The sequence below is a fragment of the Cryptotermes secundus genome, unplaced genomic scaffold (genome assembly GCF_002891405.2).
Source record: "Cryptotermes secundus unplaced genomic scaffold, Csec_1.0 scaffold579, whole genome shotgun sequence".
In the NCBI taxonomy this organism is placed as follows: Eukaryota; Metazoa; Arthropoda; class Insecta; order Blattodea; family Kalotermitidae; genus Cryptotermes; species Cryptotermes secundus.
Window position 1 is genome coordinate 788208 of NW_019719366.1, and position 66050 is coordinate 854257.

The 66050-nt window shown below is 40.4% G+C and overlaps 2 protein-coding genes across 2 annotated transcripts in view; both read left to right on the forward strand.

Annotated features, from left to right (window-relative positions):
• The first annotated feature begins 7841 nt into the window (after positions 1–7841).
• LOC111865014 lies at positions 7842–39712 on the forward strand. The gene is made up of 4 exons (XM_023852709.2): positions 7842–7897; positions 19339–19576; positions 33625–33957; positions 38800–39712. The coding sequence occupies exons 2-4, from the start codon at positions 19348–19350 to the stop codon at positions 39435–39437; spliced, it is 1200 nt and encodes a 399-aa protein (XP_023708477.2). The 5' UTR covers positions 7842–7897; positions 19339–19347; the 3' UTR covers positions 39438–39712.
• A 23153-nt stretch (positions 39713–62865) lies between these two features.
• Positions 62866–66050, forward strand: part of LOC111864964 — a 4868-nt gene continuing 1683 nt past the window's right edge. The window contains exons 1-3 of the mRNA XM_033751705.1: positions 62866–63058; positions 64828–65073; positions 65215–65304. Of these exons, the coding sequence (XP_033607596.1) occupies positions 62866–63058; positions 64828–65073; positions 65215–65304 (529 nt within the window). The remainder of the gene's footprint in view (positions 63059–64827; positions 65074–65214; positions 65305–66050) is intronic.

Genomic DNA, 66050 nt, shown 5'->3' on the forward strand with positions numbered 1-66050 from the left:
CCCAGATCTTCCGATCGTTCCCCCCCCCCCCCGCTCCATATTTACGTGCTAAAGCTGTGTAGCAATTTTCGTTTCTCCCATATGTGATTCATACTCACATTCTCCAGAACTTTTTCATCCTATTAGTGCATTTGGTGAAGAGCATAGGTTATGCAACCCCCAACACGCAAAGTTCGTGCTCATACTATATAAATGTCACCTGCAGTAATCGACAATGAAACGTCTGGTTTCCTTGTACTTACCGTCTTCTCATTTGGTAAATATTAAAATTAAAATATTTTAATTCTTCTGGATATGTTGTGGATTCCCCCGAATGTTTGAGGGAACAATTCGTTTAAAGAACTAGTTATTGCTTAGTTTATCATGAATATGAAACGACTGTATCACCGATAAAATTTCGCGGTGTACAGAGTCTCCGGATGAAAGGTATCCAAAATAAAATAATTATATGTAAGAAAACTTTTATTATCCATATTTATGGGTTACATCACTACAAAGGGAAACTATCAAAGTTTTTTCCTGAGTATATAACTTTCAAAAATATAAATATAAATTTCAACGTGGGCTCCCTTGGTGGCACGACAAATATCCGGACTATCCAGCGTGTTTGGTTTTCCGTAGCCACAGCGCCCCTTATGCGGGCTTTCGGGTGTTGATCTTAACCTGGCAGACAATGTTCCTCACATAACCCCACAATAAAGAGTTCAGTGGAGTTAAATCTAGCGACCTAGGAGGCCAAGCGATTGATTCACTTCTGCCGATCTATCTCCCAGCTCTCACTCCAAGTGATTTTTAATATGGTGGCAAAAATGTGGCGGCGCATGCGCGTAAGTCGGACATGGGAAAAAAAAAACTTACAGGATTTTCCTTTTTCTATGACATAAACCGGATAGGTATATGACAATTACTTTCCGAGATATTTTTTTAATTGTCTATATTTCATCCGGACATCCTCTATCTGGTTCTTTGCTTCCATGTTAATATACAGCATCCGTGTAATCCACCCTTTACTTTATGATGGAAATGCTACAGTTATGAGGCTATCTAGAACTGTAATATCAACATGGAATAATTTCATAACCTTTCTCAGTCGATGGGACCTGGAACAATTAACTGAATAGAACACGAGATCTAAAAAATAAGAAAACTTATTTATGCTGTATGAAAATGTATATACTGTTAAAAAATGTACTGAATGGAAAAGAGATACTTTGCTTTTGTCATGGGACTATTCTTCTTACTATCCGATTTGTGGGGCGCAAGATACGGGAACAAAAGTTTGAGAATTGCAGCTTCAGTATGGGTACCTACTACATTTGTTGGATATTGTGGATAGTGGGACGGTTCACCTCAACATGTCTGACATACTGATTATGTTGCTGCTGCACTGAAAATGATTCAGCAGATCCGAAATGCATCCGCTATAGTAGCATGACTGAAGTGTTCATAGAATTTATTGCAGTGTTTATGTTAACACGATATATTCAGACTTTACTATTGAAAATTACGGATTTTGTAGTCTTATTCTGAACTTTAAAGCCTATTTTAAATGTTCACTTAATTTTCAGGATCCTAACATGTTAACTGTTTATGAAATAATAATACANTCACCTCAACATGTCTGACATACTGATCATGTTGCTGCTGCACTGAAAATGACTCAGCAGATCCAAAATGCATCTGCTATAGTAGCATGACTGAAGTGTTCATAGAATTTATTGCAGTGTTTATGTTAACACGATATATTCAGACTTTACTATTGAAAATTACGGATTTTGTAGTCTTATTCTGAACTTTAAAGCCTATTTTAAATGTTCACTTAATTTTCAGGATCCTAACATGTTAACTGTTTATGAAATAATAATACAAATTTATTAAAGATAAATAATACTTTACACCGTCCTCACTCACTCGGAAGCCTGGATCGTGGCTTCGAATCCCACATAAGAAATGGATGTTTGGTTTGTGTATGTGTGTATTCTGTTATGTTGTCCTGTGTTTAGGTGGGGGCCTTGCGACGAGCTAATCACGCATCCAAATAGTCCTGCCGTCTGTAAAATGATCATGAAACTGAGAAATCAGAGGTCAGGGACCAAGGGGGCTGTAGAGCCAGTGAAAACAATAATTCTTAACAGAAATTTAAATATACGATCTCAGAGTTAAATTCCAACCAATTAGTAATCAGCCCACAGATGTAAATTTTCTTTAATGGATCCCACGAATAAAGGAATTTATGAGCAGGTCCTACCGATTCATTTTCTAGTTCTTATGGCTAATGGTATTAATCAATTAAAACTTTACTCTAACTACAATAGCTAACTCCGCGGAACATAGACATTTCTAAGAAGCTGATATTCTTTCACTTGGCCAACATATCCTTCACCTTCAGCCCGAAGGTCCATTATGTTGTTCACGAAAGCCAGAAGACCTTCGTAATATGCTGGGTGCTTACAGTTACAGACCGTTGGCCTCTCGCTTAACCATTATGTCACAAGAACCACCTGTTCATAATCACAGTTCTTCGATATATTCGCCAAGTACCCTCCACCTCAGAGAACAGTCTCCTCCACCCACAACCTAAAGGCGTAAGATGCCGTTGTGATAAGTGCCTCGCTTAACATAGCAATTCAGTGTAAATGACAAAATTTTAATTTGGAAATTGTTATTGAGTTCTGTCACATTAAAAATTATCCACATAAGAAATCAGTGTAGGTATATCCCTGTGCAGAACGCCATGAAATGAACACGTATCTTCAATCCTTCTTAATTCCCGCTTTATATCCAGTACATATTCATAGGCTTCAGAGCCAATCTGAACGTGGCAGAGAATACAGACACTCTTGCCCCTGCTGAGCATTTCGTAGCTAATCACTACACTGAATGAGCTACTCAATAAAATTAACCATATATGCATATTCATTTACTAGAGCGAATTTATTTATACCGGACATAAGTTAATCTGTCACATGGAAAAACATCAAACGATAAAATAGAGAGACGTGAAACTTTCAAGTGTAGTCTACAAGTATTCGCTTCGAAATAGAATAACAAAAGGAATGACAAGAAATAAAAAAAAGGCAACTAACAAAACATCAAAAGAAAAATACATTCAGACATTTTCCGATAAATAATAGGTTCGATTTTACGCAGTACAGCTTGAAATATCAATTATAGTCTTTGAGTAAACAAACTAATTACTTTTAATGTTACAAATAAAGAATGTATGTTTACGTCTTGTCTTAACCCAAACAGAAGAAACAACCAACAAACTAGCAAAATTCCTAGACGAATTAAAAAAATTTAATTCAACAATTATTATAATAAAATACTATGGTACTAAACATGCTAACAACACTCGTCAACAAAGCGAAATAATTGGCCAAATTCCTAAGAATAGCCAAATGGAACGCCAATGGACTGCCAAATCACCAAGAAGATATAAAAAATTTCTAAACATAAACTCAATCGACATCCTGCTAATCAGCGAAACCCACTTCACCAGCAGAAGCTACTTCAATATCCCAAAATACAAGCTTTACCACAGAAACCACCCCGAAGACACAGCCCAAGGAGGCACTGCAATCCTAATCAAAGAAAAAATCGAACATTATGAACTACAAAAATATGAAAAACATTTACGTAACAGAAGTCATCCAAGAAAACAGCACCAAGTACTCAACAAACTAGAAAATCACTCCAACCCACTTCTTCAACCACTACTTCAACCTCATGAAGGCCGCGCCATAGCTCAAGCGGTTAGTCGCTGGCTTTCCACCGCGGTGGCCCGGGTTCGATCCCATGTCTGGTGAAGTGGATTTGTGGTGGAGAAAGTGGTGCTGGGGCAGGTTTTCTCCGAGTACTTCGGTTTCCCCTGCCAATCTTCATTCCACCAATTGCTCCACATTCTCCCTCACCTATCATCTGGGGCTGGTACAATAGGCCAGAAGTGGCCGCAGTACAAGGGACTTAGTCCCACCCCAGTAGAAAGAAAAGAATAAAAGAACCTCATGAAAATCGAAGACTCAAAAGAAGTTGGCCATCAGATCTAACGAACTGAGGAAAACATCACTGGTTGTTTATCTAGCACACACAAGTTATGAAGATCCTCATTATGCAGTTTTCTCCAACCTCCTGTCACTTCGTCTCTCTTCGGTCCAAATATTCTCCTCAACACCCTGTTCTCAAACACCCTCAGTCTATGTTCCTCCCTTAATGTCAGAGANCTTGCGTCAATTAAAGTTTGTGTGTTTTTCTTTATGGTATCTACATTATCACCCAGTAGATTTACATCATCGGCGTAGACCAACAGCTGATGTGTCCCGTTTAGTTTCAGTCCCACCTGGTTTCCCTGGACCTTCCTAATTGCATATTCTAAGGCAAAGTTGAAAAGGAGTGGCGATAAAGCATCTCCTTGTTTTAGACCATTCTGGATAGGAAATTTATCAGACAAATGTTTACCTACACGGACTTTAATATACGTTTCGTTTAAACACATTTTAATCAACCTAACTAGTTTCATGGGTATCCCAAACTCTATCAGAATATTGTATAATACTTCCCTCCTAACTGAATGGTAGGCTTTCTTGAAGTCTATGAATAGCTGATGTACTGTCTTATCGTACTCCCATTTTTTCTCCAATATCTGACGAATGCAAAAGATCTGATCTGTAGTTGATCTGTTATGTCGAAACCCACACTGATGATCCGCAATAATTTCATCTATATATGGCGAAGACACATTATTGTGATTTTATTGTTCATCGGAACTTGTAAATCTGCATTGGCGATCGAGTTCCTAGCCCCCAACGTCAGAGAACCAGTAAAGTAACCAGCTGTACGTTACATTGCCTGCGCAGGGCTTACTGTGCGCGCGCTTCCTCTTAATAGACTGAACACACAAGCCCTTCTACGCAGCTTCCTCACACTACTGTCCTACAAAGAGACGAATACATTAGGAACACTATTAGTACTGTAACGGTGCTCACAGATTTCAGTTTCAAACCCACAATCCTCTCTAGCGTGTAGCTGTTAAAATTTAGGTCTATGGGTGATCTACACTAGTTCTTCTAAGCGACAGTAGTAAAAGGGTCAAGAACCTATATTTCGCTAAGAGCTCATGCAAGGATGAGGAAGGCGGGGGAGATAAGGGGGGGGGGAGCTGACTCTACTGTTTACCCTTCCTCGCCTTTCCAGCGATACAAAAAAACAACTGGTTTAAAATAATCAACATCCACGACTGCCAGCCATAATCATTTCGGCTTCAGAGGTGGAAAGAAACCCACCATGTTGGCATCTCGCATCGTCAGCCGCTCTTCGTGCGTCGGCTCGAAACAGTAGGAAGACTACCTTCCTGTGGACATGTTGGTATGATAATTGGCAACATCTGTTCTGCTGTTGTGTGAAAAGTGGTGCGTAGCAAGAAACTGAATTTCACACACCATCTCAGTGAAAACTGAATGAAAAGTAAGTTCTAATAATATTTTCGGTGTTTAAAGTATATAGACACATGTGTACTTCACAAGGTAATATTAAGTTAAAATGTTTCTTAGTGTACGAATGAATGTCCAGTTACTGTCTAATTCCGCGCCGTAGCTCAAGCGGTTAGTCGCTAGTTTCCCACCGCGGCGGCCCGGGTTCGATCCCGGGTCTGGTCAAGTGGGATTTGTGGTGGACAAAGTGGCGCTGGGGCAGGTTTTCTCCGAGTACTTCGGTTTCCCCTGCCAATCTTCATTCCACCTATTGCTCCACAATCACCCTCACCTATCATCTGGGGCTGGTACAATAGGCCAGAAGTGGTCGCAGTACAAGGGACTTAGTCCCACCCCACTAACAATAATAATACTGTCTAATTTATCTCCATGTATTCTTCATTTAATGACTCAATATTGCCTGATTCATGTTACATAACACGAATACTTTATATTAATATAACTGTGGATATTCTTACAATAATTGGTTCATAATATTATAACGAACATTTAGTTAATTAAGTGTGAATTAATGTTGTTAAATTAATATTGTTGCATTATAGACGGAAAACAAGACTATAAGTTAAAATTGGTTCCTTCGAAATGTCGGTAACCGATCACAAGAATACACGGTGTCACAAGATGTAAGATCTCAACCTACTGGCCTCCTATTTTCATTGAACAACTACAGTTATAGAGTATGTTATTTATTTTAAGTGCGATAGGAAGGTAATTTTTACAGGAGAGGACAGTCGAGGCTTATTTTAAAATAGTCTCTCAACATTCTCATGAACAGACTGAAACAAACGAACGATCGTATCGCTTGAGTAGCTGGTAACCCGATTGACAGCCAAACCCGCTACCTGCAGCTGCCACACCAACCCTTCCGGCCATTCCTGAATTATGACCCGACCGCGAGGTGTAGGACGTGCCAGTTTGAAGCACCTTCATTTAATAAAACCAGATGTCAGCTCTGATTTCAGTCGAATACAGCGTGAACGAAAAGCTGTCCCTTGTGTCTACACCAACAGTTATCCAATCATTGCGTGTACTGCGTGTACATCATGCCACTAGAGTCTATGCTGACATAAAAATATTATGATTATTATCTGCGACGATACAAACATGGCGAATGTGCGAATATTTTATTAGGTTTCTTCAACATTAGCGGCAGTCGGTGCAGTACAGTTTACTTTTACAGTAAAAGCATTATTCTGAACGTTTCCCATGAGAACCGTGCACAAGGTTCACGAAGGGTATAAAATTAAAGCGAAATGTCCGTCCATGTGTACGAAACAAATCAAGGTACTTAAATTACTCTTTATGGAATGCATCCTGTTGCGTGATCAAACTAATTAATTATCATGTTACGTTAATGTTGATGTGCGGGGTCTGTCATTTCGCGAGTTGAAATTTGGTCCAAAACATACCAATATGTACAATATTATTTATTTATGTATTTATATTTTATTTCACGATATATTCAGTAGCTCAGTTTACACAGCATTGGATATAGGATGGTTAGCGCATAATGAATTGGAAAGGATGTACTCGTATATGGAAAGAAGCAGCTGAGACATAATTTAACGTAATGTTCTGGAATTTACATGGGTTATTTGAGGAAAACTAGGAAAATCTTAGTTAATAAAGCCTGTTCCTGGGCTGAGATTTGACCTCGGAATCTCAAGATTAGGAAGCAGGAGTGCCCCTAAAACTCATTAAGTATATTACAAACAAAAACAGAACAAACTCCGTGGCTTGAGTCCGCAAGGGAACTATAACGACCGAGCGACCGCCGCTTGGCGGCGAAGTTAGTGCCAACTTTAGCAGATACAGGGTGTGGCATGATCAGCGCAACGGATCCCCACGGCCGTTGATCTCGGTTTTCTAGACCGGAGCCACTATTTCCTTGAAATAGCTCCTCAATTATCCTCACGAGGCTGACTGGACCCCGTTCCAGACCCACTACAATTAAGTATATTAGCGATATGTATTGTTGCCATTGTAATGTTGACATGAGAACAACACAGTAAAAAGTCGTGTCTCAGGGCAAGCTTCAACGAAATTGTTTTGACTCTATGACGATGACAGACTAACTACTGAAGTCTGTACCTTAGAAGTTACTACATTCGGAAAATGTAGACCTGTACATGTTTGCTTATCTGCTACAAGCTATGTTTGGTGAGTCTAGAAATAGGATAGTCCAGGCATGTCCAACTTCAAAGAGGTTGTGATAGACTTTTTAGTGTCAAAACTGCCAGTGATCTACCACCCCCTCCTATCGTCGTACCTCGCTTTAAACAAAAATATTGGTAAAAATAACACGACACATGAAGTTTGTTGTAAAAGCAACACACGTTGAAAGTACAGACTTGTTCGTTAGTGAGACGTCTGGGTCTACATTTCATCCACCTGCTGTCGGAAGTCAGGTGAGTATTGGGTGAGGGCCAGTTTCAGTTGGAAAGTTGTTTACTCTTTGTCATTTTTAGGTAAGAAAACGCAGATTCACACAAATAAGTTGAACCGAAACAGGAGTGTACAGTTTCTTAAGTTGGGAAATTTGTGTCTAAACACCAACTTCCAAAACGATTCTTGTCCAGCACGAGTCTCGAGAAAAATGTCATTTTTAAGGGTTAATATCTCATTTTCAACAGATGTCTTCCTCAATGGGTAATTTTCACAGATAGTAGTTGCAGTTTCTTTAACGTTTAAATTTGATTTGAACGGGAATGACAAGTACTCTACAACTGTTCTAATTTCTTAGAAGTCACAGAATCTATTTCCAAAATCTTGGATAAGAGAACAGATTTCTGTCGCGTACTTCTTTGTAAGATTTGAGGTTTTCACGGCGGTGACTATGAAGAAAGTAGTCTTCTGGGGTGTGGCACCGTGTAGATGTGGCGTTAACCGACGTTTCGGAGGAACGTATCGCCTCCATCTTCAGGGTAGAAGGAAAAATAAGGAAGTCCGCAAGCGAAGAGACAGTGAGAGCAGGAGCAAGCAGACTAATGTCGGAAGTAAACTGAGCTATATGAGAGCAGGAAAGGAAGGGACAGGTCTACATGGGAAATCAGTGGAGAGGGAGAGGGGAAGGGTCTCGGGAGCAGGAGCAAGGTTAGAGCAGGTGTAGAATAGTGTATCGGGGGAGAAAGGCAAGGTTAATGGGACGGCATTAACCCTTAAACTGTTAAGCTGTGGGGGGTTGCTATGTGAGTCGGTCATGGACTGCGTGGCCTTGTGGATCTGGATCCCAGAAGACTGCTTTCTTCACGTACTTCTTTGTCTAAAAAACAAAATTATGATATTTTACCAGATGGTCCTGCATATTATGAAAGTGATCAAAAATATTGTTTGTAAGGTCAGTCATCATTAGCTCAAATTTTCTTCTGTAGGATGAAACTGTACTCATCATCTCAGCAATGCATTTGGTTTTACCTTGTAGTTCAAGGTTAATATCACTTCGTTTGCTTGTAAAATCAGCGAGAAATGCCAGCTCAAATAACCACTTCTCGTCTTCTAACTCTGCTTTCTCATCTCCCCTCTCCTTAAAAAAAACTGTTTATTTTACTCAGCAAACTACGAAATCTCTGCAAAAATTTGTACCTACTCAGCCATCTTACATCGATATGCCAAATTATATCCGGTGTCCCTTCCTCAAGAGTTAGATTGAAAAGTCGTCTTCGAAGTGATTTTCCACGAATTGAATTTACACTTTTGAAAGCTATGTCCATAAGAGTCTTTGTGTTGGGTCTCTTGCTTGCCAAAACTTTCTGGCGAATGATGCAGTGGTAAGAAAGGAAATCAGGAAGGTCATCATGCTGTCTACAGAGGGCAATAAAACCATTAACCTGACCTGTCATTGATTTTGCCCCATCAGTAGTAATGGAAACAAGTTTATGTAATGGAACATCAGACTTTGTGACAGAAGAATAGAAATAATCAAATATTTCCTGACCCGTAGTTCTCCCTTTTAAAGAAATCATTCCAAGTAAGTCTTCTCTGACGCTGAAATCGTCAAAAACCATCCGAATAAAAACCAGTAACTGGTCTGTCTCTCTCTCTGATGTCTGCAGATTCATCAGGTTGGAGGGAGAAAGCAACACAATTGGAAACATCTTTCAACAACTGTTCACTTATGTTTCCACACAGCATTTCTATTCGCCGCATAATGGTTTTTCTTGATAATTGAAGATCTTGAATAGTAGCTATGATGTCTTTCTTATTTTTAAATCCTTCAAAAAGTTTGTCAGCTATTTCAAGAAAACACTTTTTACAAATTCTCCTTCTGTGAAAGGTTTGCATTTTTTTAACGATCAGATTGTGTGTTTTCCCTTCAAAATCTGAATATCATCACATTATATTACAAGTGAATTTACACGTTTCCCACGTATAATTTCCTTATAGGCCTATGAGATCGACCAAAAATCGTCCCGCGATCGACGCGTTGGACATGCCTGGGATAGTCTATTAAAACGGAGACTGCTTTCTTCATAGTCACCGCCGTGAAATCATCAAATCTTACATACGGAGACTGAGTTGTTCGATTTTTCTTAAAATCACCGCGTCAGTATGATTTATGACGTCAGGCAAACGGACTGACAACGGAATTCTCCAATATGCAGTTAAAAACGGGCTGAAAATTTTGTGCATCAGCTGGCAGACTGGTTAGTTCGTGCGTAATGGATTATGTGATTACGTTATTTTGCACTTTTGTATGGAACAGTTATTACAGTGTATAATGATATTACAATGTCGGTTTCGGCTATGCAAATAAACAGTGCTTATCACCCGTCTGATATAGGTAACATATCACTTTGTTTTTGTGTGCACAGCAGATGTTAACAGATAATCAAATTACTACCTGAACAATTGCCCTTCGTCTGCATATACGGCGATATTTTAATATTTTCACATGCCAAGTCCAGTCATTTCTTATTATTTACGTTCATTCATTAAGTAGTAAATGGCTCTACAGCCCTTTGTTGGCCCTGGCCTCTTCTTCAGTTTCGTGTTACACAGACGGTAGGACTGCTTGGGCGGGGGATCAGCCCATAGCAAGGCCGCTATCTACAAACAGAGCAACACAAACACAGAATAAACGCACACACATACTTCCATGTTTATGAGTGGGATTCGAACCCACGATCTCAGCGTTCGAACGAGCGAAGGTAGTTCATGCCTTAGACCGCACAGCCACTGTGATTGGCCTTATTTACATTACAATTGTTACATTAAAACAAGTAAAGTAAAGTAAAGCTATCCCTGTACCAGGCCGTGAAGGCCCATAGGGTTGTGATACGTTGAGGGTCCCACATTATCTAGACAATCGGCTCCAAGATGGCACATTAAAACAAGCATTTGTATAAAATACGTCAAAGTTCAAAGTTAGATCTACCGAGTCTAACAATTTGTTGATGCAACTTTTGGACAGTCATTTGCCTCTCACGCCAAAATCTGGACATAGTAGTAGTAGTAGTAGTAGTAGTAGTAGTAGTAGTAGTAGTAGTAGTAGTAGTAGTAGTAGTAGTAGTAGTAGTAGTAGTAGTAGTAGTAGTAGTAGTAGTAGTAGTAGTAGTAGTAGAGTAGTAGTAGTAGTACCAGCAGCAGCGTTATATTGAATTTGTACATTATTTACTCCCCCTTCTCCTTCTCATTTGTGGTTATTCCGTGATAGGTCATTAGGCTGTTGGAACAGCGGGTTTAAAATAATGAATTGAATTGTCATAAACATTTACTGTTTAAATTCTCACTTTCGTAATAGAGCCAAGACCTGGTCTGCTTATTGATGTATATTGCATTTATCATTATAAAATATTGTCTACCATTTGAAATTTCGATAAAGTGATTTTATAAGTGGCATAAGCTTATATTAATTTTATTACAACTGCAGTATTTGCTTTACACGTGGTAACTCGTGGTGACAGCATTGAAACAAATAGCTCTTCACTCAGTTTTAACGTAAGTTATCCTACGAATGTAGACAGTCGTGCAGAAAGAAAATAAATGTCGTATTACATAGGCCTACATATATGTACGTACATGTAAGTGTCTATGTACTGTCCGGATGAAAGGTATCCAAAATAAAGTAATTATATTTCAGAAAGCATTTTATATACACATTTATGGGTTACACCATTACAAAGGGAAACCATCAAAGTTTTTTTGGGTATATAACTTCCTCAATAAATTTCAATGAAGGTTTACATGGGGGCACGACAAATATCCATACGATATTCGGTCTCGTTCCACGTTGCCTGAATCATGCCTGGTGTTACCATAGCCACAACGTCCCTTATGCGGGCTTTCAGGTGTTGAAGGTCGTTGATCTTAACCTGGTAGACAGTGTTCTTCACATAACCCCACAAGAAAAAAAATCCTGTGGAGTTAAATCTGGCGACATAAGAGGCCATGCAGTTGTTCCACCTCTGCCGATCCATCTTCCAGCTATATCTCTCTGTCCAGGTGATTCCTAACATGGTAGCAGAAATATGGCGGGGCATGCGCGTAAGCCAGGCATAGGAGAAAACTTTCAGATTTTTCCTTTCCGATGACATAAACCGGATACGTGTATGACAATTAGTTTCCGAGATATAATTTTTTTTTATTTTGGATACCTTTCATCCGGACACTTTATATTTGTATAGACAGGTATAACCTATAGCTGCCGGTCACGGTAGTCCAGCGGTCTAAGGCATGCACTGTCTTCGCTCGCTCGGAAGCCGGGATCGTGGGTTCGAATCCCATTCAGGGCATGGATATTTGTGTGCGTTTTTCTGTGTTTGTCTACAGGTAGAGGCCTTGCGACGAGCTGATCACTCGCCCAAGGAGTCCTACCGAATGTGTAAGATCTAGTAAACCGAAGTGAAACGGAGAGTTTTCATGGAGGTAGGCCTAGGCCCAAATTGGGGCTGTAGCGCCACAGAAAAAGAAAAGAAAATACCCTATAGCTAACAGAAAGAAATGCTTCCAAACAATATCTGTCGGAAATTTGTAGATAATTCCATACAAGAATTCTCTTGAAATACATATAACTGGTCAAGGTTCTAACTACATATAGAAGTATAACTGCCAGATAAATTCAACAACAGTTTTCTTCAGACACTAAGGAAAAATATCATGAGAATATATGAATATGGAATGCGTTATGTTTCCCTGTACATATCGTAATTCTCCCCTACCTCACGCTGTGCTGTACCTGTGCATTATTTCGTCCTATTTTGCAATTGCGTCAAGTCACCAAATTTCTTTAAACGCAGTTTGTACTAATAAGTGTAATATGGAAACACTGATGCCCAAATTTGGGATATTCAGTGTTCACAAATTTGTCGTGATGCGGAAAATAGAGCTAATAAAAAAATAGGTCAAACTCAGACAAGTGCACCACAACGTTTGCTTTATTAGAAGGTTCAAATAACCTGTAACACCACAAATATTAGGGCGTGAGCTTTAAACACCAAACATATCGGAACAAAACTGTACAGTTACATGCAAACTGACACACTGAAGGCAGTAGAAGTACACCCGTAAAACGCTACTTCAGCCACTCGAAACCATGAAAAGAATTAGTCGAGTCCCCCCGCTTTTAAAGTTGCGGAATTCATTTAAAATTTTCACATGGGTGAAGGCGTTTACACTAAAAGGTGTAGGAAAATTCAATTTTAATTTTGTTCCGTATCTGTCTGATGTAACTGTTGATTTGGTGAAGCTCAATACAACATTCTCTTCGTCGTCATGATCATCATAATCATCACCAGCACCATCACTACCACCTTCTTCTTCGTCTTCCTCCTCCTCACCCTTTTACTTACTTGAGCAGGTTACGAGGCTGCTGCAAAACCCCTATCGTGGAGGACCGGGGTTTATATTCAGGGTTTCCATATCTTTGACAGGTTGCATACCATAGCTAACGAGTCTTGTCTGCTCGCTACGTTACCCTGGGAAGGGACCTTTACAAGGTTGCTACCCACTGGGCCAGCAGGACCTGGAGCTTTGTCGACAACACATAAAGGGGGTAGGGCCTTCAGAACACAAACATTAGAGCATAATGTGCATACCTCATCGCTACACCTCTACTTTTACTTAAATTAGATTTCAGTTTCCTGTTGCATGGGTTAATTGCTTAATCTGCCAGGGTAGACTTAAACATGCAACTTCTTGTCGCGCTCGTGTACTGTTGGTGTGCTACTTCTATGATATGTTTCGACCTTATAATGTTATCTTCAGGTAGATACTTTTATAATTCATGCAATGAATTGCTTTTTCTAGTTCGTTGCTCTAAAATCTTGTTAAAACTTTTGTTTTCTTTTTTTGTTGAATACCAATAAAATTAGTTAAAACTTATCCCTTTTCCAATATATACTCCTTGTTTCCAGAATTCCATGGTTTCTTGGGTTATATGCAGAGTCCTGTTAGGGTGCAGCGCGGTTGTGTTGTGTGTGAGGTCAATATTCAGCGCTACGTGGTGCTGTGTGATTTCTGTGGACCTCAAAAGACTTCACCACGAGGTTAATATTGAAGGAAATATGTCTATTGGATAGCATTCTGCGATGGCTGATTGAGTCTGGAAGCTGTAGTGGGGTGAAAATTACTGTTAGGAATTGAATGCCGAACTTCAAGCCCTTAGATTTACCATCCCTAGTTATCATACATAAACTGCATAATGAGGAGCATCATAGCTTGTACTCTTCTCCAAATACAATGACCAAGTTAAGGAGGATGAGATTGGCAGTGCATGTAGAACGAATGGGGGAGAAAAGGAATGCATGTAGAAAATTGGTGAGAGAGCCAGAAGGAAAAAGACCACTGGGAAGACAAAGGCGTAGGTGGGTGGACAATATTAAAGTGGATGTTAGAGAGACAGGCTGGGATGGTATGAATTAGAGTGATCTGGCTCAGGATAGGGAGCAGTTGAGGGCTCTTGTAAATACGGTAATGAACCTTCGGGTTCCATAAAATGCTGGGAAATTCTTGAGTATCTGCACATTTGGCGGCTTCTCAAGAAGAGCTCAGCTCCGTGAGTGAGTTATGATATACGTATATCAGCATCAAATAGCGTCAGAATAAAAATACCTGTCGCGTATAAGAGGCTAGGGGAGCATCAGACATGATCCGGACATGAAAATAAAGGACAACCGCCTCGCCTGTGCCTGGACTCCAGACATTTGTGTTAGTTAGATGCTCGGAGCCTGGAGCTTATACAACACTGCACTGCCGGCGTATGCTGTGTGTGACCGACTGTCTATGAAAGCCGGTTGTACAAAGCGTGATTATTTTTCAAACACGAGACAACTTCATTTTGTCCCAGTTCTCATCCGCCTGAAGAGGCCACGTCATATCAAGAGTTCGATACGAAACATGTTTGTGAGAATTACATTCTAATTTACCGTTGGAATTGGATAGCTCCGCTTGTTTTAAAACAAAGCGACTGCGCATTTGCTTTCAGAGTGTACAGTCTGTACCAAGCCATCTCGCGCACAAAGTGTTACAGAAAATAGAAATCTTGACTAGAAACAAATTTAAAAAATTAGTCCTTAGAGCAGAGAATTTCTTTTTTTTTTTTGTGTTGATAGTTCAGATGATAAATAAATCCCCCGCTCTTCATGGAAGTTGAAGGTTCATTTCTATGTTGACAAAAGCTCCAGTCTCGGCCAGATGCATCCAACGAGCTCTGGCTTCTACAAACAGGAACTTCATTCATAATAAGTTCACGGACGACCGGTGTAATTACTCCTGTCTAGTATCTTTGCATTCTTTAAACCAGTACATCTACTAACTGGGGCACGCGGTAACATAGTTGGTTGAGGCACTATGCTACAAGCCGGAAGGTTGCAGGATCGAGTCCCGATGAGGTATTTTTTTTAATTTACCTAATCCTTCGGACCGCCTCTGTGGTCTAGTGGTCAGAGTTACTAGCTACAGATCCTGAGGTCCCGGGTTCGATTCCCGGCGCCACCAGAATTTCTGAGAAGTAATGGGTCCGGAACGGGGGCCACTCAGCCTCGTGAGGATAACTGGGGGCAACTTGAATGGAAAAATAGCGGCCCCGGTCTAGAAAACCGAAATTAATGGCCGCGGGGATTCGTTGCGCTGACCACGTGACACCCTCTATCCGCTAGTGTTGGCATTAACTTCGCCGACAAGCGGCGGTCGTTCGGTCGGAATAGTTCGCTTGTGGACTAAAAGCACGGAGTTTGTTTTTTGTTTGTTTTACCTAATCTACCCAGCCACACTATGGTCCTGGGTTCGAATCAGCCTCTAACACAAATGAGTAATAGGAATCTTTCTGCGGAGTAAAGGGCGGCCGGCGCGAAAGGCTGACCTCACCGCCATCTGTGAGCCGAATGTCTAGAAAATGTGTGAGTCTCGACGTCTGTTACAGGGATAGCTTTACCTTTACACCTGCTAACTTCGAGAACACGAGGGCTGTCTTCACGCCTACGAACAACTTGTACCACAATTGTTCGTAAGGCCGATCTTCGCGTAATGTGCTATTTGTTGAACTCCATCTTGAGATTAATGAAACACGAAGAGCAGGAGATTATGCTAATTGAATGGTATGTGTATGTGTGCATGTGAATGGCTTGAGAATGATTAACATCAACGACTTTTAAGTGTCTGTCCTTGAGTGGCGAATCATTGCCCACGGAGCAATGAACTGTTAAACTAGGGAAGACATTTGACTCTGAAACAGGCCTTCTAACACTGTGCTAATAGGACCGTAAGATTAAACACAGTTAATCCCAAATCTGAAACGGGAGAAAATTTTGCTCTAACTCAGTCTACTTACAGTCCTCAATTTGTCTCCCCAAAATGGATCTAAATATTATCCCCCCAGCTTGCTGATCTTCCCAAGTAGAGGAATCCCAAGACATTTCCCGGAGAGCATTCTCTATGCACTGGATTCCCACATGGTCAGCCCGTAGTAGCTCTCTACGTTTCACAATACAGCAATGCATAAGTGACTTCTGCAAATAATGACGATCCTCGTCATATACGAGTAATACAGGATGATCCATTTGAGAAGTCAGAAAAGTAAACCGTAGACATGCTCCAGGAGTTTGGACACCATCATCTTCCAACATGACGGCGCTCTGCGATATTGGACTCTCATATGCGGAAGTTTTTAGACGACACATGCAACAATCACAGGTGCGGCCGTGATGGGCCCATCCCATTGCCGCGAATTCCCCGGACTTGACGTCTCCAGACTTTTTCGTGTGGGGGTACGTTAAGTCACTTGCGTACGAACAAAGACCACAGAATAAAGCTGACCTCCGCCAGAAGATCGCCGCGGCCTTTGCATAGATTACTCCGGAAATGCTGCGTGCCACGTGGCGTAACTTGTTCGCGCGGTGTGAATTGTGCCACGTCCGCCGTGGCGGTCGTATTGAGTGTTAATGTGTTGGGACACGAAAGTGGTGTCACTCCTACACGTGTATGTACCATTAACTGATAAAAAGTGAATTATTTTCTGTAAAGTTTTTGTTTCTTTTTGTGACACCTCAAACGGATCATCCTGTATTATACACTGCTCAATTTATCGTTCTTACGTACAAATAAGTCCTTATTGAGCACTTTTATTTCAGACAATTGTGGACCTAATTGATGCTTTATTCTGTTCCCAGAGTATTTTTTATTGCTAGTGGGGTGGGACTAAGTCCCTTGTACTGCGGCCACTTCTGGCCTATTGTACCAGCCCCAGATGATAGGGGAGGGTGACTGTGGAGCAATTGGTGGAATGAAGATTGGCAGGAGAAACCGAAGTACTCGGAGAAAACCTGCCCCAGCGCCTCGTTGTCCACCACAAATCCCACTTGACCAGACCCGGGATCGAACCCGGGCCGCTGCGATGGGAAGCAAGCAACTAACCGCTTGAGCTGTGGCGCGGACTTCCTCAAAGTAACTTGGAATATCTTGTTACTTACTCATACAAACCGAAAATTATAGGCTTATATCAGCGTTTAGGAGGGTAGGCAAAACAATTATTTCAAAACGAATAGTAAAAATCATTTACAGAAGTTATTCTTCTCATAATTTCACCATGAAATTCATCGTTGTTTGTTAGTGCTATTTCTAGATAAAAATTTATGTATGAAGAGCTTTATAATTCGTATTCTCTTTTCCTGAGCGAGTGAATATTAGCATCCCAATTGATGCATATTTGTTTCCACTTTGCCACATTCTCACACAACGTTAGTCAGCAAGGTTATAGTAATATACAAAAAAAACTTATTTTGAAATTATTTCTGATATGTGATTTAAAGTTGACACATATTTTGCACCACGTGACAATTTTTTTGTATTAAATTTTAAGACAAAGCAGCATGTTTTTTCACTCTGAATTTTTTCTTAGTGTCCTTATAAGTTTCTATGAATTATTATGCGCTAATATGATTTACGTTAGATGAGAGTTTTACTGCTATATAAATGATGTCACTTCCAACTCTCTCTAAAGCGTTATGTACACTTACATGTTTTGCATACAAGATTAGAGGATAAAAATATATATGTATTAAATTTCGGCTGTTCCTTTTGTGATCAGCATATCCGATTTAGTCAAATGCAGTTTATTCCATAAACACTATCGGGAAAAAAGAACATTTGTAGTGCCGTATAATTTACAGCGCAAGTTATGACTCTGATGCTGCATCTCCTTTCATGTAGCGCTCGTATGTTTGTATCTGTGTGCTGTTAAGTTTAGACATACTTCTTTAATGGCTTATGCGAGAAAGGATATGAAATACCTTAAGAACATTCCTTAACGGGAACAAAATGTCTTCTAAACAGTTTCATGAGACCGCGTCTGGCGGTCTGTATGAATCCACGGCAGATTTCTTCATACGCCTCAGGAACTAAAATTCCGACAAATAAAATGTGAGTAGATGATGAGACTACAAAATTGAAACTAGCTGAAGAATCTTTCTCTGTGATGGTCCACATGAGTCTACCAAATAGACAAAAAACCTAGAAAAATCCGACAAAGGTTTCTGTGTGTATTTCCGCTAGACGGCGTTCTNCGTCATTGGATTTTTTCAATTGACCTAATCCTTTCAGCTGCACCATGGCCCTGGGGTCGACTTAGCCTCTAACAGAAATGAGTACCAGGAATATTCTTGGAATGTTCTTGGGGGTAAAGGGCGGCCGGCGCGTAAGGCTGACAACCTTACCGCCATCTATGAGCCGAAGGTCTAGAAAATGTGGGAACCTCAACATCTCACAACCCTATGGGCCTCCACGGCCTCTTACAGGGATACCTTTACTTATATACTTATGGGAGCGGTCTAGAAAACCGAGATTAACGGCCGTGGGGATTCGTTGCGCTGACCTCGCGAGACCCTCTATCAGCTAAAGCTGGCACTAACTTCGACGAAAAGCGGCATTTACTCGGTCGGTATGGTTCGCTTGCGGACTAAACGCCACGGAGTTAGCTATATATAAGGGAAAGGAGAATTTAAGTTTCATGCTCCTTTACGAAGATAAGCCCTACTTTTGGAAAGACTCTCAGATTCTCATACAAAGTTTCCATATAAGTTCACAAAGCTGTCATATTTTCCCGCACATTAAACGATTTCATTTTAATAGAAGTGCGAAATCTGAAAGTGCGGAGACGACTGATGTTCACTTACGGACCTGGAACGTCTGTAGAGCAGACGTAATAGAACCAAAGAATCCGACTTTAGTACAATTAAGTACAATAACAAAACGGTGACCGGGGAACTGTTTCCTCTTCGTGGAGGTGACTACTGTTGAGGGGGAAGGGGATATTGGCATCAGCACGGGAATTATAAAAAACATCTTAACCAATTACATCATACTTTAGAAGCGAGTCCGGTCATATTTCTCGGCCTGACCATTTTGCTATATTTTACAGGTTCGCAACATGACGGCACTACTGAGGCATGCTGATGTGACGCTGTGGCACTCTCTGGTCACGCTGCTGCTCCTTGTGGCGTCGAGCAGCAGTAGCGATCCCAGTGAGGGAAACAGGACAGCTGTAGAGAGTCGCGGGACGACGACTCCCATCTGGTGGCCGTTTGTGGAATGTTTCTTCCTTGCCGATGTGAACAAGTGCCTGCAGGACCAAACTGTGCGAGCATTCGTTGGGCTAGGTACTGGTTTCCATTACAAGTAATTCAAATCCTGGGTGATAAAACTAAGCTGCAGGTAAAGATCTCCGTTGGGCCGCTCCATAGCTCAAGCGGTTAGTCGCTGGCTTCCCACCGCGGCGGCCAAGGTTCGATCCCGGGTCTGATCAAGTTGGATATGTGGTGGACAAAGTGGCGCTGGGGCAGGTTTTCTCCGAGTACCTCGGTTTCCCCTGCCAATCTTCATTCCACCAATTGCTCCACAATCACCCTCACCTATCATCTGGGGCTGGTACAATAGGCCAGAAGTGGCCGCAGTACAAGGGACTTAGTCCCACCCCACTAGCAATAAAAAAAATATCTCCGTTAGGCCATTAGACCGAGCAGATTAAAAATCAAAAATAAAAAAAAAATGCATATAACATTTTAGTTGCAAACTTTAAACGAAGAGACCACGAGGAACGCAAGAAATAATTAGGAGGATAATAATAAAATGGATCTAAATGGATTGTGAAAATGTGAATTGAACTGCGATGGCTCAAGACAATATACTGTCGTAGGCCTCCGAGATAGTGGAATCTGTAATTTGCTGGGAATGTCCAAGCACATGCTTTAAGGAAGACCGCGCAGATAAATTCAAGGCGTTAGTCACGTAGCAAAATCAAACACTGTAATATGTAGGGCATGAGGTTCTCACAGCGGTGGTTACGAAAAGATCCATCTTGTGAGACATAATGCCATGTAGCCCACTGAAGGTATAATTCTGCCGGTGGTTCTATATGGGTGTGAAACTTGGTCTCTAACATTAAGGGAGGAACATAGACTGAGGGTGTTTGAGAACAGAGTGTTGAGGAGAATATTTCGACCGAAGAGGGATGAAGTGACAGGAAGTTGGAGAAAACTGCATAATGAGGAGCTTCATAACTTGTACTCTTCTCCAAGTATAATTAGAATGATCAAGTCAAGGAGGATGAGGTGGGCAGGGCATGTAGCACGAATGGGGGAGAAGAAGAATGCATATAGAATATTTGTGGGAAAGCCAGAAGGAAGGAGACCACTGGGAAGACCAAGGCGTAGGTGGGTTGACAATATTAAAATTGAACTTAGAGAGATAGGATGGGATGGGATGGATTGGATTGATCTGGCTCAGGATAGGGATCAGTGGAGGGTTCTTGTGAACACGGTAAAGAACCTTCGGGTTCCATAAAATGCTGTAAAATTATTGAGTAGCTGCAGATTTAGCTTCTCCTCAAGAAGGGCTCAGCTCCATAAGTAAGTCCACTGAAGGTCACCTGATATTTTAGAGGAACGTGTCGCCTCCATCTTCAGGGTTGAAGAATACGCTAAGCAAGAAACCAGAGTGAAGCAAGGAGCAAGCTTGAGGCGACATGATCCTCCGAAAAGTCCGTTGACTTTTAACGGACTACACGGCATTATATCTTCCTGGTTGGATACAACTGATATACCGACATGCCTAAACACAGGACAAGCGATGTTCTTTCTCTAACCACATTACATACAGGAAGTTAATCTAGAGAACAATAACTAATTAAGCGTTAATAATATTATATCTCCCCTTGCTCCAACTTTTGAGCATAGGGCTGATTTCTCAGCTTCATGATTACTTTACAGACAGTAGGACTCCTTGGACGGGTGATCAGCTCGTCCCAAGGCCTCTACCTAAACACAGGACAATACAAACACGGAATAAACTCATACGCACACCAAACATCCATGTTTTGTGTGGAATTCGAACCCACGAGAGACCGCTCGGCTACCGTGACCGGCATAATTAAGCATAGGTAAATAAATTTTGTATCTATAGTAATCGAAAATATCTGTTCAAAATTCGCTTGCTTTTATATTTGTTCAGAACACACTGAGATTAGTACCGTCAAAGAGTAGGGTATGCATCAAATTCCCATATTAATGAAACTTCCACCGTCCAACACGTAATCTTGAAAAGCAGGGTGGTTACTATATAGCAGCTGCTTTAACATAAAAAAAACTCCAATTATGGTCACAGAGCTTGTTTATGGGGCTCGTTATACCTGTAAATCTCAGAGTTAACGGTGATTATTTTCCCTTCATATTATTAACCGTTGAGCTTTGTAAGCCAGATAGAGCGTATGTCCTGCGACATAAAAAATGAGTATTTCAGTGCTATTTAGACGAATTTCGTGCTTATAAAGGTTAACCGGATTTGCTCTTACGCGCCCTTTAACATGAATATCTTGGTGTAAAACAAAAACCCGAGGATATGAATATAGGCCTAATGATACCTGTTGTGCATTCAATTCAAACTCGGTTCACTCACGTCCCTTTTGTCTTTTTCTATGTATAGGACTACGGGAGAGAATCACGGAAGTGAACCAGGAGAAGGCCACACATTCCCGTCCTCTTTCAGTAACTACAACTACTACTGTTTCAATAGAAATCGCTGTTTTGAGATGATTATTAGCAATACGTGGCACAAAATTTAACAAGCAGAACATCTGCGCATGATCGGAAGGACAAGTATTCTTATTTACGGTCCGAAGTTCAACCGGGACCTGTTTCCTTGTGCGTTTGGGGCGTTTTGGCTTCCTGGCTTGCGTAAGTGACAGATTTTTCTGCCACATACTGGAATTAATCTCTTGGGACAAACCTTAGAGAGTCAAAACTCTTAATGAATTCGTTCGAGTGAACAATATCCAGTTCACATTCTCAAAACAGATTTCATTAAGGCTGATTTTATAGATATAATATTCCATCAATTATGCCTCTTACAATAACTTTTCCCAACAGTGATTCCTTTGTACTCTGAATCTGGTAGACGTCCAAGACATTGTAATATAATTTAACTCTCCGAATAATAGATCTACTAGGCTACTTATAGGTACGTTAAGTAAAGTAAAGTAAAGCTATCCCTGTACCAGGCCATGAAGACCTATAGGGTTGTGAGACGTTGAGGGTCCCACATTATCTAGACAATCGGCTCAAAGATGGCGGTAAGGTTGTCAGTCTTACGCGCCGGCCGCGCTTTACTCCCCAGGAATATTCATGGTACTCATTTCTGTTAGAGGCTGAGTGAACCCCAGGGCCATAGTGCGGCTGGAAGGATTAGGTCAACTGAAACAAATCCAATGACCTCATCGAGACTTGAACCGCGACCTTCCGGCTTGTAGCATAGCGAAATTATACGTTATCGGCCCTATAATTTTCACATTTAAATATCTATTTGGTGCATATATTTTTCTCAGCGATTACAATATCTCTCTTAAGGCATTGTAGCCGAAAATGTTTCAAAACCACATGAAACAGCTGAAAAATGAATCGGTTTGTACGTTCGACACATAGAGACGTAAATAAAAAAGCACTGGCAGTGTTTGGGACACCGTACGAACTACATGTACTACATTTATTTTCCTCTTGATTACATGGTCACTACCACTGGTCCTAGAATCCGAATTTTACAATAGATAAGAATAAGTCACTGTTTTCTACACACATATTCACATATTAGCTGAAAAATTAAAACATAAAGGCGTTACCGAAGATCGGCCGCCACAAGCGCTAAGAAAGTCACGATCTACGGCCTCGTATGTTTGCCCCGCCGAGACCAATGTAAATAATCGAGAGATAAAAACTTCATCGTCACCCAGTTAATACGCATTATTGCTGTCTCATCATTGTGTTACCGCTTAAAATTTAATGGTATAAGTAAATTGCATTCAATTTGCAGATAATAATACAGTTTTTACAAGAAAAGAGGGGAATTTGAATTGCATTTTCAACATGTTTTACCGCTCATTACAATAACGGCCATAATAACAGAAGAGCCATCTGTCTTCAGTGACGGTAATTGTGAACCTACTGTTATCTAAAAAATGCAAATACTGTCAAGTTACTTTCACCGAAAGCAATAATTTATTATATAAAGTCATAACTTTCATACCTAGTCCTGTTCAAGAGTTATTTCACGTAACATCTGTGATATAGAAACAATTTTTCTGTGTCGCTTTTCACAAAGTAAACAGTTTGTTAATTTCACCTATTCCTGCCCCAAACCTCTCCCTACGGATGCAACATTTTGTAAATCGTGAATGAATATAATAATAATAATTCTAGTCATATCTGCTGGTACTAGCCGCAACGTCCGTCCTATCTTCCATATGACAATATGCTGTGCATACACCGAACAAGTTATGGTGCTGATAAGATGAAATTATTGTCGGTTAAAAGCATAGATCAAGTCTGTTTCTATAATGGTCAGTAGGCTTACGGATGACAGCTTCAGACAAGCAATCGGACTTTTAAAAATGGTGCAATAAATGTTAAACAGGCTCGAAATTAGCAAAGTAAAACACTGATAGAAATAACACTTGTCTCTCTTTCCTAGTGTATTTTATAAAGAAAGGTAATGTCGTCCCTGTGAAGGCGTATGCGGGAGTGGATGTATAGATCCACGTTTTCTTAACATCGGCACCATCTGGTGATGAGAGCTCAGCTTCACGCCCCGGCCGATTTACCTGCAGTGAAAGAGCCCCCGTACCCATTTGATAGGAGTTTAGGTGGACCCCAGAGCCGGTGTGGACGATGTGGAGGAGACCGGGACTCGAACTCCGACCCCTCGGTCGTCCAGCCTGTTGCTAGTCGCTATACCGACTGCGCTATCCCGGGTCCTCACTGCATTTTACTCGTATGTAATTTATTTATTTTGATTTCAGAAAATTTAGACCCAGAAAATGGGATGGAAAAGAACGTGCACGGTCTCACCTATGGGACCAGGACTATTTAAATAAATGCCTTGGATCTATAGGATTCACCTTCATCACACAATATATTGCAGACGCTTATGAGGTCACGAACACTTTTCTGAAAGAATGATATAAAATTACGTCCAGCAGATTCCTATCTGCATTATTCAGATCATGCTAAACTTTAGAATAACGTGTCCAGTTTGCGTTGTGGAGGTTCCTGGCTCTAACCTCGGCCAGTAGAGCCAACCCTTTCGATGTCTCTTCCGGAATAACGCTACGCTATAATGAGCCCTAGCCGGTCACGGTAGCCGAGCGGTCTAAGGCCTGCACTGTCTTCGCTCGCTCGGAAGCCGGGATCGTGGGTTCGAATCCCACTCAGGGCATGGATGTTTGTGTGCGTTTTTCTGTGTTTGTCTACAGGTAGAGGCCTTGCGACGAGCTAATCACTCGCCCAATGAGTCCTACCATATGTGTAAGATCTAGAAAAACCGAAGTGAACGGAGTTCATGGAGGTAGGCCTAGGCCCACTGGGGCTGTAGTGCCATTGAAAAAAAAAAGAACCCTAAAACCGGAGAACTTGGCAAATTTTATCTATTTCTTTTTTATTTTTACCCTACCTGGAAAATTCCATAATAGTACCTTAAAACAGCCCATTTCCAAGATTTCTCTCGTGCTTCCAAATCATACTTCACAATCACTAAGCTCTTTGACGCTATATAACAGCCGCAGTTGATAAATAATGACGTGTAAATGAAGAATCAAAATCATGAATTACGCCACCAACGGCTCCTTCCACACCCTTCGAAATCACCTTTCATAAGCACTTCTTTATTAGACAATATAAACATTGCAGTTGGCAAAGAGCTCTTAAATAAAAAATTGTTTATCATCTTAAATATGAATGTGCCCGCCTTCTACCCACCCTTTCCAATTCACTGCGTCCTCATATAGCAACGAAGTTTTAATAATAATGTTTAGTTGATGAGACTGCGGGGAAGTCCGTGAGGAAATAGCGCGCTCCACGTCTGCGCGGTAAAGTAGTTCTCGCAGTAACGGGACTGCTGTGCCGCTGCCCTCGTTACGAAGCTCCATCTGAATAATACAGCGTGTGGAGAAAGTCAGAGGTCACGGCTGCGTTAATGAATATACCCAACAGTATTATCTGCTAAGTGACTCGTTCAGGCAGTTCCTCTAATGTACGTTGTAACCAGTGGTGGCTCGTTATTCAACTGTCACGGACAAGTTAATGAATCAGTGCGGGTGAACTCAGAAGCAAGTCGCTAATTGAACCCTGATATATCGCGAATATTGGTACTGAGAAATGCTGGTTCGTCAGTCACATGATAGGGCTAAGTTAGTGAACCTGTCTGTCTCAAATCGTGTAAATTGATACTACAAAGTATAACAAGGAGCAATACAGGGTATAAATGCTACAGTGAAAGTCATAGAAACAGAGAAAAGGGGAAAACATCTAAATATATTAGAAAATACCACATATATAAAATTGGTAAAAACAGATTACACATGAATAAAGTCTATAGCCGAATATTCGTAACATTACAAGAATTGAACACCAGATAGCAACACATACACAATATAGAAGATAGAATTAATTCAGTTTCAAAACATACACAATATAGAAGATAGAATTAATTCAGTTTAGCAAGAACTCGTAATAAAGACACAATAGGAAGAACTACCCATCGCCATGGGGTAAGTACATAAACAAGTAATCATATGGAAGGTTAATACACATTGTACATAAAAATACTAACATAAAACATTAATACATGTTACAGATACACAAGCGCACAGATGGGACCATTCAGCAAATACTAGAACTACAAAATAGAAGCACAGTAATTTCCATCAACGATTTTAAACGCCTGATGATGACCAGTGTTGGTCGAAATATGTAGTGTGATGCAGAGGAACTTGCAAATAAGTTTTAGAAAGACGTGTTGGAAGTGAAACGGTTGAATCTTTGATTTGAATAAGGAGCAATCCTGACTGATGGCTTTCGTGGTTTCTCTCGGTTCCTTGAGAACAATATCAGGATAATACCTTAAGTTGTACACGAACCACTTCCTTGCTTTTCAGTTCTTTATTCACCATCATGCGTTTATTTCATGCTCTAACCCATAGTCTGAGTTACTCAGTGCGCCGTTAAATAATGTACAAAAAGCACTCATATTCCGCGAATATCTTACCTGAACAGTGCAAGCTCGTCAATTGTAAGTCATAGCTAAATTGGTGACATGGCAATGATGGAACTGTTAATAGCTGTAAAACGTAAAGAAATCCTAAAACTTCACAGACGGGTGGAACATTCTGGGATGTGACACAGTGAACTGTAGTACAAGTTTACAGATGTTTCGGGCGACGGAATGTTTTCATCTTCTGGGTCGAAGAAAAATACAAGCAAGCAGAGTAAGCCACGCATCGAGAACGTGGTACGGACAGTGATAGAGGAAGCTCTGGATCATAATAAGTTCGCTACACGTGAATATAGTGTGCTTGCTGCTTGTTTGTTGATCGTGGAAGCAGTACCTTCCTCCGAAACGTCAGTAAATGTCTACCATATTACATAGAGTCACATCCCCGGTGATAGTACTCTTCCCCGATTTAAAAACATTTTATTCTTTCGAAATTATAACAAAAATATTTGCAGCCAGGCTATCTACATTATACGTACTAATTATGGGCCACTTTTACGAAACACGAGGCCGAACTAAGCATTCCGATACACATTAAGAATTTTAGTACAGAAAATTACGAAATATGGTCGGCCAAATCTAGGTTTAGGAACAGGATCTGGTGACCTAGTCCCAAAGTAAATCTCTGTTTTACTGCGACAAAACTGGTAACACAGCAGTGGCGTTAGACTGTATTTACTGCATCATATTTGCCAGCTTATCTATTACGGACAGCAGATACAAGAATTAAACTCTCACTCTCTCACTATATTTACTTATGGTATATTTAATGACGCCGATCACAGTGGCTGTGCGGTCTAAGGCATGAACTGCCTTCGCCTGCTCGAAAACTGGGGTCGTGGGTTCGAATCCCACTCGAGGCATAAATGTATGTGTGCGTTTTTTCTGTGTTTGCGATGTTCTACGTGCAGGTAGCGGCCTTGCGACGGGCAGATCCCCCGTTGAAGGAGTTCTACCAACTGTAGATAGGATTAAGAAACTGAAAAGCGGCCAAGGTCAAACAAAAAGAACAGTAGATAGATAGATAGATAGATAGATAGATAGATAGATAGATAGATAGATAGATAGATGTTTAACGACGCTGCCAATAGCTCCCACAACACAGCAATAAATGGTAGAATGATTAGTGATTGCCGAATTATAGACGAAAGCGGTTTTGGAGTTAATTTGGGGTTATACCCTGGCATTTGCTAAGAGGAACTGAGAAAAACCGCAAATACGCCCTATGAGAAGAGGCGGTATCCAGACCCAGATTTCAACCCGGGTTCCCGCGAATAAAAAGTACAAGACGTGACGTCCAGTCTCTCAGCATCCTGCTCCCTGAGTCATGCACGTAAAGAAGCGCTGAGGCAAATGTCCGGCGCGGTCAGAACAGAATGGAGGTGAAGACCCACATTCCAGCCGCATTACTTCGGCACCCATTGGACAGAAGGCTGGCTGGCCGCCACATGCTCGTAGTTCTAGATGTAGTGGTGACGCAGAAGTCAATACCATCTGCCCTACCAGGATTTTAACAAAGCTGTGCAACCATTATTGAATGTACCTAAGGTCAGTGATGTTAGGCAGACAGAAATCCATACAGCTGAGCCGTTAGTACCTGATCCTAGCCCTTTTGAGATTGAAAGTGCTATTGCAAAATTAAAACAGTATAAATCGCCAGGTAGTGATCAAATGCCGGCAGAACTTATTCAAGCACGAGGAGAAATATTACATTCTAAGATCCATAATCTAATTATTCTATTTGGCATAAGGAAAAATTGTCTGATCAGTGGAAGAAGTCTATTATTGTACCGGTTCACAAGAAGGGTGAAAAAACTGACTGTAGTGATTATCGAGGGATATCACTGCTATCAACTTCATACAAAGTTTTATCCAATATTCTTCTCTCAAGGTTAAGTCCATATATAGATGAAATTATTGGGGATCATCAGTGTGGGTTTAGACGTAACAGATCAACTACAGATCAGTTCTTTTGCATTCGTCAGATATTGGAGAAAAAATGGGAGTACGATGAGACAGTACATCAGCTATTCATGGACTTCAAGAAAGCCTATAAGAGAGTTAGGAGGGGAGTATTGTATAATATTCTGATAGAGTTTGGGATAGCCATGAAACTAGTTAGGTTGATTATAATGTGTTTAAATGGAACGTATAGTAAAGTCCGTGTAGGTAAACATTTGTCTGATAATTTGTCCATGTAGGTTAAACGTTTGTCTGATAATTTTCTTATCCAGAATGGTCTGAAACAAGGAGATGCTTTATCGCCACTCCTTTTCAACTTTGCCTTAGAATATGCAATTAGGAAGGTCCAGGGAAACGAGGTGGGACTGAAATTAAACGGGACACATCAGCTGTTGGCCTATGCCGATGATGTGAATCTACTGGGTGATACTGTAGATACCATAAAGAGAAACACACAAACTTTAACTGACGCAGGTAAAGAGGTTGGTCTAGAAGTAAACACAGAGGAAACTAAGTATATGCTGCTGTCTCGTCTCCAAAATACAGGGCAAAATCACGATATAAAGATAGGAAACAGATGTTTTGAAAATGTGGCACAATTCAGATATTTGGGAACAATGATAACAGTACGAAACCTGATTCAGGAAGAAATTAAGGGGAGATTGAACTCGGGTAATGCTTGCTACCATTCAGTCCAGAATCTTTTGTATTCTCGTCTGCTATCCAAAAACATAAAAATTAGAATATACAAAACTATAATTTTGCCTGTGGTTCTGTATTGGTCTCTGACATTAAGGGAGGAACATAGACTGAGAGTGTTTGAGAACAGGGTGTTGAGGAGAATATTTGGACCGAAGAGAAATGAAGTGACAAAAGGTTGCAGAAAACTGCATAATGAGGAGCTTCATAACTTGTACTCTTCTCCAAGTATAATTAGAATGATCAAGTCAAGGAGGATGAGGTGGGCAGGTCATGTAGCACGAATGGGGGAGACGAGGAATGCGTATAGGATACTGGTAGGAAAGCCAGAACGAAGGAGACCACTGGGAAGAACATGACTTAGGTGGGTGGACAATATTAAAATGGATCTTAGAGATATAGGATTGGATGGTATTGATTGGGCTGATCTGGCTCAGGATAGGGACCAGTGGGGGGCTCTTGTGAACACGGCGCTGAACTTTCGGGTTCCATAAAATGCTCGGAAATTCTTGAGAAGCTGCAGAATTTGGCGGCTCCTCCAGAATGGCTCCGATCCATAAGTAAGTAAGGTCAACCAATGCAATGACGCTGCTACAAATACTGAAGACTGAGCATCGCAGTGTACCGATTTACACTCCTGCTTCCTATTCAGGAGAACGTGGATTCAAATCTCGGTCCGGAGTCCGACAGTCTTGAATAGTGTTACCCTTCTGTTCAGGCCATCCAGGTAAATGGGGGCTCGCCGTAGCGTAGTTGGTTGAGGCACTATGCTACAAGCCGGAAGGTCGCGTGTTCGAGTCCTGTTGAGATGGATTTTTTTTCAATTGACCTAATCCTTTTAAAAGCACCATGTCCCTGGGGTCGACCCAGCCTCTGAGAGAAATGAGCACCAGGAATCTTCCTGGGGGTAAATGGGCGGCCGGTGCCTAAGGCTGACAACCTTACCGCCATCTGTGAGCCGGCTGTCTAGAAAAAATGTTGGAGCCTCGACGTTTCACAACCCTATCGCCCTTCACGGCTTGTTACAGGGATAGCTTTACCTTGAAGCTTTACCATGCATATAAATATTATGATTGTGACCAAGATTTTAATTAATTTCATTTATCAATTGCTGTACAGCCCTTTGGTGGCCTATGGCCTCTTCTACAGTTTCGCAATTTTTGGTAATTATGATCAGGACAGGGAAAATACTTTCTACATTGTTCTCGACTCACCATTCTCATTATCTTTCAGTTCAACTAACAGGCCAGTGAACTGAGTGAGTTCTGTGTTTCTCACGGCTGTGACGAAGAATTTCTGGGATGTACCGCCGTGTAATCTGGGTAAACAAGGATTAATATTTCAAGTCGCTAAACGAAACTTATTCACCGCATATTTATTCACCATTTCCATGTCACACATTGACAATTTCATACTACTATTACGTATCTCAGCGTAACAAAATACTCCGACTTGGAGTACATAAACAAAAACAAATAAACTCTTTGGCTTGAGTCCGCAAGCGAACTATACCGACCGAGAGATCGCCGCTTGTCGGCGAAGTTAGTGACAATTTTAGCGGATGGATTGTGTCACGTGGTCATGGCAAAGAATCCCCACGACCGTTAATTTCGGTTTTCTAGACCGGATGCGCTACTTTTTCCATTCAAGTAGCTTCTCAATTATGCTCACGATGCTGAGTGAACCCCGTTCCAGACCCCACTCTTTCTCAGAAAATCTGGTAGCGCCGGGAATTGAACCCGAACCTCTGGATCTGTAGGCAGGAACTCTGACCACTAGACCATAGAGCCGGTACATATATTCTCTAACTTTATTCGAGTTTTGTAAGCTACATTGGTTTTCATGATCAATTATTGCAGATGAAATTCTCTGAAATGAACAGTCCAAATTACTCTTCATATCTTTAATACGTAATTTGACTCTAAATCTTGTGCAGGTTAGCTCTCTGAAACTACTTGTGTTCCTTATACAGTTTGATTGTCACGTCTTTTTTTTTTTTGTTTGTGTGACTTAATATTTATGGTTATATCTTGAATTAATGTTATACGGACGAAAGTAAGTGTAGTTACAGCTAAGTATCAAATGTTAGACGCTCTGAGTTGGCGGGTGTAAACAAAAGGAGTCCCCGTTATTGCATCTGGTTGGTTCTCACAGTTCTTTAAGTAGGACTATTTATAGTCTTGCAGCATATTTATCAAGTCCAGTACATTGATAAAGTTCACCAGACAGCAAGGAACTGTATTTCGATTTTGTGATTAGAAGAAGTGAAAAGCAGAGTGATTTAGGGCGATAATTGTGTGAATCAGTGGAAAGTTTATGAATAGGTGAACAGAGTCATTGAAGATCAGACGAGATTTTCGAGATATTCTGGGCGATCGTGGCTATGACGTGTGTTCAGGTTAAGGAACAGATCGATTAGAGTATCTGGGAAACCGAAGAATCAGCACTGATTGAAGTGGTATTAAGTGAACACTCTTTGTAGAAGAACGACACAGTAGTCATCCTATTCTGTTGGAAACAGGAACCTTTTAGACCGTTGAGAGAGAAATGTTGAAACGGGTGGTTATTAGGTCGGAGAAGAAGACACGAATCGCTTCCTTACTTACCTACACTTCTGCTCTACAGTCCTGTGAGAACCTTTGCTTCCAAATTCTCTGTTATTTTTCTTTTTCCTCCAGGTTTTCACTTTCAGATCTCGTAAATCATTCTCTACATTTTCGAACTAACTCAGTCTTTGATTTAATATTTTTAATGCTAGTGGGGTTGAACTAAGCCCCTTGTACTGCGGCCACTTCTGTACTATTATACCAGCCCCAGATGATAGGTGAGGGTGGTTGTGGAGCAATTGGTGGAATGAAGATTGGCAGGGGAAACAGAAGTGCTCGGATAAAACCTGGTCCAGTTCCACTTTGTCCACCACATATCCCACTTGACCAGACCCCGGGATCGAACCCGGGCCGCCGCAGTGGGAAGCCAGCGACTAACCGCTTGAGCTATGGCGCGGCCATCTTCGAACTAACTCAGTCTTTGATTTAACAATATTTCTTCATCAATATGAAAAAATACTCTGTTACGTTTTACTTAGCTTAGGGTACTCACTTTTTCAGTGAAATATTTATCACAATTTTAAATTAAAATATACAAACATATATTTGCAATAAGAAACAATTTTTGTTTGCAATGTGTTACCGATGTATGTTCAATGTGCCGATAAAAATATTTCGGCAAGACATTACGATAGTCTGATGTCTATAATTCAGTAGTTTTTCTTTACGTGTCCCCTTGGCTCTTCCCTATGGACACTGAGAGAGTTCTAGGCTCTTTACGCTCAGTGTAATGTAGAATTTGTATAACTTACATTTTGACAGCGCAACTGCGTAGACATACAATAATAACTTTTCTTTGAAACCCCATAAAAATTTCCGGAAAAAGCTCAAGCGGTCAAAAGGACACGACTTTTCGTTTATGTGCTCTGTGCAAAGAAAGTAAAGGTAAATGTATGTTAAAGTTGTCTCTGCGCTTATCTCATTATGCACTGCGCCATGAAGACGTATGGGGGGGGTGGATGCGTGGATCCACTTTCCTTGACCTCGGCACTAGTTAGAGGTGAGCGGTCAGCTTCACGCCCCGGCCACTTTACCACTGGGGAAAGAACCCTCGGTACCCGTTTGAAAGGAGGATGTGTGTGACCCAGAGACATTCTGGACGGCATAGAAAAGAGAATATATTTGACCTTATCGGGACTTGAACTCTTAACCCTCGGTCGTCCAGCCCCTAGCCGGTGATTATACCGACTGCGCTATCCCGGTTCCGTGTAAAGAAAGTATAAACTGAAATGAACTACAATATATTTCATTTAATATTTTACTGTATTATAAATAAATATATCAATAAATACTCAGGCCTAGAATTTGACACCGTGTAGACTGGAATAATTTTACCGATGTTACCTCTTCCAGACTGAATATGGAGCAGCACCTTCCTCTGAAACGTCACTAAACTTCTATCACAATATTTGAAATTTCATTCGTCACGGAAGCATTCTTTGCAGTCACCGTAACAGGAATCCGAAATATCAAATTAAATAAATGTTTATAGTTCTTTACTTTTTAACAGACCAGAAGGAAACATATATTGCATTATGTGTACAATTAGGCCGTGCCATAGCTCAAGCGGTTAGTCACTGGCTTCCCATCGCGGCGGCTCGGGTTCGATCCCGGGTCTGGTCAAGTAGGATTTGTGGTGGACAAAGTGGCGCTGGGGCAGGTTTTCTCCCAGTACTTCGGTTTCCCTTGCCAATCTTCATTCCACCAATTGCTCCACAATCAGCCTCACCTATCATCTGGGGCCGGTACAATAGGCCAGAAGTGGCCGCAGTACAAGGGACTTAGTCCCACCCCACTAGCAATAAAAAATGTACAATTAAATAAATGTTTATTCATTTATTTCACAGACCGGAAGGACGATGTATACATCGATACCGAGAAGGAAACCGTGAAACTACCAGGAGAGAATGAAGAGGGAATCTTCGAAGTGCTTGGGGATCTCGTTAGTGACGGATTGTCGAAGTTTTTCCAGGACGATAAGAAAGGTGAAGAAGAAGACGACGACGACGATGATGATGATGATGAGGAGGAGGAGGAGGATGAGGAGGATGATGATGATGATGAGGAGGAAGATACAGATGAAATCCAACCAGCAGAAAACGGTGATAGCAACAAACTTAGTCATGAAAATAATAGGACACTAGCTGTAGCTGGGAATATACAAAGAAGCATGGAAACAGGTAACTTAGCAACATGATGCATGCTTGTATAAAGCTTCTCTTTCAATTCCAACAATTGTAACAACAGCGAAATTCAGAAAGGACGTGAGAGAGAGATTCCGTATTATCACGTATTTACGGATGGGTGACTCTAGATATAGTATGGGTCGGTGAATTGGACTTACTGACCATTTGTTTACACCACTCGGAACTATACTTCACAGCACAATGTTACACACACTAGTGCCCCCAGTCTACTACAGTTTCCACTAGCCGTTTCCTGGAAAACAGATCTAACACAATGTAGATTCTTCAGCTTCCGTGATCACGCCGTTACCCGCTACTTAACACTGAACAACTGAACTCATGGCTCCAGCTTCTCAGCCTCCCTTACAGAGCCCAACTCTCGACTAACTGTTCGCTTGGAACCCCGGAACTCGACTGCTGGTTCTCAACTGAACTCTTCTTTATAACAAATTTGCACGGACAGAATAGAAAGCACCATTTCCAACAATATCCCTATTGTTGTAGGCGTTTTCACCGATTGATTAGAAACGGGTTGCATAACCACGTCGTTCTATTGTTGCGGACGTTACCTAGCAAATGCCGCTGTTTACAGATTCACGGTTTAGCGACGGGTCTATACGCCGCAATATTAATAACCGTGATGACTGTTTCCTCTAAAGTGTTAATGCAATCTCTAGGGAGCCAGGCGAAGCAAATTGCTTAAAGCCAACGTAGCATCTATCCCATTAGGGCCTAGAAACACACACGCCCTGAGTTAGCGTATTTGATAAAATCTATGTCTCTACCTCTCAGTGAATGTACTTTGAAAATTAAACGTCACTTGGAGTTTCAGCTTAAACAGACTTTAAAATTTACCTCATTAAAAACTAATTAAACACGAAAACTCTTCTTATGAAAGAGCGAACAAACTGTAAAATGTGGACCCTCCCAAACATTTTCCGGTTAAGAGCACACAAACTGTAAATTGTGGTCCCTTCCAAACAACAGATGGATAAGAGCACAAAAATTGTAATTAGCGGTCGCCCGAAAACAGTTACCGAGTATGAGCACACAAATTGTAAATACGTGTGTGCGTAATAGTTGCTGGGAAAGCCACTAGCTGCCCCAGACGTAGGGGGGGGGGGTAACCTTTAGGGAAGCAGTATGGTGTTGTACAGACTGGATTAATCTGGCTCGGGACAGGAACATTATTGGACTCTAGTGTTCACGGTAATGAACTTTCGGGTTCCATAAAAAAACTGGGAAATTCCTGAGTAGACGAGCAACTGATGGATTTTCAAGGACTCAGCTGCATAGAGTTAGCTAGTTAGTGGTCATTCCCAGACAGTAGACTGACAAGAGCACACAAATTGTAAATAATGATAGCTAACAAACAGTACAAACAATACAAGGGAATACTCACCAATCATGGAGCTGAGCCCTTCTTGAGAACCTGCCACTTGTGCAGCTACTCAAGAGATTCCTAGAATTTTACTGAAGCCGAAGGTTCATTACAGTGTTCACAAGAGCCCTCCACTGGTCCCTATCCTGTTCCAGATCAATTCAATCCATACCATCCCATTCTCTCGCTCAAAGATCCATTTTAATATTATCTACCCACCTACGTCTTGGTCTTCTCACTGGTCTCCTTCCTTCTGGCTTTCCCACCAATATCCTATATGCACTCTTCTTCTCCCCCACTCGTGCTACATACCCTGACCATCTCATCCTCCTTAACTTGATCATTCTAATTATACTTGGAGAAGAGTACAAGTTATGAAGCTCCTCATTGTGCAGTTTTCTCCAACCTCCCGTCACTTCATAGATACAAGGACACAGACTGTAAATACGAGTAATGCTCGCTAGCAAACTACAGTTGGTTAAGAGGACATAAGTGTAAAGGTTATTCGCTTCCAAACAGTTCCTGAGCATGAGCACAAAAAATGTAAATAGTGGTAACTCCCAAACAGTATCCAGGTAAGCGCACTCAAATTGTAAATAGCGACCATACCTCAAATAGCAGCGGATACTAGTGCTAGTGACTTGTTCATCTGATGATTCTGATATCATGATTTCACACAGAACTTTTCTGAACGAACATATCTACTTTCATAATTCAATGGTAGGAACTCAAGTGAATGGTGATTCACAGATCCGTGTGGACTTGTTCATCTAAATTGCTGTGAACGCCCACTTACCCTTCACATCCCAATAAGAGCATGGGTAATACAGGCACAAAAGTGTTACACAGTAATATTCGCTACTGACAAATTGTTTCCGGTAATTAGTATTGCTAACATTCGGCTGTTTTAAAACGTACGCCTATAAAGTGACGAGAGGAGATGCTAAAATAGGAACACACAATAACATGTCTGCAATAATGCCAAATTGTTCCTAAGAGCTCTATCGATTGGGGCCAACTGAGTAGGCTTTTACATGAGGACGGAGAGGGAGCCCAGTCTCAGAAAAGTTGTTTTTAAATAAAAAAAAACGGATGATGAATAATGTCCAAAAAGTAAATAATTTTACTACATGTGTGTCGACCACACGTGTCACAAATTGTTCATCTCATGCCAACGAATGGAATATCATTAATTTCTGTTATATTTAAACATCGTATCCAGGAAATTAAATATATAAATTATCCGTTTTGCATGCAAAAAAAATTTATACTGAAAGCCGTTATACCTAGAAATTTTTGCTTCACTAGACGTACCTAAACCAAGATATGACAGAAGATATGTGAATAAGGACATGACTTAGATTTAACCTAACGCTCATTTTTACAGTAACGAACACATCGCTGATTCATACCTATTTTGGTTAAACGAGAAATATTTTATAAGCTAGGAATAATAGTGTGGGCACGCGGTAGCGTAGTTAGTTGCACTGTGCTACAAACCGGAAGGTCGCGGGTTCAAGTCCCGATGAGGACATTGGATTTTTTTCCGTTGACCTAATCCTACCGGCCTCACTATGGCCCTCGGGTCGACTCAGCTTCTAACATACATGAGTACCAGGAATATTCTTGGAATGTTCTTGGGGGTAAAGGGCGGCCGGCGCGTAGGGCTGACAACCTTGCCGCCATCTATGAGCCGACTCTCTAGAACATGTGGGAACCTCAACATCTCACAACCTATGGGCCTCCACGCCCTGTTACAGGAATACTTTTACTTTTACTTACTTACTTTGGGAATGGCCGCGACATAGCTCAAGCGGTTAGTCGCTGGCTTCCCACCGTGGCGGCCTGGGTTCGATCCCGGGGTCTGGTCAAGTGGGATTTATGGTGGACAAAGTGGCGCTGGGGCGGGTTTTCTCCGAGTACTTTGGTTTCCCCTGCCAATCTTCATTCCACTAAATTCTCCATCATAATCACCCGGGGCAGGCTACAATAGGCCAATCAGTGGCCGCCGTGCCGAGTGGACCCAGTTGGACTTAACTTTAGGAATAATAGTACCATTAGCTACAAACAGCCAATATACACGTAGTTGTACTATTGATAGTTCGACAGCAGTGTTGGTAGCGGCTGGGTATAATTATGTTGCTGTGTAGAACTGGAATACAAGGAACTAAACTGACAGCAATAAAATGCCTGCATAAAAACAGATCGAGATACTTCTATCAAACTAATAAGAACGAAGGATTTGTTGAACCTAAACAGAGATGAATTAAGATGGGTGATAGGACTATTTACAGGACACTGTCACCTTAAAGGACACCTCTTCAAACTGCGATTAATAGATGATCCCACTTGTGAAAGATGCCTAGAATAGGTTGAATCGGTCATATATATCCTGTGTGATTGTGAGGCCATAGCTTATTTAATATTTTATCACCTGGGCCAATACTTCTAGAAGCCAAGTGACTATTATGGCGCCCCCATAAATAGGGTTCTATATTTTACCCGAAGTGTAGGATTAGTAAAGAGTTAATCGAAGGGGAAGCACAATAGTTCAGTGATGGTCGCGGTGCAAAGGCCAAATTACTATGGCCCACCCTTATACATACATACATCAAATTAATAATGGTAGGCTTATACGGTAATTAAAATCGCCTCTTTAGTAAAACACTGAAGAAATATGTATTTATCATTCATCACCGTTGCATCGAAATAAGATTTGAATTGTAGCAACTGAGAAACTTGAAGGCAAAAGCAGTTTATGTATATAGCCTCTGAGGCATCTGAAGCATACAGAGTGATTCTTAATTATTGTCAGGGTTTACGTGGACCATAAACGGAAACCCCGACAATAATTTGGAATCACTCTATATGCCTATCATACTAGAATGTAAATGAGAAAGTCTCTACCCGGAAAAGTCCAGTAAAATGTTGAATTTACATTTGCTAAACCGACCTTAGTTTATTTAAATAGAATTTTCCTGTTGTGAAATTAAATCTAACAAACAAGAACGAAGGGAGAATTTGGTAAGTTGTGAACAACGGAGCTAACGGAAAGTGTGGCCCAATATTGGCTCCTAACATATGACAAATATATCACTGCACATCGCTGCGAGAGTATGGTTAGTTCAAGTTGCAAGTAAGATAACTGGAAGCCCGTGCCATAGGTCAGACGGTTAGTGGCTGGCTTCCCACCACAGAGGCCCGGGTTCAATCCCACGTCGGGCAATGTGGGATTTGTGGAGGAGAAAGTGGCACTGGGACAGGTATTGTCCGAGTTGTTCCGTTTCTCCTGTCAATTCTCATTCCATCAAATGCTCCATACTCCCCTGTTATCCGGGGCTTGTACAATAGACCAATTAGTCTCACCCCACACCACGAATTTAAAGAAAATAACTGGGAAGCTAATCACAGCATATGCCCAGCGCTTTAAGAGTACCACATTTTCTCTTTCTTAGGTCGTGGAAAGAAGAAGAAAAAGAAGAAGATGATTAAAAAAGCTATTATTAAACTGATAATCTTGATTGTACTCTTAAAAATAAAATTTTTAAAATCTCTCTACGTGTTCGGCAAATTCCTGCAGTTTAAGTTGGTGCTTCTCATAACAATTAACACAATTATAAACGTTATACGGTTCATCATGGAATGGAAGAAGAAAAAGGAACCTGAAAATGTCGTGTACTCGTACGAACAGGCACATCATCAACATCACTATGACGAGCACCACCACGTCGATCCCATTCACCAGGACGAAGATAAAGGATGGCTGGGTGGACTATGGTCCAGAGCCGGCACTCACGACGGGGGCCGGTCTATCAGTCCGGCCGAATATGCGCATGATATAGCATATTCCGCGCAGAAACCATCACAGAATTACGCATATAGTGCGCAGAAAGCTTCTCAAGTTCCAGCACGCTATGCGCAGGCGTCGACACAAGGTCCAGCACGCTATGCGCAGGAATCAACACAAGATCCAGCACGCTATGCACAGAAATCAGTGCAAATTGAAGCAAACTATGAGAATAAACCTTCGCAACAAGTAGCATATTACTCCTACGTTCAAAATCCAAATTTCAATGCCCAAAGATCATTGTAACGGAATGACGTTATTACATTCGAAAATATGTTACTTTTTGAAACTAAAATTATCATATATTATATTAGGCCTCTCTGTGCCATAATAAACAACTGTAGTCCTAGATTGAGGCTCACTGTTTGCAGAGACACTTTAATATATTTCGCAAAGAAAGGGGCTGCAGTGACTTATATTCGGCTCACTTCCTAGGCAATCCAGCAATAAGTTATGGCCGAAAATATCTCTGCACTTACAGCGCTCGTAAGCTTAAGAAGAACGAGCCATCCCCGGATAAGTTGTTGATAATGTTCCCTCACTACTTCACTTTCATCTGAGTGATGACAGGCCAGTCTTAAAAAAATGGTAACTGTGTTATCGTGTAGATATTTATACAATTTTAATTAATCATTATATTGCCATAAATTTTTCAAAACAAAAGTACAAACTTATATTTCACATATCATTAATTCTTACGCCCTTAATTTTATTTCCTAATTACTATTAGTATAATATTATAGCATGGGTGAAACTGTTAGGCCTTTGGTCTGTACATTTTCGAATTAAGACAAAGTAATGCAATTAAAAATTGCGTAATAAACTATTCTGTATTAAAGCTGCTTTATTGCTCCTGCATGTAGATTCCCTGATGAAGATTTAACTGTATAATTGAAGTTATTTATATATTAATATAATAAATATATTATTTATGTTTATATGACATACTTAAGCAACAACCTATGTGAAGCAAACTGATGCATCCTTAGAGTATGATGTTATAATACTATAATTAATCTGTAAATTATTTATATCACTGTATAATATTTTTTATTTATTGTAATGACAGATTTAAATTCCTAAACCGAACTTTTATGAACAACAGACAACGTTACCAGTCGTATTTAAAGTGTCTGGCACTTATATTTTACCTGTAAATAGTTATTAAATATAATTGATGCATATTACATACATTTATTCCATATGTATTCCTGTACATTTTAACCTTAATATCTATAACAAACTTGTTTGCTTTATTTTTATTTAACTAATAAATTCAACAATACTTCATACAGCTTTCGAACATTCCTGTGTAAATACAAATACAGTAAAACTTGGTTATAGCAACATCGGTTTCTGCGACACCTTGTCTATTGCGTCAATATTCAATGGTACGAACTAATTCCTCATAAAGCAACTGTTTTTATACCTTGCTTAGTACGACATGCACAAATGCATCAACCTCGTATGTAACGTCATTTTCATTCCTGAATTTCTCTGATATGGACATTGAACGTAATTTAGAAAGTGTGTATTGGGCAAGTAACAGGAAACAGATGAAGATAACTGATTACTGTACTCGTATCTAGGTACAGTAAGGCACAACAATTGATGTAATCTACTGTAATTTGGTGAGTAGGCCTACCTTTAATATACAGTATTAGTGCGGTGTGTATTGTCAGTGAAAAGCGCTGTAATATGTCTTTGATATTATACATTTGGGCAATTCCACGTTAATGTTACGTTAGTCTGTACTTAACTACGTATTTCACTAAAAAATGCAACATTTTAACTCGGTTTTTGGTAGATTTTTACGTGACTAACATAAGGCTACTGTGGAAGTGCCCATTTCGGTTACAACGACATTCGTTTATAACGACACTATTTTTAGGTCCCTTTGATGACGTTATAACCAAGTTCTACTGTATATATATATATATATTCCTTTGAACAAAGCAATATAAGATCCAGTTTATATTACTCGTATAGGGCTCTGCAGAAACACGGAGAGGGGAGAGGCAAAGAATAAAAATATCTGGCAAGGGAAACATTAGAGTTATATGCATGTCAACTTAGAATAGAGGCACATATGCATATGAATGAGATATGGCTTCTAACAGGCTAAAGATAAAATGCAACAGCGGTCAATATTACGTGGGTTACTTCAAAAGTCATGGAAACTAATTTTTGGGGGGCAAACACGTTACAGCGAAGAAAGTTCAAAATATACTTATGAAATAGCATGATGTACCCCTCCGATTGGCTTAGTCAGATCAGGTAGATGTGAAGGGCCGTAGGTACAGTAGGCAAGAAAAATTGCACTTTACGGAATGACTGTTTTTTTTTTTTTATTTTTAATCCTAGAAAAGTTCAATAGTGATTAAGAAATAAAGAAATCAATGTGAGTTTCGTAAAATTCGATGCACACTTGTCTGGTCAATCCCAGTATGACTCTCTAACTCCTTCAGAGACCAGCTCCTATCTTCCTCCATGCACTGGGCGATCACGGCACGAGAAACATCCGTACGAACGGACACAGGGCGTCCACTACGTTGCAAGTCGGGACTTGCTTCTCTTCCATGTTGGAATGCTTCTATCCACCTTGCAACAGTTCTGTATGGTAGAGCACGATCACCCAGAGCTTCCACAAGCTCAGAGTGACATTCAGTCACATTTCTGCTGCGAAGCACTGCTATTTTCACGTAACAACGCTGTTCCAGCCGGCTAACGTTCATTCATGACGAAGGTTATGAGCACACCGACTTCGCGCTGGACTCTCTTCGTTGTCCTCGTTCTTCCGCATCATCTAGCGGCATCATTAGAAATCAGACAATTTGGAAATTCCGGTCGGAGCTTTCAAAATTTCGGAAAAATTATGTTGCCATGACTTTTGAAGTAATCCATGTATAATCTCCTTATTCGTTAGACTGAGCGTAGTTACTTCTTTGGTCAATTTTCTAAACAAGGGCAATGAGATACTGATTCTATTGATGTGGAGTCCAGCTCGGTCCGGTCGGCCACTGATTGGCCTATTGTACCTGCCCCGGGTGATTATGATGATGGAGAATTTGGTGGAATGAAGATTGGCAGGGGAAACCGAAGTACTCGGAGAAAATCCGCCCAGCGCCACTTTGTCCACCACAAATCCCACTTCATCAGACCCGGGATCGAACCCGGACCGCCGCGGTGGGAAGCCAGCGACTAACCGCTTGAGCTATGGCGCGGCACTCTATTGATGTGATAAGTTTTTCCACATTCAAAATGGCAACTACAAGCGTATGTGCCTCTACATCTTATACCTGCTTGAAACAATCCTGGAATTAACTCAAAATCTGGAAATTTATATCCTTTCAATTTCTCGACTGCAATTTCAGTTTCTTTAAAGTTTGATTTTGTGACTAAGAATTCGGCAGTATAAACATTCTCAGGCTATCTGCAGAAAGAATAATTAAAGTATGTATTTGATGCCTCAGTTCCTCACGGTCTTGCATATAAAGAATGCGATATTCTGGGATGTGTTGCTGTGTAGTCCGGTAGTTAGGTACCAACGCTTCGCAAGAGCTTTCTGCCTCTATTTTCAAGGCAGAAGAAAGAGGCAGCAGATCTCTTCGAAACATTTGGTAACTATTAAATTTATGAAGACCGCAATCTTCATGAATAGTTGCAGTTACTAAAGTGACTCCTATTGGCTGGGCGACATGACTACAGCTCCCAGTGAAGGCACTGGCATTTCTCTTCGACATCGCATCCGAACAGGTCTTAAGACGACTTCAGCCTCGTACCCAATGCTTACAGGGGCCCTTTCCTAGAGAGGAAATCGGACGAAGAGTGGAAGTAGCAACTCAAATTCACCCAATCCTTAGAAACTATGAGCTTAGAGATGTCTTCCATGCCTTGGCGCTTTGGTCAAAGGGCAATCTTCGCCATATTGGCAAACTAAGTCTTCTTCTGATAAAGAATTACAGTTAATTTTCCAGTGCATTTTAATCGAGTTTTACCACGAGGTAAATCAAAAGGTCAGAATCAGGATGAGTTAAACTGAGGGTTTGTATAGGCTAATGACGTTGCATTACGTTAAAATGTAAATAATATAAAAATAAACACCAGGATTCTTTCAAGATCAGTGACAAACTGGCATCGGAATGAGCGTGAGAACATCTAGGCAGCTGCGACTGTCATGAAACCAGCCACGATAACAGAAATATTACTAACCCCCATTAAACACGTAGAATTTAACTACTCACTTGCAGTGGCAATGAAATGTAGAGTATTCTGGGATGTGATGAAGTGTACTCCGATACAAATTCACTGACGCTTCGGAATAATGTACTGCTTCCATCTTCAGTGTACAAGGTTTTAAGTAGTGTGCTCGGAAACGTCATTGAAACTATACTGGAGTGCATGGTGTCACATACCACTAGAAGATAGCACTGTTCTAAATAAATATTTAGAAAAAACGTGAAAATTTTCCGCATTATTAATGGTATGCGCAAAGGTCGCGCCATACCTCAAGCGATTAGTCGCTGGCTTCCCACCGCGGCGGCTCGGGTTCGATCCCGGGTCTGGTCAAGTGGAATTTGTGGTGGACAAAGTGGCGCTAGGGCGGGTTTTCTCCGAGGACTTCGGTTTCCCCTGCCAATCTTCATTGTCTTGCAGGGTGGACCCAGCTGAACTCCACCCCCCCCCACTAAGCGAATTTAATGGTATGCGTAGTGTAAATTTTTCAAATAATATAGATTAATTATTTAAGACAAGGTGGTAAGAATATGTACCGCTTATAACAATCAGTATCTCTGCATTTTCCTAAAAGATTGAAATTATTTATAAGTTTTTGTATGATTCTGAGAATAAACAGCAAGATTTCTCTATGCAGGAGTAACCGACTGAACTTTATAACGGAGAAGCAATGTGTTTCGTGTGAGGTACGAACTGGAATTTCATATCTCATTTAAATGAAGTTAAGGCCTCAGAGGGTTCAGAAACCTTGATATTCAGTGAGATCAGTCCTAAAATATTCTGACGATGGTGTGCTACACTCAGAATGAACACGTTTCTTCTAATTTTCTGGAAGAACACAATATTTCGGAAATTGGACGTGTTTCCGTCTTCAGGTGAAAGGGTGAGGGTGCAACTAGAGGCCGTTAGATATAACTGTTTTCAAATACTGGACAGCTCAACTCAGTAAAACTGTATCTGGGATCAGGTTTTGTCAATGGAAAATAATTGGAAAATTTGCAAAAATTGTAAATGTTCCTATTATCACCCTTTCACCTGAGGTCTGAAGCAGACCGAGTTTCCGAAACGTTGTATTCTTCTAGAAAATTAAAATATGTACGCAGTGCAGAAATCTAACTGGTCCCCATTCAACGAGACGTTTAAACTCAGTCGGCACAGAACCAATCAGATATGAGGCTGAGGGAGCCACCAGAGTCGGTCCAGATTTGGCCATACCGGACATGAAACGTGAGCGTCCAGATGGCACTATTCATCAAGTTACCTCAGCTCGTCTTAAGCAGGTTCCTTTTCATCACAGATTACAAGCGTGGCATCCAGACATCAACAGACGCAAGTGAAATCTCAGACAGCCAAAAGTGGCTCATCCTCCCGTGTAGGGTTTGCTCAAGGATTTTACCACCCCTCATCTTAAAAGGAAATAGAGGTCATGACTGCCATATAAGACCTCGGATTTTGAGCCGATTCCTTGGTACTTTGGCCGAAAGAAGGGACTGGATTCCCAGGGGAGAAAATAATGGTGACTTTTGTGAAGAATGCTGACGAAACTTCTTTTTTGGTGAAATCAAGACAGTTTTGAACATCTGAACAAATGCAAACTATGGCTAACGCATTATCAGTTTGTTTAGTTATTTAGTAGAAACTGGTTCACATTTCCATCCTCCATTCTCAAGGTTTCTAGCAATTCGCTCAGCGGTAAATATGTTGCCTATGCGCGTATGTTGGGTATGTATTCATTATATTCATTAAGTTACTACTACTGGTTTTCGGCCTCAGATTTAAGTAAGAATCATCCGGAATAAGATAATTTTACTTGCATGCTTATATATATGAACTTGCTTAACACAATTGCTTATTGATGTACAGGGTCTGCAAATAAGTCCAGATTTTCTGGTCCTTGTCCTGAATTGTGCCTACATTTCATTTATTTCTCGTGTTTGTACAGATCTCATTTTCATCATCATGCCAGCCAAAACTTTCTTCATGTTTCTTTTACTTTCTGTCCTGTACATACCTAGTTCTACATGCGAACTACCTGAGTTGTGAATCCTTCCCCGTTTGTTTCAATGGTTTGATGTATAAAAGGCATCATGTTGCTCAGTTACCTGTTCCTCACTGTTTAATAGGCCTCAAAGTAAATGGCTTAGACTTATATTTATTAATGTTCATTATTTCCACATCCATGTTTCCATTAAGGGATCTACGTGTGTTGACCCTTCAACTGATATCTTCCTCTAAGTATATTTATAACAAAAATTAAATTTATCGGTGTCGCTTAAGGGATAGAGGTCGAAATATTTATTTTATTGGAGAATTGTCAGGTAATACATTTCAAGAAATGGTCCTTTCCTATGTGAAACTTTAAACCAAATATTCTCATACTTGTTAAGCTCCTATCAAAATGAAAATCATAATATCCACTTAATGATTTTGGACATAGGAGATCTGACAAATGACTAGCTAGAACTTCAAATAGGAAACATCCTGCCAGTACACTCTTGTGAGTTTCATTACCTTCAAACTTCTCGCCTTCTGACATTTTGCACGCATTACAGCATCTTCACTAGGATTGGGAACATGGCTGAAGCAATTTTCCTAAAGTATTTCCTGTACTGTCGTCACGTTTACTTGAATGCCTTTAAATATTTCTAAGGATATTTCTAGTTCTGTAACACAAAGAGTCACATGAGGCCCAAATCCGGAAAATACGGTGGATATTATAAAACTGGTAAATGTTTCTATCCAAAAATATTTTAGTGCAACTATTTTACGGGAAAACGAATTGCTATGGCGCAAATTCCACTGGTCATTTTAATGAATGCGATGCCGTAAACGTTCTGTACACTCAAGGTAGGATATCCAGTAGACTGTTGTGAAGAAACAATGTGTTCGCGGACCAATTCAATGTAGGGGAGTTTTACACTCTTCCACTCGTAAGTTTGGTATTTTGCAGATTAGTACTTGGAAACCCATTCATTCATTCATTATTGGAGGGGGTGGGTTTCCCCATGCACCGCGACCAGTTGTTGATCTATTGTACGTCCCCCTTTGATCTTCTACCAGTCGCCATACCCTTCCGATACTGGTGCTTGCTATCAGCCCCGTTCAGCCAGCGAGTTCGGCCCCTCTACTGGCAATGGTACCCGTTACTTCCCCCATCTACCGGAGGCATTGGAAACTACTTGGGCCGGAAACTTTTTACCTAATTTTGCTCAGAGGTCTCCTAGAGACATGAGGACCTTTTACGTGCCGTAAATCTATGACACGGGACCCACGGCTTAAAGTCCCTCCCGGAGGCCTTGTTCCCTGAATTTTTCCCCTTAAAAATTCCACGACCTCCGCCGGGTTTTAACCCGCGTACCTTGAGTCATGAAGTGGGAACGTTACCCCTAGACTACGGAGGCCGCTACTTGGAAACCCAAGTCTCAGTATTAATTGCTAATATTTTCTCGAAAGGCTATGTTCTTCTATTTTTTCAAATATCTAAGTAAATATATGTTCTAGATCTCTGACAAAGAGACACCGAGACAACAGAACGAATACTACGACCAGTAGACTAACGGAATCCCGTAGAACACTTCAAACAAATTGTCTTAACCATATTTTTGTGCCAACTCACCACCGTTGCCGGTTGTTACACAGAGATAAATTAATTTGTCAGGGCACGCGGTAGCGTAGTTGGTTGAGGCACTGTGCTACAAGGTAGAAGGTCGCGGTTTCGATTCCCAGTGAGGTCACTGGACTTTTTAGTTGACCTAATCCTTCCAGTCGCACTATGGCCCTGGGTTCGAGTCAGCCTCTAACAGAAATGAGTGCCAGGACTCTTCCTGGGGGTAAAGGGCAGCCGGTGCCTAAGGCTGACAACCTTACCGCCATCTGCGAGCCGATTGTCTAGAGAAAATGTGGGAGCTTCGACGTCTCATAATCTTACGGCCTCCACGGCCTGTTACAGGGATAGCTTAATTTTAGTCTATTTGTGAGACCACCTAAGAATGCTCAGTTTCAGTACGCAGTCACCCGCTCACATTGCATGGATTCTTCTGTCGACAGGTCGCACTAAGAAGAAGATACAGAAACTCATCACTCTGATTAAGATCGTGATCGCCGCTATAGTCCTGAAACTGAAGTTTCTGGAAATGCTGTACGTGCTCGGGAAGCTGATGGAGTTCAAAATGGTGCTTCTGGTAGGTATCAACACACTGATCAACCTGGTGAGGCTCTACAAGGAGTGGAAGAAGAGCAAGGAACAACAAAACGTCGTGCACTACGAAGAAGCGCATCACGAACACATACACGAAGGCAGTCACTACGATTCGGGTGATAAGGGCTGGTTGGGGGGGCTCTGGTCCAGAAGCGATCTTATTGGGGGTCGGTCCCTCCCTTACTCACAGGATCTGGCTTACTCGGCGCACAAACCCTTGTGGCAGTAACAATACTCGTATGACGTCATGGTGCAGAAATTAGAGGGTTATGCTGCAAATAGAGATTATGAAAGCAGCATAACAGCCACGGAATTATAAAATCAATGTCGAAGAGGAATAAAGTTAATTACGTACCGAAAATATCTCAATTTTAAATATACTGCGTGTAAAATTAGATTCTAAAGGGTTCTGACGATGGTGGATGACATACAGAATTAATGGGTTTCTGAACTTTTTCAATCATCCGGAAATCCAGGTAATAGAGGACACTCTAGGTAATAGAGAACACGACGTTTCGGAAACTGGATCAGTTTCTGTCTTCGGGTGAGAAAGGAAGACACCTACTCAGTTGTGCCCTTAGAAAGAGCTAATCCAGTCCAGTGATTTAGATTAGCTTTTTCTAAGGGGCCCAATTGAGTAGGTGTCTTGACTGCAATACAGTTTGACCATTTCAAGTGGTTTCAAATACCAGTATGACCTACCTGAGGTCTTAGTTCCTGCGAAACATTATGTGGATACGCGGACGCTTTCCACATGTTGAGAAACACATAGTAACAGTGTATCCTGTCTGCATAAAATCACAAACATTAGTTGTATAATGTTATTTATATGTACTTTATTTATTTATTTATTTATTTATTTATTGGATAGCCCAGTCGGTATAGTGACTGGCTAAGGGCTGGACGACTGAGGAGGCCTGAGTTCGAGTCCCAATGGGGTCAAGAACTTTTTCTTCCCCACGTTGTCCAGACTGGCTCTGGGGCCCACCCAGGTTCCTATGCAAAGTGTAGCCGGTCTCTTTCCCCGGGGGTAAAGCGGCCGGGACGTGAAGCTGACCACTCGCCTCCAACTAATGCAGAGGTCAAGAAAATGTGGATCTTCACATCTATTCCCCCATACGTCTTCATGGCGTAGTGCTTAATTAGTTAAACACAGGGACAACTTTATATTTTTACCTCTTTATTCAGTTATTGTTTGCAACGCATTTCTTAATTTAATTAGGCAAAAATACTGTAATGTACGAGTAATGTACCGTAAAGGAGAAAACTCCCACGAATGTACTTCATGTTCACTCACAATCGGTAGCAGCCATCACCTTGACAGAGACTGTATCACAAGTTGAACATGAAGAGTGTGAGTACAGACTCAGAAATTAAGAAAGACAACAGCTACAAATGTAACGGCATGTTGATGGTAGAAACACAGCACTAAAATGAATAAAATTAAGACAATCTATGTCTTGCGTTCTGTGTTCTATACGTGCTTGCTCTTATTTCGTGCCATTACGCCATATTATAGAAGCGGAAATTATATCTTTCAAGGAAGACAGCCCTAATATATTCCTGTCCCCCACAATTTATTTCCATTCTCATGCGCGGAAGAACCCCACCTGTCAATATTACCCCCGATCTCGTCTTTGGACCATTCTTCAAGGGAAGCTGTGCTGCAATCCCGCAAGACGACACTGTGGCTGCTCGGGTTATACAGCATTAACACGGAAACCGGGACCTCGTACACAGTGTCATGCAGTGAATTTAATATTATATTTTTTATCTGTGTGATTTCCTTTATTCATAATATTAAAATTGAAGAATGCCGTTCTCGCTCGCGGATTTCTTCTACCTTGAAGACGGAGGCGATACGTTCCTCCGAAAACGTTAACACAATATCTACATGGCGCCACACCCAGAAGAGCACAATCTTCGTAGTCACCGGCGTGAAAACCTCAGCTCTTGCATTAAATGTGTTCATTTACTTCAATATTTCCCTGATCTGTACCTACAATTACAATAAGTGATTTATTTTGTTGTCGTCCTATCTGTTATATCAAAATGCCTATTATTAGACCTCTATGTCTTGTAGTGCGCAAATAAATTGCAATTTGTCACATAAACCCTGTACAACATTTTCTGTGTACCTATATACATGCTTCTGCAGCTTAAAATCAATGTGTAAAGCATTAAATCAAACCAACCATGGTATTCTCTGTAAGACTGACATGTAAGTATAATAAAGCATTCCAATTCCATTGTGCGAATCGTTAAAAGCACTGCATCCTAAATACTATAAAATTCATTCTTATAAGATAGTTTAAAGATCTTCGCTACACAACTCTGTAACTGATCTAAACGTGGACTTCCCATCAACATGTAGTTATGTTACTTCAACATTTTCGCCGTTGGAGACGACAAATTCATCAGATTAGTTGTGAAGGCAATCTAACTATTATGTAGCAACACAGAAAATCCAGTTAATATTCGTCGGTCACGTATAATATTCACTAAACGTTTATAACCTTGGACACGGCCTCCCTTAAAATAAAAAGTCTTCAAATTTTTTGCAATGCCTCGTCGATGTGCTGCTTAGTTCGATTCGTCTTTTTATTTTTTATTTTTCTGCACAGAGAGAATATAGTAAATGTTATATTAGATACATCTTCTTTGCTTTCCGTTTCCGTAGGAACGGCGTGAGACTGATATAATGATAAATACTACCATGCTTAAACTAATTATATAATGATAGCCACTGTATGTATAAAAATGCGTTAACAATAGCCTTATTTGCTAAACTGTGAATCAGAGACAAAATACAGTTTGCAAAAAACAAAATTATTTACCCATATATTCGATGTAACTTTTAAAAGATTTAATTCCAGTCAAAAATTTATGGTTTAGGTTGTATGAAAATGAGACTCAAAGACGAACGGAAGAAAACTTCAGATATGTTAAAATAAACCGGTATTAACGGCCGTGGGAATCCGTTGCGCTGACTACGCGACACCCTCTATCCGATAAACTTTGCACTAACTTCGCTGACAAAGGGCAGTCGCTCAGTCGGTATAGTTCGCTTGCGGACTAAAGCCATGGAGAAGAAAATGTTAAAGTAAAAGCAAGAAAAATTAGGCGTAGAACAAAAAATAAATAAAACAAACAAAGATCCAAAATTTTTACTTGTGATAATTACTCCTTTATTAAAATAACTGTTATCTGGGCAAGACACTCTGGTATTTAAATATTTTACTTCATATTAAGGTGCATAATTTACTGTGTATTTCTGAAATGTCTCACGTCTCATTGCAATTTAGATAATACAGAAGTTCAACGTATGGGGCGAATGTTGCAGTTTACTTTCTCACAGAGGTTTAATATCTTCTGAAACGTGATATCTTGTGCATGTTCACTTTCAGAGAGGTTTCAGAGGAACGCCGGCGAAATTGTATTTTACTACACTGTTCAGATGGGCCAAAGTATGTACAAAAGAAGGATACCAAGGTTAATATTAGCTTAGCAATTAATACTGCAGCTAGCACTGGCGAGGTCTGACTGCAAGAAATGTTAGCAACACCACATAAAAAATCCCTACCTTTCTTTACCAGGGAAATGGTTATACGGTGTTAGTGAAAACCAGTTTAGTGTCCTCAATACATTAACTAAATTCACTAAATGCACAGAAATCAGTTGTCATTCAGCTGTTACAGAAATCTTCGCTGTCGTTATGAAAAATCCAACAGGTTATCATCTACACCACAAAACCGTGCCGTGAGTAATTTTCTGCAGTTTAATACCTCAAAAGTACAGTCTTAATTAAAATGTATATCAATATTTATCCCCTCATACAGAAATCGGTATCTGAAATGGTCCCGCGAGCAAATTAGTCCGAGTGGTAGTGCTCCTGATATGTGTTTGGGAGGTACTCGGTTCGGATCTAGGTCAGAAAACAAACAACCCTGTCTCAGGTTCTTCGTGGTTTTTCTCAGTCTGTCCAAGAAATTTTCAGGATAATACCTCTATTATGTCATGATAACTTCCTTTCACGTACTTTCCAGTAGTTTGTTCTTTTACTGCTAGTGGGGTGGGACTAAGTCCCTTGTACTGCGGCCGCTTCTTGCCTATTGTACCAGCCCCAGGTGATAGGTGAGGGTGATTGTGGAGTAATTGGTGGAATAAAGATTGACAGGAGAAACCGAAGTACTCGGAGAAAACCTGCCCCAGCGGCACTTTGTCCTCCACAAATCCCACTTGACCAGACCCTGGCCGCCGCGGTGGGAAGTCAGCGACTAACCTCTTGAGCTATGGGGATGCCAATCATTTGTTTACTATCATTTGAAGCTATATGGCATCAATTACTGAAATTGTTTTAAATATGCTACAAATATAAATGAAATTGTCTATTTTCACGAGTTCTGTTTTCTGGAATATAACCTCAGAAGCCACCATTGTGATAATCTCAAATCCAACATATTTCCACGAAGTGTTCTAAAAACTTATTCATAAAATTGTTTCCCCCGTGGGTGTTAAACAATCCCTTTAACATAATTACACGGGATAAAAAATTTGAAGTTGTGAAGCTCAAAGATAAGTAGCTATGTCTTTCTGTCTCATATAGCATTACGTTTATTATGGATATAAATATATTCTGCTTATCCAGTTTGATGTAAATCCGCCTTTAATTTCTCACGTGTCCCACATCTTGATCCTGGAGTTTCCGTGCAGTCCTTACTATTGACTGAAGTGTTGATATGCTACCATACTTAAGGCGGGTTTACACTGAGGCAACCATTGGCAACCGCGCCGCATGCTGCAAGTTGCTCACTTGCAGGAAGTGGGTAGCGCAATCGCATGCGGCTTGCGTCCCGCGTCTTCTAGTTGCTCCAGGCCGCTAGTGGGTTCAGTTGCCTACACGCATGCGGCGTGATGAGTTGGGACACGGCTAAAGCCAAGTGTATTATCGAAGAGTACCGCGAAAAGAGCATTCTGTGGGATTTGCGGGATCCCAATTATAAAGACAATCGGAAGAAGTTGAAGCTATGGGAGGAATTAGGCACGAAATTTGAATGTTCGGTGAAAGAAGCGAAAGAAAATGTTAAGAATTTCAAAATGACGTTCCACAGGTATAGAAAGAAGAAGATCGGATCTCTGACGTTTTCTTCTCCTGCTCAAAATGAGATAAGCCGCAGAAGCAAATGTCTGCAGTGACATCTCTACACAAGCTGACGTAAAAATTGAAGCAACCAGTCGCTCTGGGTGTAAATGGGTTCGGTCGCATGCGGCAACGGTTGCTCCTGGCCGCATGCTGCTTGATAAATTGGACGGCAAACATAGTCGCCCGAGGAGGGCAACTAGGTTTCTTTAAGTTGCCCCATTATAAACCCGCCTTTACAGCTTACTAGGCGACCAGTAGCAACGAACATAATTAGGCTTCTGTGGATTCGCTCAAATATGTGCCATCAGCAGATGCACTGGGTTCGAGAGACCCCGTTACTAAGGTTCGTAATAAAGGTACGGTTTTGTCCCCGTGTTTAATTAATTAAACACAGCGCTATGAAGCAAAGCCCTTCTTGAAAATCTGATAATCTCTTAATGGTTAAGAGATTCGTTCCTATTTAGAATCTGAAATTTCCTTTACCAAGTTCATAGAAGCCTGCCACTGGACCCTATTCAGACCCAGTTGAATCCAATCTGTTTCCTCACATTCTATTTCTTTAAGACTTGTCACTTCACACTACATGTTTCGGCATCTTTCTGCCATCCTCAGGTGTATTAATCATGTTAAACCATTGCACTGCCTGCCATCAAGTGTCCATTTATAAAATGATATAAAATGTGTGTTCGTCGCTGTTCAATAATAAAATTTATATATTAAAACTTGTTAAGATCTATCATCTTACATATCGTATATCAAACTCGTTTGTAATGTCATTCATCCGCTATGGGAGTCGTTCTTCGTATGTTTTAATTGCGTATATACAGTGTCTTATGATATGTCTTTCTTATGTGGCTGCATGCGTTGTATTGCTGGACGTATGTGTGTGTGTGTGTGTGTTTGTTGTCTTCGTTTTTTCACAGACAGATTCACAATTTTCTTGAGAATGTTGTTTCCAGATATTTTTTATGGAAGTCCTTCCTTTCAACTACATCACATCTCACAAGAAAGACACATCGAGATAGATACAACATATATATATATATATATATATATACACAAATAACTTAATTCGTATGGCACTAATTCTGTATCAAGTGCAAGGACGAAAGGAAGTATGGCGATTAGTGTCGATACACGACACAAAACTGGAAGCATGGTCCCGTCACGAGACTCCACTTACACGTGAATTCAGAGGGCTGGGGGCGACACGCAATTCTTCTCTTGAGGCAGGGAAACCTAGCGTAATGACTGTCCCCGTGTCCTAGTACCACATGCTATGACCAGCATCCGTCACTCTGCCCCTTTCTATTTGTCATATTCATATTTTTACTTGTATGTTTCTTGCGCTAATTTTATGAACGGAAATTGTCAACACGATGATCGGGTTTTGTCCGTCTGCCTGCACTCATTTTTTGCCATTCTTTTCCATATGTGTGACAAGAGACCTTTTCAGATGAGACACATACACGTCTCCCTCGGTTCATTAACATGGGAAAAGAAGAACGGCAGGCCTGTTTATGTAAAGAAATAAAATATGAACGAAGTAAACGTATAAGGAATTAGTGAATATGGATTTAATAAGAGTGAAAAGAGAGAACTGAAGGATCTTGAGATCTATTACTTACTACAGAAGAACGAGCGGAAACAAACTTCAACACTAAAAAACACAAATATAATATACCACGTCCCCGTTAGACAGGACATTTCCTTCAAACGAAAAAGTACGGATTTCGATACGAAAATATCAATGCAATTCACAGAAAAGGAATTTTAATTCGCCCAGGAAGCTACATCTAAAACTTATCACTCACTGTTGCTCATTTATAACGTTCCTTTTCACTTAATGTCGCATTATCTCCCCATCACATTACGTTCATGGGGTTAAGGAACGTAACTTCTGCCCAGACACTAATTGCAGTCATATAAACATGCAATTGTAGCATAGCCCTATATTTCACACTTTCGTGTTGGTAGTGCCGACAAAGAGAGGCAAGAACATTAGGTTGAATCATGTTCAAGCCGAAATAATTGAATAAAAGGTTAACTGTTTCAGATGTATTATAAGTGGGAACAGACTTTATGGAGACGTTTCTAAGTCTCGGTTAAATATGGTATTAATCCACGGACAATCATCTTACATGAAGATCTTAACACATTTGTATATACAATAAAATCGGAAATGTGTTGAGTGAAATTGGGGTAACATTCCCGGCCTACAGATCGTTGCAATTCCTTAACGGAGTTAGTAATAATTCTGCCCGCCAGTCGTTCCACATACTAACTGCAATATCATTTTCATGAAAGAAATTTAGTAAATATATCTTTGAACCACACGGTGTTACATACCAGAAGAGCACATTCATCGCTCTCAATCTCATTTTTTCGAAACATTTAATTAATATCACGAGACCCCAAAATAGGTAACGACATTCTGCTTCCAAAACACGAAAGCAAATAATTACCCCTTAAGAAGAAACCAGTAAATTCTGGTCAACAGGTTTCATTTTTAACTTCAAGTCCTTAATTCTACTTCCCCTCCATTATTACGTGTTATGCAGATCTTATGTAGGTTTCTTGGCTTGGAATTCGAGATGATATTAGTATCAGTGCCGTTTCGACCCTCGTCACGAACGGAGCAAGGGTATCAGCTATGAAAATCAAGTAGCTCTCAAGCAGGGAGTGGGGAGAAGGAGCACTGGAGGAGTGGTTCATTAAATAATGACAAAACGGTTTCTTACTGTAACTGATCAAACAGTCAGGCTCAAACTACTTTCGCAAGCAACATATAGGCCTCGTGGATCTCGGATTCTAGTGCCAAACATAAGTTGACAGGGTCCAGTTTACCCGCTGAAGGGCTACAGAGGCTGTGACTGTGTCCTACACAAAGTAAGTTAAAATTTCGATTACAATTTCAATTTGATACATTTCACTGTATTAAAATTTAAAAACTGTTACAAGCAACAGGTTTGTGTGTCCTAGGGAATTAGACTACGAGTAGTTAGCATTCTTCCCTCATTTTGAAAAAAAAAAAAAACAAATAAAAGGCATATGAGATCACTTGCTGTCTGTATGTTGTCCCCCTCTGGTATTTTGGTATTTATGTGGTCAGTGTCGTATCAAAATAAATTAGGCGATTAGTTCTTCCAGTATTTCTTGTTTCTATATACCATTTCCAAAAACTTGTGGGATTAGGTAAATTCTTGGCACCTTCGAATAAATTTGTATAAATTATTATAAGAACATCCTGTCTAAAGTATGTGACCGTTACAGAGAACATTAAACAACGAAGAATGTTTTCCTCATCTGGTTCAATCATTGTGTATTTTCGCATCAACCACTGTATTTCAAACATCGGTGGTTATGAATGTTGCTCATCAATCATCATCATCATCATCATCTGATAGTTAGGGACCTGGGTTATGCATTAACGCTGTACGGCCTCATTCGTTCATCAGTCTCTTAAAATGTTACCTCCGGTTCCTTGATCCATGTAGCTTGTAGTTTTTAACAGTTTCAATTATTGATAATATAGATTTTTCATTGTTCTAACAATTGGGTTATTGTCTAAGATTTGATGTTTTCATGGCAGTCTTCTACCCTGAAGATGGAGGCGGTAAGTTCCTCCGAAACGTCGGTTAACACTATCTACACAGCGCCACATCCCAGAAGACTGCTTTCATCACTTTGGTTATTGTTTGTACGCATATAACATAGGCATTTAGCAACTCTGACAAGATCATCATACCCGCATACCTGTATATTTTTTCCTTGACACTACAGCCCCAATGGGCCTAGGCCTACCTCCATGAACTCCGTTCACTTCGGTTTTTCTAGATCTTACACATACGGTAGGACTCCTTGGGCGGGTGATCAGCTCGTCGCAAGGCCTCTACCTGTAGAGAAACACAGAAAAACGCAAACAAACATCCATGCCCTGAGTGGGATTCGAACCCACGATCCCGGCTTCCGAGCGAGCGAAGACAGTGCATGCCTTAGACCGGTCGGCTACCGTGACCGGCTGCATACCTGTATAGAGTAGTCATAATTTTGAGCTGTGTATTTAGCTTAAACGTAATTTTATTGTAGAGCTACGGTCAGGCGCTCCTCTAACTGATGATAAATGACACTAACGTCTCGGTTGGGTGACGACAAGACCTACGAATAGTACATAACGCGCTGTCGCAGTTCACTGTTGGTGTTGTGATGTAAATATTTTTGTTAGAAGTACGTCACCTCAGCGTTTTTGAAAGTTTGTTTATCAAATGCGCAGGATACATTTTTCTAATTGACGACGGCTTTGAATAATACAATCGCTGTTTCGTACCTCACATGGTGGAGTATGACGGTGTAGGAATTCAGCACGGCAAAATTGAGGGGCGAACTTGCACGTTATACGTGGCCCGATTTTACGGGAGGGCCGTCCACCCAAGTCAGCTTTCCCAAAAATATAGCTGTGCGTCAAGAAGCCCAGTTAAGAACAGATATCCTTTGGCCAGTATCCATCAAGGTCCTGTAATGTCTGGCAGAGTGCAATTTATCTAAGGCATGCAGGCGTGGTGCGCTTCTTGGGTATTCATGAAGCTCATGGCGGAATGGTCCCCAATTAAAGACAAATTAAAAAGTAAAGTAAAGTAAAGTAAAGTAAAGGTGTCCCTTAACAGGCCCACAGGCTTGTGAGAGGTCAAGGATCCCATATTTTCTAGACAGGCGGCTCATAGATGGCGGTAAGGTTTTCAGCTCTTTACCCCCAAGAATAAGCCTAGTACTCATTTCTGTTAGAGGCTGAGTCGATTCCAGGGCCACAGTTTAAAAAATCCACCTCATTGGGACTCGATCCTGCAACCTTCCGGCTTGTAGCATGGTGCCTGAACCAACTACGCTACCGCGTGTCCCTACCGCTGCTCTCGATTTCTCCACAAAGTTTTAAGTTCCTCTCTTCTCTGTGTGAGCACGTGTTGGCTAATCGGTCAAAAGAAACGTAACTGGGACAAAAGGAAGTTTGTTCTTCTTTCCCAAACCACGTACACTGTGTACGCAACGCGACGCAGCCCAGAGGTAGCAGCCAAATATGCTCATGTTGAGTCCGTGTGTTCCCCTTACTGCCACCTCACGTCACGGACATGCATTATGTGTGACAGAGTTTACGATCGAAACTTGGGGAAAAATTAGAGCAACAGTTCACAGCCTATGGCACGAGCCCCAGTGTCAGCAAGTAAAACACTTCAAGTACACCATGAGCATTTCCAATAAGCGTTAGACTTAATACGCTCTACATTGACACTTTCAGTATCGAGAGCATAGAGAGTCTGATGGTAGGATACTGGACGAATTAGAAAGAATTTGGTAGGAAGTGGCCCTGGACTAATCGACGTATCTAGCAACTGCATGTTGGATTGCAGTAAACCACGAAAAAACTCAGTCAAATTGAGCCGGGTTTCCAGCGACAGTTCGGATGGAGCACTTCCCGAACACGAACCTGGAGAGTTTCGTTTAGACAAGACTGTTCGATATATTATTGTTGTTGCACAGGTTCATAAAATTTTCGTTCCATGAATAACATCTAAATATTTCGATAAGTTTCGATTTTTGAATGACAGCCTTCATGTAAACGAATTTTACCGGAACTAGCTTAATCTAACTGAAGTGACAGGAGGTTGGAGAAAACTGCATATTCAGGAACTTCATAACTTCTACTCTTCTCCAAGTAAAATTAGAATGATCAAGTTAAGGAGTATGAGGTGGTCATGGCATGTAACCGGATTAGGGACTAAGAGGAATGCAGAGGCCGCGCCATAGCTCAAGCGGTTAGTCGCCTGGTTTCCCATCGCGGCGGCCCGGGTTCTATCCCGAGTCTGGTCAAGTTGGATTTGTGGTGGACAAGTGGCGCTGGGGCAGGTTTTCTCCCAGTACTTCGGTTTCCCCTGCCAATCTTCATTCCACCAATTGCTCCACAATTACCCTCACCTATCATCGGGGGCTGGTACAATAGGCCAGAATTGGAAGCAGTACAAGGGACTTAGTCCCACCCAAATAGCAATAAAAAAAGAGGAATGATCATAGGATTTTGTGGGAAAACCACAAGAAAGAGAACACTAGGAGGACCTATGATAATATTCAAAATATTAATATGATAATATTAAAATGGATCTTAGCGAGATACACTGGATTGATGTGGCCCAGGATAGGGACCAGCGGAGGGCTCTTGTGAACACGGTAATGAGCCTATGGGTTTCATAAACTGTTGGGAAATTTCTGAGAAACTGCACAACTGGGGGCTTCTCAAGAAGGGCTCAGCTCCATGGGGTTAGTTGGCTAGTTAGTCAGCCTAATCTAACGAGTTGAGAATGAAATAATAAGTAATATGGTAACATTTGAAAGTATAGTTTAATATATATAAAATAAAAAACATAATTTAGGACAAGTAGCAACATTCTAAATCTTAAGACCCTACTTATGGCCCATCACAACCTATCCCGAATTTCCTTGATACAACAATTCGGAGATTTTTAACAAAGAGCCGGCTTTTGGATTCTTGCACCGAACCCAATCAAATTTCATTTTACTCGCATGTATTATAGCCCAACTTATACAATAATCTTACACATGCCAAATTCAATCCCACTTCAAGAAGCCTAACATATATACAATGTTACATGGTGTACCATTTAAAATGCAGCCCAAACAACAATAGCGTACAACGGCAAGGAAATGGAATCAGAAGCTGTTCCCTCTGGGTAATGGACTCTCCCAAATTTCCTTGTGACACTCGAGTCGTCACCCTGGATGCTAGGTTGCTGCTGTTGCCAGCTGCGCAAGGTTTTGTAGTACAGTTGTGAACAGAATGGATTCACGAGGTAAATGTATGTTCATTCTCGAACATTACTTCGCATTGAATCGTCTGATACTGTGCATATGCGTGTCCTGCCAGAGAAGTACTGAATAAGACAATATACTGACTCCAGGCAAAATTTCGGGACACTTTCACTGTTTACGGCAGGCACCGTGTCCGGCGTCAACAGTTTTACCAGGCAGTGGACTCCGCAACGAAGAAGATACATCAGGTAGATGACCGTGAAAATCTTCGAGAATTGTCACAGCAAATTGAATTATCTTTGTAACTCTTATGGCTTGGATCGCGTTTTAAATTATACACCTTATACTATCCAACCGTTCGCAAGGTATCTAAGCTGGTCAAATAGGTGATTAAATAAAACATCTTAATGTGGGTAACATTTGACACACTCACTGTAGTGCAATAAATCTTACCTCAAATTCGATCCGGTATAAAGCTGCATAATGTAATGCCAATTTTAAGCTGCTTATCCGAAACAAGTACTGCACCACTGCACAACACAACAAGTAAGAACACTGACACTGACATTTATCGTTTCATCCTACATCAGCAGAACCCCGCTTTCTGCTTCCGTTGGTACACTACCGTCCTTGCAAATACAGGCAGAACTTGAGGGCGCTTTCTACAAGCAGTCGCTACACACAGCCATGGACTTATCAACGATGATCTCCCTCTGATATTAGCATGTATCATTTAGTTCTCTGATATGACAGTAGGGGAAACTCTTCGTTGACTGCCTAACTACACGCTGTGCAGCGAAGACTCTTTAACAAATAACACATCTATTTTGTATTATGCATCATATCCTCGCATGCGATAATCATGTGTCTTTGGAATATCGCAATTTTTCTTTGTTTCTTTATCTAACATACTGAAAGACAGAGATACACCTGGGCTTAAAAATTGTTTTAAGAATCCCTTTCCATGACTTTCAACAGCAAATGTTCGATCTACATGGATGAGATAATGCGAGAAAAATTAACATTTTTCTATGGTATTTATGCTCGAAGAGCTGAATGGACCAGTTGCAATTTTCACTTAGGTGAGCGATTAACATTGTGCGGCAACGCCAAAGTAATGTGCTATATACCAATTAGCATGAATTTATACATAATTTATGATGGCATGAGCATGAAAGAGATCATTTTACTCAGCTTTATTTAGAACACTTTCAGAATGCCGTTAGAAGTACACTTAAGACGTTACTGGTCTTTAATGCAGTAAAAATCACAATAATTAATTAGGGAGCTTTATTTAATAATCTGTAACAGTAATGAAACTGCCAAAACAAAACTAACAATAAATTGTGATTTTTTTGCACCAAATTAAAACATCAAAACAACCCAATAGAATTTAAACTGTTATTGGCCCTGTTTCAGAGGAAGTATATCACAAGTGTGTCTATTACCATATTCCGAAGCTTAGCCAGTATCTGTATGCGGTATCTGTGCTAACTGCAAATTAACTACATGGAGATGAGTTATTCTTGAGAAGCCATGAGTTTCCCAGCTACACAAGAATTTCCCAAAATTTTATGGGACGTGAAGGTTTATTACCATGTTCACAAGAGCTTGCCACTGGCCCCTGTCCTGAACCAGATCAATCCAATCCATACCACCCCATTCTGTTTCTCTAAGATACATTTTATCTGCCTCTCTGTCCTCCTAGCAGTCTCTGTCCTTCTGGCCTTCCCACCACAACCATGTATGCATTCCTCCTTGCTCCATGCATGCTACGTGCCATGTTCATATCATCCTTCTTGACTTGATCATTCTAATTATATTTGGTGAAGAGTACAGATCATGAAGCTTCTCATTACACAGTTTTCTACAACCTCCTACTATTTCACCCCTCTTAGGGCCAAATAATGAATTAGATAAAAGGAAGGAAAAGCGGGAAGTCATCTTCACTATTCATAACATCTTCAGATTCTGATTAAGTCTGATATCAAATATATGTACAAACTGAAAGTAACATTAAGACTAATGTGTAGGTCTGTATCCATTTGAAATAATCCACACTTTACATGAAGCTCAAGTGGAAATTATTTTTAAAAAGAACTCACTCTACAGAGAAGCAGATATATAGAGTAATTTATATATATTATTAATATTTGTGGGGTTTATTTGAGATATATTTGCATATTATAAACACTTAATGACATAAAATTGAAAATCATGTTCCTATGCAGAATTATGCTTGTGTGTAATATATTGTTGATAAGCTGTATCAACCACACAGAAGTAGAGCCACAGAATGGCCTTCCTGGCAGTAAGCTGAGGGTTACAAATTGTGGGTTTTGTTTTGGATCCCAGCCCCAGAGCACACCCATTATCCTATATAAGCACCAGGGCAATATTTCCCTGGAGGTTATGCATCAAAGGGAGGAGGTGACACTCAGTTCCACCTCATTCTGAGACAGAATGTGCTGAGTTTTGCCTTGGGTCCTTACGGTTTGCAAAAGATTTCTTTCTGGAATAAATGGACATCATATTTATGTGGAATGAAAAGTTGCAAATGGTACATCTAGGAATTCTTCATACCCCAATCCAGCGTAAATCCCTTTCTAATGTTGTTGTAATTACCCTAGCACTTTAACTAACAGTATTGTTGTTGAGTAGATAAATTAAAGCAGAAACATACAAAATATGAAGTTCAGGAGAAAGCCAATCATATGCAAAATCTGGTAATAAACTTTGTAAAGTGGGCATAAAGTGCTAGTCAAGACTGTGATTTGATATGATTTACTTAATAATTTTACATTCTTATAATAAGAACAAATTTGTAGTCCTACATGGTGAGAAGTCAGATATAGTCATATTATTTTTTTTTATTGCTAGTGGGGTGGGACTAAGTCCCTTGTACTGCAGCCACTTCTGGCCTATTGTACCAGCCCTAGATGATAGGTGACGGTGATTTTGGAGCAATTGGTGGAATGAAGACTGGCAGGGGAAACCGAAGTACTTGGAGAAAACCTGCCCCAGCGCCACTTTGTCCATCACAAATCCCACTTGACCAGAGCCGGGATAGAACCCGGGCCGCCATGGTGCGAAGCCAGCGACTAACCACTTGAGCTATGGCGCGGCCTTATGATATGTTACTGGAATGCAATTTTTTATTGCTCTAGCAAAGAAGATATAAGTAAATAATGACATGTGGGTCATAAAAATGTGGAAGCATTTTTACATTTCTTGTGTTCAATTCGATGTGCTCTTCCTGTATTGCAGACCTGTGAGGAAACATGACTCCCTTCTCAAGTTTGGCAGTCACTGCCACCGTAATGTTGTTGATGGTGGCAAAAAGTTGCCACTCTGAGAATAACATATATACCAAGGAAAAGAAGGTCCAGACACCAGGGCTCTGGAGTGCTCTTGGATGTATAATATCAGATGATATAACAAAATGTGTCAGAGACCACGCTACAGACACAAATGGTATGCATATTCATGATTTTCCTCAAAGACACATAATCTGTGCAGTTGATTTTCCATTTCTGTCAACATCCTACAATTTTAAAAAATCTTAATTGTCCTGCAATGACAATACTCTTATAGAAGAGAGATACTTTCAATATTCCTTTCTAGATTATCAAAGACTGCATTTTATAAACATAAATGTGTAAATAAAATGGGGCTTTATTCCATACACAATGGTATGTTATAGTGACACCGACTTCACAAAACATGCAATTCTGGAAAGAATATATTAAAGACGACTTCAAATTAAGTAATTGTATAATTAAACTACTGATGTCTGCAATGGGGTTTCAAATGTGAACCAGATACTGTCTTTTATTATATTACAAATGTTAATTATTTTAAGAAGTATTACAGAACTATCCTCAATCTTATTTTTATTAGATCTTTGTAATGGCACATTTCTTCTTGGAATGGGAAAAGTGCAAGGAGCTAAATAAATATAACTAATATAGATTTTACAAGCTTGATATTTGCAGTCACATTCTCTCTGCAAATACATAAAAGAAGATAACACTGACCTTATGAGCCATTCAGACACCTCCTCTCTACATACACATACTAATGATTATAAGTGTATACTTATAACTATGCACTAATTTTCAAAATGTAAGACCAGGTAATTAAAGAGCTTAAATATGCTATAAATTATAGTGTTTATTATTAATCAGACTAGTAGCTTCACACTGCTGCAAGGGAATAAGTTAGATTTGTATGCATTCTTTATGAAATTTTATCTATTTTAGGGTGCCTTTTTTATGAACATGTTAAAATAAAATATAGCAAAAATAACAAGAACATATTTCAGATCTTCTCTCATGGATGTCTTTCTTTATTATTAAAATCTAGGTGCCCAGGTTACCCCATTCAAAGATGTATTGAGAATGCATAAGGACTGTGAATTGAAAGGAAATTGGAAGTCAAAATAGCCTGTGATATGGATGTCAGAAAATATGGAGGTCTGTGATAAAGAACAGTAGAATATCATATTAAAAATAGAAGCAAGCAATTTCTGCATTTGATTCTCATACTTAAAACAGAACTGTTTGGCATACATTAGTATTATGTACATTCTTTTACAATAAGCCCTTTTATGATTATTACAGACAAATTTAATTTCAATGAAAATGTTAACAAATTTTAACCAATTAGAAATTAATCTGACAAATCCTGCAGGTCATTAATTTGTCAAAGATAGCAACCAAAGTTTTGAACACAACTACAAGTATCAATATTTCAGTGAGATAAATATTTTTAAAGGACACAAAAGTTCCAAATTGGTATTGTATTGTGAAGGCTACCTTGTGAGTGTGACATAAACTACGGTACAAGAAAAAATGTTAAATTCTCCATCAACTTCAAAATTTCTGTGCCTGAACATAAGCCACTGATATCCTGTTTTTTTTTATTTAACTTAAATGGTGTTTCCTAAAATTATCATAACACATTTGTAGATATACTACATCCATTGTCCAAAAAGTACAATATTTCAACCTTCAATTTGAGAGCAGTCAATCACTATATTAACTGAATGCAGCAGTCAGAGCATACCAATGGGGAAATTCTTTTATTGTGTTCAGTGTTCCTGTTATTGCATCAATAACATGGTAATGAAATATTCAGCATTTATAATGATATGTAATTTGTTATGCACTACTCAAGTTATGCCTCCATATTGACTCTGCATATATGTATATATAGATACATTTTTGTGATTTCTGTTGCAGATAGGAAAGATATGGCTGGTGCAAGTGGTGAGGGATTGAGTGCTAGTACAGATGATGATGATGATGATAGTCCAGGGTTCTTTGATGCTATTAGTACATTTATGACTGATGGAATCTTCAAGTTTTTCGAAGATGATGAGAAGGACAAAAAACAAGAGAATGGCTCCCATAATGATGTAGAAGACCATTCTGATGATGATTATGACAGTAATAACAAAGATGATGAAAAAGATGATACAGATGATGGCGATGATGATGATGATGATGACAAAGATGATGATGATGACAAAGATGATGATGATGATGATGACAAAGGTGATAATTATGATGACAATGATGATGATGATGATGATGATGACGATGATGATGATGATGATGATGATGAAGATCTGAACCATCGTGAGAACATTGTAAGCACATCCAACAGGACTGCTTCAACAGCTGTAACAAGAAAAAGCAAGAGAAGTGTGGCAGAAGGTGAGCATTGAAACTAATAATGGTATTAATGACATACATTATATTTATTTCATATAATGAGCCCTTTTTGAGCAATTTCATATAAGTCGGATTTCTGTTCAAAGCACCGTAATGGTTAACGAGGACTGGTACATATCAAAATAAAATTTTCCTCACAGACTTTAGTACTGACACTCCATAACAGATTTCACCCAGTCCTGGACACCAATTTTATAGATGAAACATGGACTGATAGTTGGAGAGACATCCTCTCCCAATTAGGCAATCATTTCATGTACAGAGTGAGAAGAACCTTAAATAGGTAAAACTTTGACTTAAGTATTTAGAGACAGACCCAGCTGCACTGAAGGAGAATTGAAACATTGTCAAGTAGCAGATGGCAAAATTTTAATGTAACATATATTTCTAGCCATATAGTAAGCTTCAAGTAGGAGGCCGCACTGTAGCTCAAGTGGTTAGTCGCTGGCTTCCCACCGTGGCAGCCCGAGTTCGATCCCAGGTCTGGTCATGTGGGATTTGTGGTGGACAAAGTGGCACTGGGGCAGGTTTTCTCAGAGTACTTCGGTTTCCCCTGCCAATCTTCATTCCACCAATTGCTCCACAATCACCCTCACCTACCATCTGGGGGTGGTACAATAGGCCAGAAGTGGCCGCAGTAAAAGGGACTTAGTCCCACCCCACTAGCAATAATAATAATAATAATAATAATAATAATAAGCTTCAAGTATTATGTTTTTGGACATTGT

Coding starts and splice junctions, on each gene's coding strand:
- LOC111865014 (XM_023852709.2), top strand. CDS start 19,348: ATGACGGCACTACTGAGGCATGCTGATGTGACGCTGTGGCACTCTCTG. Junction 19,577..33,624: donor GCGAGCATTCGTTGGGCTAG/GTACTGGTTTCC, acceptor TTTATTTCACAG/ACCGGAAGGACGATGTATAC. Junction 33,958..38,799: donor ACAAAGAAGCATGGAAACAG/GTAACTTAGCAA, acceptor TCTCTTTCTTAG/GTCGTGGAAAGAAGAAGAAA.